This window comes from Gossypium arboreum, chromosome 12 (genome assembly GCF_025698485.1).
Source record: "Gossypium arboreum isolate Shixiya-1 chromosome 12, ASM2569848v2, whole genome shotgun sequence".
In the NCBI taxonomy this organism is placed as follows: domain Eukaryota; kingdom Viridiplantae; phylum Streptophyta; class Magnoliopsida; order Malvales; family Malvaceae; genus Gossypium; species Gossypium arboreum.
Genome location: NC_069081.1, coordinates 86,008,653 through 86,080,741, shown reverse-complemented (window position 1 = coordinate 86,080,741; position 72,089 = coordinate 86,008,653). Strand labels below are relative to the sequence as shown.

At 36.3% G+C, this 72,089-nt stretch overlaps 1 protein-coding gene across 1 annotated transcript; it reads left to right on the top strand.

Annotated features, from left to right (window-relative positions):
* Window positions 1-19,989: 19,989 nt before the first annotated feature.
* Window positions 19,990-50,752, top strand: LOC128285437 (uncharacterized). The gene is made up of 4 exons (XM_053022932.1): window positions 19,990-20,403; window positions 20,455-20,848; window positions 21,155-21,366; window positions 50,663-50,752. The coding sequence occupies exons 1-4, from the start codon at window positions 19,990-19,992 to the stop codon at window positions 50,750-50,752; spliced, it is 1,110 nt and encodes a 369-aa protein (XP_052878892.1).
* The last annotated feature ends 21,337 nt before the right edge of the window (window positions 50,753-72,089 follow it).

The following is a 72,089-nucleotide window of genomic DNA, read 5'->3' as shown; positions in this document are numbered from 1 at the left end:
ATTAAGCAAAAGAGGACTTCTTGATGGGTAAAGAATTTGCAAACTAAATTTCTGTGAGCACTGTGTTTTTGGGAAGCAAAAGAGAGTTCGATTCACTAGAGGAATCCATAACACGAAGGAAACATTGGAGTATATTCATTCTGATCTGTGGGGGCCATCCAGAGTGCCTTCGAGAGGTGGAGCTAATTATATGCTAACCTTTATTGATGATTTTTCCAGAAAAGTTTGGGCGTTCTTCCTGAAGCAGAAAAGCGATGTGTTTTCTGCATTTAAGTCTTGGAAAATTATGATTGAAAAACAGATGGGAAAACAGATAAAATACCTCCGTACAGATAATGGCTTAGAGTTCTGTTCTGATGAGTTTAATAGATTGTGCAAGTCAGAAGGGATCATGAGACACTTGACAGTTCGTCATACTCCACAGCAAAACGGCGTTGCAGAACGAATGAACAGAACGATCATGAAGAAGGTTCGATGTATGTTGTCAAATGCCAACTTACCAAAGTCATTTTGGGCAGAAGCAGCCTCTACTGCATGTTTTTTGATCAACCGATCTCCATCCGTTGCCATTGAGAAAAAGACTCCACAAGAGGTATGGTCCGGTAATCCTGCTAATTATTCTGATTTAAAGATTTTTGGGTGTCCTGCGTATGCTCATGTTGATAATGGAAAATTGGAACCGAGATCCATTAAATGCGTTTTTGTTGGTTATAAAGCTGGTGTAAAAGGCTATAAGTTATGGTGTCCTGAAAATAGAAAAGTTGTGATTAGCAGAGATGTTGTTTTTGATGAAACGCTATGCTACCTAACTTATCTTTTAAAGACTCTTCCAATAAAGAAAACCAAAAGCGGTGGAGCATCAGTTAATACAGAATCAACTCCTCAAGCCAAGTACAAAATTGAGAATAGAGTTGCTTCTTCACCGCAATACTCTATCGCCAAAAAAGTAACAAGAAGAGAAATTAAACCTCCAAAGAAGTATGCCGAGGTGATCTAGTTGCTTATGCTTTAAATGTGGCTGAAGATATAGATGCGAATCAAAAGCCATTTAATTATTCTGAGGCGATTAGCTGTGAAGACTCAGAAAAGTGGATGTTTGCAATGCAAGAGGAGATGGAATCACTCCACAAAAACAGAACATGGGATCTTGTAAAACTTCCTAAAGGTAAAAAGGTTGTTCGTTGTAAATGGGTGTTTAAAAAGAAATAAGGGACTCCAGGAGTTGAAGAACCCAGATATAAAGTAAGGCTTGTTGCAAAGGGTTACAGTCAAATTCCAGGAGTAGACTTCACAGATGTGTTCTCCCCAGTTGTTAAGCATAGTTCGATTCGAGCTTTGCTTGGTATTGTGGCCATGCATGATTTGGAGCTTGAGCAGTTAGATGTAAAAACTGCATTTCTGCATGGAGAACTTGAGGAGGATATTTACATGCAACAACCAGAGGGTTTTACAGTCTCGGAAAAAGAGGACTATGTTTGCTTGCTGAAAAAGTCCCTTTACGGTTTGAAACAGTCACCAAGACAGTGGTACAAGAGGTTTGATTCCTTTATGACTTCTCATGATTTCAAAAGAAGTAGTTTTGACAGTTGTGTCTACTTTAAGAAAAACAGTGATGGTTCTTTTGTGTATCTACTTCTTTATGTTGATGACATGTTGATAGCAACAAAAGATAAAGTAGAGATAAGAAAGGTCAAAGCCCAACTAAGTGAAGAATTTGAGATGAAAGATTTAGGACCAGCAAAGAAGATACTTGGTATGGAGATCCTTAGAGATAGAAAAGCAAGTAAATTGTACCTAAGTCAGAAGGGGTACATTAAGAAAGTTCTTTGCAGGTTCAATATGCAGAGTGCTAAGCCTGTTAGTACTCCTTTAGCAGCTCATTTCAGACTTTCATCAGCTTTGTCTCCACAATCAGATGATGAGATTGAGTACATGTCACATGTTCGATACTCTAGTGCAGTAGGATCTCTCATGTATGCTATGGTTTGTTCACGCCCGATTTATCATATGCGATCGGGCAGTTAGCGGATACATGGCGAATCTCGGTAAAGAACACCGGAAAGCGATTCGATGGATTTTAAGATACTTACGAGGTACTACTGATGTTTGCTTACAGTTTGGAAGAACTAGAGATGGAGTCATTGGGTATGTTGATGCTGATTTTGCTGGAGACCTTGATAGAAGAAGATCTCTCACAGGTTATGTCTTTACAATCGGAGGTTGTGCAATCAGTTGGAAAGCCACTTTGCAAACTACAGTCGCTTTATCTACTACTGAAGCTGAGTACATGGCGATTACTGAGGCTTGTAAAGAAGCTATTTGGTTGAAGGGACTATTTAGTGAAATTAATGAAGACCTTCAAATCAATACAGTATTTTGTGACAGTCAGAGTGCCATCTTTCTTACAAAAGATCAAATGTTTCATGAGAGAACAAAACACATTGATGTTCGGTATCATTTTGTTCGTGATATTATAGCTCGTGGTGATATTGTTGTCAGCAAAATTAGTACTCATGAAAATCCTGCAGATATGATGACTAAGTCACTTCCTATAACCAAGTTTGAGCATTGCTTAGACTTGGTTGGTGTTCATTGTTGAAGTTAAACCCTTAAAGGGTTTTATGGAAGAGGTGGAGAACTTGTTTATTGAAAGTTCGCGATGAAGAACTTGTTCATTGAGAATTTGTGTCAAGGTGGAGATTGTTAGAATTAAGTGACCCAAATTATTATTTAAATAAAATACGATGGAAAATAAAATAAAAGTAAAATCCATATAGAACTAGACTTCTTTTATTTTATTTTAGAATAAGGTTTTTAAACCTTATTAAACTCCATCTATTTTATATTGATTAGGATAAGGTGTTTCAATCCTACTAGAATATGGCTTTACAAGCCTATAAATAGACATAGTCTATTCCTCTTGTATTGATTCAAATTTTTCGACATAGTGAATTTTCTTCTCCTCTGCCCGTGGTTTTTTCCCGAAAGGGTTTCCACGTAAAATTTGTGTGTTCTTTATTTTATTTATTTTATTTTATTTTATTTTTTTCACAAAACGAATATACGAATAAAAAAAGAGTGTGAGCCATTACATTCATATTGTTGAACTTTGTGCTTTTGTCGGGTTAATGAGAAAGTTAATTTTCATATTCACGTTGTTTTTTTCGACATAATTAATCAATCAAAGGAATAAATATTGATGATTAAAGTATAATTAATCATCAAAAGATTTTTTTTATGGAAATTGCAATAGATTGTGTCAAAACTTTTTTTTTTTAAAAGGGGTCGACTTATTTAAAATGGAAATGAATAGGGGAGTCGCCACCAATTCTTTTTGATGAGGCGGGATCGGGTCACCTCAAAAAATGATTGTTTTTAATAAATGATTCGATTTATTAAAACTAAGTCCTTCTCATGGAATTCTCTAGGGAAAGCCTTCTTGCCATAAAGTTGCATCATTTGTTTTTGATACATTTGACCATGATGGATACTTTCAAACACTTTTATTCAATCAGGTTTGTGATATCCCGAATTAGGGCCTAATCAGAATAGTGGTTTCAGAACCACAAATATGAGATATAAATAATTATTTTATGATTATTTTGAGGTCTATGATATGATTTCATGATTGTGTGAAAATTTCGTGAAAAAATTTTATGCATAAAGTGCTTAATTTGAAGTTAGGGACTAAATTGAATAAGTTACAAAACTTGCATTCTAGAAGTTTCTAGTATGAAATTGCTTTGAAATATTAATTAGGAGGTCTTAAATAGCAATTTTACCAATTTCTAAGTTTATGGACAAAAATTGGACATGGATGGAATTTTTGAAAGTTTAATAAGGAAGGGCATTTTGATATTTAATGAAATAAAATGGGAAAAATAACACAAAAATGATCATCTTCTCCATAAGTTGCTGTCAAATTTTTCTCTCCACCATAGCTAGGGTTTCAACACTTTTAAGCCTTGATTGTAAGTGATTTCTATGCCCGTTTTTAATGTTCTTTACATTTTTGAAATCCTCGTAGCTTTCGGTTTATTGTTTCTACCAATATTTTGAGCTAGGGTTTATATTTAAAAATTTACCCATGAATGATATGCATGAATTTTGATGTTTTATGGTAGAAAATGATGCTTGAGATTGTGTTGAACAACTTTTGCTAAGTGATTTTACGTAAAAACGACTAAAATGACATAATCGGTAAAAATACCTAATGTTCATAAGTACATGTTAGAGTAAGAATTGGATGTTGCTGTAGAAGGGAAAAATGATCAGCATATCATAAAACATAAGAAAATAGGATGATGTTTAATTTACGAGATTTGGAGCAAAAGTGTAAATATGTGAAAGTTTAGGGGCAAAATTGTAATTTTTCCAAAATATGATTTTGGGTTGATTTGAATAATATGAGTCCTAATTAGGATATATTTGAAATGATAGAGCAAGGAAAATCGAAATTCGGGCTAAAATCGGGAAAATACCAAGTTGTGGACAAAATGGTAAAAATGACCATTTTCGCATACGAGGTAAGTTCATATGTAAATATTGTAATATAACTGTTATTTTAAATCATTTAATGCTATTTATACGATATTATGATTGTTATCATGCAATTCTATGCTTTGTGGTTATTGTTGGACAACATGCAAAAATTTTATGAATTATGTGAAAAATGTAAAAGACTACCGAAGTATCGTCATTGGTATTCCAAGGAGAATGGTAAAGAAGTACGAACGAGGAAAGTCCCGTTCAACCTTAGGAATAGACTAGGATATTTGGGCATCCGAGCTCGTTGAGTTGAGTCCGAGTTCACTTATGGATGCGAATGTCTGAACTCGTTGAGTTGAGTCCGAGTTCGTGAGATGTAACTAGGCATCCGAGCTCGTTGAGTTGAGTCCGAGTTCACTTATGGATGCGAATGTCCGAACTCGTTGAGTTGAGTCCGAGTTCGTGAGATGTAACTAGGCATTCGAGCTCGTTGAGTTGAGTCCGAGTTCACTTATGGATGCAAACGCCCGAGCTCATTGAGTTGAGCCCGAGTTCGCTTATGGGCAGGTTACATGGTAGCTTGGCTACATATGTGGCACTTATGTGCAAACTTTCCATGTATCCGAGTTATATTTCGATGTGTTCAACGGGTAAAATTCTAGTGAAATGGAAGAATACTCAAGATGCAAGTGACGTATTGGTAAGTGTTGTGGAATGGGCACTTTGGACAGGTATGTACTTAACCCCCGGGTTGAGATTTGATACGACAACAATAATATAGTAAGACGATGAATGATGAATAGTAATGTGATATATGTTTTGGTGATATTATGCTAATGTTGGTTGGTATAATTGCTTTGTTAAGTTATTTTTTATTTGCATGTGAACTTACTAAGCATTTATGCTTACTCCTTCCCTACCATTCCTTGTAGTTTTGAAAAGCTGGTTTGGAGATCAGGAGGGTCGGAGGCACGCTCACACTATCAACGGACCATCTCGGTATGGTGGCTTGCATATTTTGGGAATATGGCATGTATAGCATTATAATCCTTTTGTGTATATAATCTTATGATATAGCTCATGGATGGCATGGAAATGTTTGAGAATGATTAGCTATTGGAGTGGCTAATCAAGATTATATTTGATAACACGTATGCTTTATGTGTTAACTAATCTATGGAAATCCATAAAATGGTGAATTGGCTATAAAATAGAATCACACAGCAGCAGTAACGTGAGTTTGAAAAATCACTAAAAATAGTATAGATAGAATTAGATGATGAATAAAATATGTAATTGAAGCTTAATGAATGTATTTTCATTTGGAAGAAACAAAAGGTAAAAGAGTTTTATTTTATGAAATATTTATGTTTTGGTGAAATAGGGTCAGAGAAATTTCTGAATCCCCTGTTCTAAATTTAAAAATTTACCATAAATTGTAAAAAACAATTAGGAGTTGTACCTTACATTTATGAAATCCTTATTGAGCCTAGTTTTATTAGAAACAAACTACATAGTCATTTAAACTCTATACACGGAGATATCTGATTCGTAATACACAGGGGTCAGAGTAGCTGAACCCTGAAAAAGGGGAGAATTTAACTAATAAACTGTACTAATTGGCCCAACCAAAAATTATAGAAAAAAATTAGTAGATAGATATATGAGTCTAGTTTCAGGAAAAATTTATGGATCTTAATTTCGAGTTTCAGAACTCGAGATATGAATTTTTAAGCGACTATGATGCAGTTAGCTAGTTTGTCTGGAAATTTTAAAAATAAATTGTTTGAGCTGTTTAATTAATGAATTAAGTCCGTTAACACCTCGTGCTCGACTCCGGTGACGGTCTCAGGTACGGGGGCGTTACAAGGTTCACTTGATCATATTGAAACTGGACCCATTCTGCTTCATCCAATTCTTGACTCAATCGAAGCTTGGAGAGAAGGAATCTCGATTTCAATGGGTAAAATTGCTTCCATTCCATAAACTAATGAGAAAGGTATTGCCTCGGTGAAGGTCTTGGCTGACGTTCGATTAGCATAGAGGGTAAATGGTGACTTCTTATGCCAATATTTACAAGTCTCGGTCATTTTCCCACGATCTTTTTTTTTGTTTTGTTTTGTTTTTTTATTTTTTATTTTTTTGGCTGCCTTTGCTGCATCGTTCATTTTGGGGTGATATGCCGTCTGATCTTAAACAAACTGCAAACTTTTGATATCATGCTGTTGTGCATTGTTAGATATGATCCTTTTTGGCATTCCTTGTCGGCATATGATCTTCTCTTTTTTTTTTTTGAATTTGATGACTGTCGACTTTGTAATATTGGCATATGAAGCGACTTTCACCCATTTAGTGAAGTAATCAATGACTACAAAGATGACGGTGTCTGCTAGAAGCTTTTGACTATATCGGCCCAATAACATCCATGCCCTACATAGAGAAAGTCTATAAAGAAATGAAGGAGGCACAAGAATCTTGTCTCTATAAATTTGGCATTTACGGCATAACTGATACGATCCCCTTCCATGGTGGACCAGCAGTGCCCGAATCTCATGATTTTCCTGGCCATTGTAAAACTATTAGCATGTGTTCTTCAGACACCCTTATGGACCTTTTCTAAGATTTTCTTAGCCTTAACAGCACTCACACGTCTTAGGAGCCCAGGCGTATCTTGATACGATCGTGTGAAAACATCTTTGAATTCTTGGAATAACTCAATGACGTCTTGCTTTGTCTCTGTGGTGATATAGGCTCCGATCTTGACCTCTTTCTCTTCTTCTAGGCTCGCGATGTCCATTGACCCTTTGTAAGGTAGGATCTATTTCTCATCTTGTTCTACCATCCTTAACAAATCAGGAGATAAGCTACAATCTCTATCATCTTCAAAGTCCTGATATCCCTCTAGACACATATCTTGCTCAAAAAGAGATTTAGGGTCAGTAGCGGCGTCGCTCATGTCGTTGATATCTAGAGACCTGTTGTAGGTACAAAAGAATATTCCAAAGAATAAATGAATCTAAGAATAATTATTTGTATGGTATGGTCATTAATGAAGAAGAATATTTGAAAGAAAGTCCAAAGAATAAAAGAATCTAAGAATAATTGTTTGTATAAAATAAAAGAATATTTGCTCAAAATGATAACAAAGATGCATTTTATTGAAATAAAGATTTTGGACATGAGCTTATTTCACAAAAGGATTCTTATTGCTTCTAGGCTTAAAGCAACAAGCATGTTTTGAACATTACTCCGAATCAGCTCTAAAAACTACATGAATCTCTTCCACAGACCTATTGTTCAAAACACTCCTAAGTATGTAATGGCAGAAGCTCGAAAATTTCTATTCCCCAGTTCCCTCTTCGGATACGTCGTTAATGTTCAGATTCCCCGATATTCCTTCCGGGCTTTTAGGATATTCAAGGAATTCTAGTTCCTTATTGTCCATCAGGCCTTGCACCAAGGCTCTGAATTCACTGCACTTTTGGATCTTGAGACCCTCTTTATCATGGAACTCACAGTAGTTCCCTACTTCTCTGGGTTTTCCCCTTAAATCCCGTGTGATTAATCCTCCTTCTACCATTTTCTTCCAAACCTCTCTCAGCGGGGTTTTTACTTCTGCTACATCTGTCTTGTTTCTCTTCCCTGCACTCTTGATTATCGCGTTTACCCTTTTGTGAGAATGGTTGGGTAACAGATTTTCTGCACTAGATGGATCATCAAATTTCACGATACCCATTTTGATGAGTTTTGCGATTATCTTTTTGAAAGCGGTGCAGTCCTCGATCGAGTGTCTGGTGATTCCCGCATGGTATTCACATTGGGCGTTCGCATCATACCATTTGGGGAACAGAGGTTGTATTGGTTTTAGGTAGAAAGGGGATACTATATGTGCGTCAAACAAAATTTGGTACACTTCCCTATACGTGATTAGGACGGGTGTGAATCAGAGTTTTTTTGAGTTCAGTATTGGATTGGGTTCTTGTCTTGAGGGGACCTGATGGCTGGTAGTAGCCGTCCTTGGTTGGCCTATGGTAATCGGCTTTGAATAGCCCTTGTTATACATACTCGTATTATTCACCTTATTTTTTTCTTCTTCGGGGCCCTTAAATTATTAACTTGGGAGCTCCACTATCGCTTTTTCCATTTTAATGATCTTCAAATTGTCTTGGGAGCTCCACTCTTGCCTTTTTTGTTTCTACCACATTATCGAGATCGGGAACAACTGGATTAGTTGGGTTATCTTCCTAATTAGAGCCTGAGCCGGCTTGGTAATTTATTGGCCCCGAAACACTGGCCTGAAACTGTTTGGGCCTGATTGTAACAGATGGCCTTTGTGGGTACACCTCGAGTTACGTCTGAACATTTGTCGGGGTAAAACCCGGGGGTAAAGAGACTCTTCATTATCATCTCTGTAATTGGCCCAATTTGCCCGGGCCCATAAAAAAACCAAAACCAAAATAAAAGTAAAAAAACCAAAAACAGTAAAAGTCCACTGATCCCAAAAGTCCATTTACAACTTATTTAATCCAAAAATAAGGACCCAAACCTTTTAATCTAACCCAATTCGTAAATGGCCCAAATGAGCCCAACACTGTGAAAGCACAAGAAACCCTTGAAGTTTCTAGAGTACACCAACGCCACAATCAGCCTTGGGCTTTTGTAAATGGTTTCCCATGCACGGCCTTGTCGCGTCAACAGCCTTCTACTCCTTACGCACTCCCCGTACAATGGAACCTGCGAGAAGAAGCAAATAACAGCAGCCACAACAAATAAAACAGAAAATAGCAAGGAAAATCAAATTTTTCTTTTTATTATTTTTACCTATATTCGGCTATAAAAAGAGTCGATTTCATTTTTGTAAAGGACTTACGCATACGCATGCACATAGAATACAAAGAAAGTTATTAAAATCCTTAAAGGTGATTCTTTACTCAAGTTTCTTTTCTGCCGATTATTTCTTTGTTGGTCATTCGTTTAGCATTTAAAAAACCAAAAGGAAGAAGGAAATAAGACTTAACCTTGAAAGTACACCATGAAACTTCTTATTCTTCGTCAAAATCGAAGTATAGAAGGGGTCTTAAGGCTGAAAATAACTTTGAGGCTCGGACGGGCTGGTGACCGTTCATGGTGGCAGATCGGCTCTTAGAGGAATGTTAGGTTTCGGCTGAAAGGATTAAAATGGGGAGGCTAGGGTTCTGGTGTTAGTTTGGTTGGATAATGACATTGTTTGGCCTTTATAAGGAAGCAAAAACGACGTCGTATAAACCAATTCCAATGGTTTAAAAACGACATTGTTTGGAACTCGATGACCCGACCCGATCCGGTTCTTTGCCCCTGGGATCCGCGTGATTCTGCGGAGAGGGGATATTTGCGCGATAGATCCTTCCCTTCGCGCAAGCATTCAATTGTGTCTTATTTGTTTTACTTTGTTTTTTAAATTTGGCTATTTAATTTGTGCGTATTTGCATTTTAGTCCGCGGTACAGCGCAACGTTTTGGTCTCGGGGATATTGCCAATTCTAGTCCTCATACGTTTGTGCGGATTACTTATTGATCCTATTTACAATTATTTTATTTGTAAATTATCTCTTTTATTTTGGGTTCAATTTTAATTTGGTCTTTCATTTGTATGATTTGCTGATTTAAAATGCGTTTAATATTTTTATATGTGTTAATCCATTTTAATGATTTTGTTTGTTTTCATTTGTACAATTATTTTGAGGATTCTTTTATCTTATTATTTTTACATTTTGCACAATATTTCTTTAAATATTTTATACACATTTATACGTACATTATTCTCATTGAGTTTTCAATTTATAATACCTATTATTTTGAAGTTCACAATATTCTTATGAATGTGTTGAGCTATCTTAATAACCTTAATTTGTTTTAAAATTATCGTTTTAAAATTCTTTTTACATTAAATTATTCTAACACTTTATTATAGCGTTTTGTTTAAATATTTTTTATATATTGATACATATATTATTTTAATAAAATTTTCTATTTAAAATACTCCTTGCTTTATGATTCACTTAATTTTTTTATGTATATATGAAACTATCTTAGGAACTTCATTTTGTATTTATAAAAATTATTACTTTGGAATGCTTCTTTATATTATATTATTCCAATATTTTATATAGTATTTCATTTAAATGTTATTATGTATAATGGTACGTATATAATTTATAGACTAACTTAATTTTATATGCATTATTAATTTCATGCTATTTTTAGAAATAATTATTCTTAAATGTATGTATATATATATGATGTGTAAATCTATTATGTGTATAGTTTATTTCCTAAGATTATATTTCATTATATATTTTTACTATCTTTTCATATTTTATACACAATTTAAATTCTCCTTTATTGTATGCAAATTATCCATTTTAAACCAATATTCTTTAACACTTTGTATATTATTTGATTTGAAAATATTCATTTTATAATACATATTTTAATAAACACGGATATATCTCTAGTTTGTTTTTACAAATAGTTTCAAATTCATCACATCAATTCATATATTATATGTTCATCATTATTTAAAATTTTCCTTATACCACATTTTTTTATTTTTTTCATTTTGTTATGTATATTTTGCATTGGTTGTATTATATTAGACTAGACATCGTTGTTGTACTATTTCTTTCATTTTTATTGTTATCTCAATTGTTCCCCATACATGCTAAGAAGGATGGTTTCATTTTGATTAGATTAGCTATATTCAGTTATTTGATTTATTCGGTTAAATAAGGTTATGTTATCGTCGTTCACCAATTATTGTATGTTATGCATGTACATTATCCCATGCTAATTATTTTTCTTTTGGTTTACAAAATGTTGCTTTATAATTCCCAAATATTTAAAATCAACCATTCCATTGAATTTTAAATAAAACTAATATGTTCTGAGTTTACAAGACTTTTTAAAAAATTCCTAAAATAAGGCAATGTTCAGTATTTAGAAATTCGAGAAATCATGCCCTACTGTGCTGGGTTTCGATTTTTCGTTGGACAAAATATTTGGACACCCTTTTGTAACTTTTGATTTAAGAGCTTTTGGAAGTCAAAACTCGATTGTGTTCTTAAAGGTATAAAGGATCATGTTCTATTGTGCTGGATGTGATGCTTTATACCTTTGAAACGAGAAGGTTTTGACGACCAGCTTAAACCACTCAAATGTTTTAAAAGGAACCATGTTTTAAATTTTTGAAAAAACCTAGACATAAAGACAACAATTAATCAATCTAGTACCAGTTTTTGGGCGTAGTGAGGGTGCAAACCCTTCCTCATACGTAACCGGCTCCCAAACCCATTTTTTTAATTTACGTGGACCAAAATTGATTTAAATGAAATAAAATGTTTTTACTAGGTGATCCAATCACACCTAAACAAAAAGATTGGTGGCAACTCCACATTTGGTTTTAAAAAGTCGATTCCCATTTTTTTTGAATAAAAAAATGGTTTCGACAGCTTGGCGACTCCGCTGGGGATTGAACAAGAGAGTCAGGCCATAAAATTGATTATTTGCTGTCCTTTTGTCTTTTTGAAAATTGGTTTTGGAAATTATGATTCTTTTGATTGCATTTGTTTGTATAATTGTTGTGGTCTCATAGAATAGTACTGATTGCATTGCATGACCACTGTGGTTATACCTGTTAAGTGGGAGTAAGAAACTATGCTTTCGTGAGGTTTTCACCTCCGCATGGGCTAGTAGACTGCTTCTAGGATACATCCGTACCTATGAATTCGTGAGATTGTCATCTTCGCATGGTCATAGGGAAATGTATTCCCCTGAACTGAACTCGATTCATATGAACCTATAATGGGTGAGAATTGAGGAATCTGCTGGTTAAGGTACCATTTCTCTAGAACCGAGCTACATATAGTGAACCTTAAGAGCTATCCTTAGGTAGAGCCGCGTCAAGCCTTAGTAATTGCCCATATGTGTGTTATGATTATCTTTGTTGTGCTTGTATTTTATCACTTATTTTTGATACTAACTTGTGTTTTGTTTTGATTATGTTTTGCATGACATTGCATACTAAAGGAGGTGTTGATTTGTATTTGATTACTAAGTTAGAAAGTTTAACATGGAGAATGAATTTCTTAATAAAGTTGAGGATAATGCGGCCGTCCGCGCATGGTCAGAGAAGTTACAGTCAGAGAAAGGGGATAGCCTGGCAGAAGGATATACATCAGAGTTGCAGAAATTCACTCGCGTCAATGTAATACAGAATGAGTTGCAAGAGTTGAAAGATATATGGGCTCGTTGGGTTGAGGGAACCAAACAGCTATTCTACCAGAGTTATGGTGATATACTGTACTTGCTCGATGTTAAGGTGGACAAGTATCTATTTCGAGGTATGGCTCAATTTTGGAATTCTGCTTATAATTGTTTCACTTTTGGGGAAGTGGATTTGGCGCCTACCTTTGAGGAATATACTACCCTGTTGAGGAGTCCAAAAGTTCAAGTCAAAAAAGCTTATGCTAAGGTTTTTAATGGTCAAACTTTTGTGAAGAAATTGATGCATATTTCGGGGATGAGCGAGCCTTGGGTCATTGCTCGAATTCAACAAAAGGGGGATAGTAAATGTATTCCTTGGGAGAATTTTAGAGATTTGGTTTTGACAAATTCAGATGAAAGGAAGAGGGTCGATATCTTTGCCTTAAGCATCTATGGATTGGTGATTTTTCCTAAGGCTTTAAGGCATGTGGATGAGGCAGTCCCTTACCTGTTCGGTCGTCTTGAGAAAGGAATCACACCTATACCTGCAATATTAGCCGAGACGTTTAGATCCTTGAGCATGTGTCAGAGGACAGGTGAGGGTCAATTTATTAGATGTGCACAGTTGTTGATAGTGTGGTTCCATGGGCATTTTTAAAAAGTGAACAAGGTATCTTACCGGGTCTTCTCTGAAAGTTATTCTCCATTAAAGGAGGCGATACCAATGCAAATGAGAGATGATATTTCAGAAGAGAAATGGATGGAGGTTATTCAAAATCTCAAGGAGGAGGATATAGAGTGGAGAACTTTTTGGATGGTTCCTGATGAGATCGATGTGGGAACTTTGATTGGGTGCCATTGTCAGGAATTTGGGGAGCTACTGGATATACTCCCTTGCTTGCATTAAGGCGGTATAAATCGAGGCAGTTCATACCTACAACTTACGGGCTTGCTCAGTGTGAATTCTTATATAAGGGTGACCATTATAAGAAGAAGGTTCGGGAAATATTTGATGCCTGGAGGCGAACTTGTTGGATGAAGAGGTTGACTATTGGTTCTATGACAACACTTGAATATCATGGATGGTTTAGGAAAAGAGTTAATGATAATATTCCTAGACTAAGCTTAAAAGACACCCGACCAGTGGAAGAACAATTACAAGTTACCCCATCAGGGTTGGAAATTATAAAGCAAGACTTTGAGAAGAAGAGTTCTGAGCTTAAGAAAAAGATTGTGCAGTTAGAGGAAGAAAAGATGCACCTAAGATTGGATGTGGAGGTTCAAAATTCAGAGGCGGAAAAGTTACGAAAAAGGAAGACTGAAGTTAAAGAGGATTTGGAAGGCTTAAAAGTAGATTATAAGAAGCTGCACCAATCAATGAGGACTGCTGGATTAGGAAAAACTTCGGAATAATGGCGCCAAGAATTTCGAGAAGAAAGAACTAAGGCTGATCAACGGGAAAAGAGGTTCCAGGAGGCTCAAGCTTGGAATGAAGCCTTGGAGAAAAATCTGTCAGAGAGTAAGAATGAAAAAGACGAATTAAGAGCCAGAGTAGCGGAACTTGAGAGATCTCTATATTTATACCGGAACCGCAATTTTGTGATGGAGTTGAGAGCAAGCTTAAGCAAGATCGAAAAGATGAAAAGGAAAATAGAAGAATTAGAGATGGCGTTGCAAAGTTGTGAAATGAGGATCGAGTTCTTGGAGACGAATGAGGAGCAATGGAAAGGTCAGCTTCATCACTCTCAAGACCAAGTTAGGAGCAGGGATTACATCATGGGAGATGCTGTAACAAAAGTTCGAGAAGTAGCTGATTACTTGCAGTCTTTGGCGGTACAAATGGACGTATTAAGTGTGAAGTACGAGTTGGAGTCAGATAGGGGACAAGAACTAACTTCATTGCTTAGGAAAATTAAGGCTCTGAGTGTTAGGGCGAAGTCTTATTTGTAACTCAGTTTTATGTAAAGAATTTTATTTTCTAGTAAAGTTTTCTAAAGGGAATTGAATTAGAATTGATGCCTCCTTTGCATTCATGCATTTGTATTACATTATATCATATGCATTAAAGGCTATAAAAAGATTCTAATTAATTAAAAATTATTTCAGTAATCTGAAAACCAAATACGCATCTCTACGGTACAAGGAAAAAGACTAAGTCAATGGACAAAAGACTAGAAAATTTAGAGCAAATGCAAAAGGATATGCAAGAACAAATGCAGTCACAAATGCAAGAACAACTAGCTAAGGTTCAGCACGAGATGAAGGAACAAATGATGGAGTCCCAAAGAGAGATGATGAGTCAGTTGTCCCAATTACTGATGGGAAGAATGGATAAGGGAAAAAGTTATATGAATAATGTTGGGGAAAATAATGAAGACCCTCAGTATCCTCTTGGCTTCACTTCTACACATGTGCAGACGCAACCTGAGATTAATTTGCCGAAACCATCTGTTACGATTAGGCCTCAGCAGTTTCATGCTGGAGTTTCAGTACCAATGAATTTTGAAGCTAGCTCAGGTTTTAATCCTGGTAATAATTTGAATAATCTAATGGTGCCTGATTTGGATGAAGTTGCGAAAGAGGAAAGGACAAGGACAGAATCACAGAAACAGCTAGAAGAACATTGTAAATGGCTGGAGGAAAAGGTCAGGGCAACGGAAGGCGTGGATAGACATCCTAAAATTGATGCAAAGGATCTGAGCTTGGTCCTAGATTTAGTACTGTCATATAAGTTCAAGATGCCAAAATTTGAAAAGTACAATGGAACGAGTTGTCCAGAAGCTCATATTACCATGTTTTGTAGAAGAATGACTGGGTATGTTAATAATGATCAATTATTGATTCATTGCTTCCAAGACAGTTTGGTGGGAGTAGCTGCTAAATGGTACAATCAGTTGAGTCGAAACAGAATTAGTTCATGGAGAGATTTAGCACAGGCATTCATGAAGCAGTACAGTCATGTGATAGATATAACTCTTGATAGGATTACTCTGCATTATGGAGAAGAAACCAAATGAAAGTTAAGCAGTATGCACAGAGATGGAGAGAAATGGCCATTCAAGTTCAGCCCCCGCTCTTGGAGAAGGAAACTACAATGCTCTTTATTAACACCTTAAAAGTACTGTTTATAACTCACATGTTAGGAAGTGCCAGAGGAGCTTTGCGGATGTGGTCATGACAGGTGAAATGATTGAGAATGCCATAAGAAATGGAAGGATAGGTGCAGGAGAAAGTGCTAAAAGATCTACGCCATGAAAAAAGGAAAATGAGGTGAACAATGTAAACGTGGGGTATTCAAAGTCTGTTACTGTAAGTCAACCAAAGGCGATGACTTCTGGTCAAGGCTCATCAAGGCAGGAATCTGGAACAAAGCAAAATAATGAGAAACTTCAATTTAGTCCAATTCCCATGACCTATAAAGAATTATATCAAAGTTTGTTTGATGTACATCTGGTGGCACCTTTTTATCTAAAGCCCTTACAACCTCCATTCCCTAAATGGTACGATGCCAATGCTCAAGGTGAATATCATGCAGGGATCGTAGGGCATTCAATAGAAAATTGCGCTACTTTTAAGAAGCTGGTTGAGAGATTTATTCAGATGGGCATTGTGAAATTCGATAATGCGCCCAGTACAGAAAATCTGCTACCTAATCATATTGACAGCTGGGTAAATACAATAGATGGAGGTATGGGAAAAAGAACCAAGGTGGATGTTTCAGAAGTAAAAACTCCTTTGAAATGGGTCTGAAAGGAGATGGCAAGAAAGGGGTTAGTTACTTCGAATTCAGAAGGAAGTGATGATGAGGTAGAGAATTATTGTGAGTTCCATCATGAAGAGGGACACGAAATTTAGGAATGCGAAGAGTTCAGTGCTGTTATCCAGGGCCAGATGGATAACAAGGATATAGAATTTTATAAAGAGGTTAAGGAATAAAGTTATATATGTGTGTCGGAATCCACAATGAACGTCCCAAAAGTCAATCGTCCTGCGGTCATTATTTCACGTTCTAAGAATGAAGCAGGAATTCAGATGACACCGAAGATCATAATTCAGAAGCCAGTGGTTTTCTCTTACAAGGATAGCAAAAAGGTCCCTTGAAATTATGATTGTAATGTGACAGTCCCGAGAAAGGAGAGTTCAGTCAGCCCGTTAAAGGAGGATCAAAATATAGGTTCTCACATGCGCAGTGGAAGACGATATGATTTGAAAAATGCCCGAACAGAACCTGTAAAAGAAAGAGATGTGATAGCCAAACAAAAGAAGGGAAAAGCGGTTGAACCTAAGGTGCCCGTTAATGAACCAGAAAAGGAGGAAGAAGCTAAGAAATTTCTGAAATTTCTGAAACATAACGAGTATAGTATGGTGGAACAGTTGCACAAACAACCAGCCCGCATATCCATATTGGCTTTGCTCCTAAGCTCAGAGGTGCACCGAAGTACATTAATGAAAGTGTTGAATGAGACATATTTGACCAATGATATTTCCGTTAACAAGTTGGATCAATTGGTGAATAACATAAGTGCTGATAACTTCATCTTCTTCAATGATGATAAGATACCACTAGGAGGAATGGGATCTACTAAAGCTTTGTATATAACCACCAGATGTAAAGGGTATACGTTACCAGGGCGGGTCGTGGTACATAATGGTTCAGCACTGAATGTATTTCCTTTGTCCACACTAAACAGGTTACTTGTAGATAGCTCACACATGAAAGGATGTCAGAACATAGTGCGAGCATTTGATGGCACAGAGAGGAGAGTCATGGGGAGAATAGAAATACCTTTGTTGATTGGCCCAACTACATATGAGATAGATTTCTTAGTAATGGATATTAAGCCCTCTTACAACTGCTTGTTGGGGAGACCTTGGATACATTCGACAGGGGCAGTGCCTTCGTCATTACATTAGAAGTTAAAGCTAGTATCAGAGAGGCGGTTGGTGACAATAAATGCTGAAGAGGATATTATTACAGCTGTAAGCAGCTGTAAGGAGTTTGTAAATGCAACATTCGTCACTGATGGAAGTAGAATTCTGGAGCCAAAAATGTCTAAAACTACGATGATGGGTCTACAATTGATAGTAGGACGTGGAGCTTTGCTAGGAAAGGGAATTGAGAGATATCTCTAGGGAAGAATTGTGGTTCCCATGTTGAAAGACAAGCATGATTGCTTTGGTTTGATATTCAGGCTAGATGTAAGACAAAGGAAAAGGGAACTGGAAAGAAGACAAGAAAAAAGAAGAGCACGAGTGGGTGGTGGAGAAATTAAGTGGGAGCCCATGATAATTCCTCACATCTTCAAGTCTTTTGTGTTGGGAGGAATCATCTATCTTGAGCTAGGGATGCTAGAGAAAGAAAGTATGGAAGAAGCATGGGGAAATGTGTACATCAATGCTATTTCTGAAGAGATAATTGAATATGAGCCCGGGAGTATTCTAGACAATTAGACTGCAGAAGATCTTCTTATAGTTTTTAGAGCTTACTCAGAGTAATTTTCGAAACAAACTTTATTGTTTTAAGCCTAGAGACAATAAAGATTTCTTTGTGAAATAGGGTCATGTTCAAACATCATTATTTCAATGAAGTACATTTTTACTATCATTTTAAGCAAACATTCTTTTATTCTTTTCACAAGCAATTGTGTTATTATCTTGATTCTTTCTTCAATCATTCTTTTATTTCATTCATAAATATATCATACAAAACAATAATTATCAAATTCATTCATTCTTTGTATATTTTTGTACCTATAATAGGTCCCTAGATATCAATCTCATGAGCGACGCTGTTACTGACTTAGAATTACTATTTGAGCAAGACATTTGTTTAGAGGGATCTCGGGACTTTGAAGATGATAGAGACTATGATTTATCTCTGAACTTGTTAAGAATGGTAGAACAAGAGGAAGAGCAAATTTCACCTCATAAAGAAGCAGTGGACACGGTGACTCTAGAAGAGGGGAAAGTTGTAAAAATTGGAACATGTATAACTGAGGAAACAAGGCGAGACCTTGTTGGGTTGCTTCAAGAATTCAAAGATATTTTTGCATGGTCATACCAGGATATGCCTGGCTTAAGCACTGATATTGTAGTACATCGCCTTCCCATAAGAGAAGATTGCAAGCCAGTACAGCAGAAACTTCGAAGAATGATGCCAGATATTGTCTTAAAGATAAAAGAGGAAGTCAAAAAGTAATTTGATGCGGGATTCCTTCAGGTGATCAAGTACTCAGAATGGGTAGCCCATGTTGTGCCTGTTCCCAAGAAAGATGGCAAGGTGCGAATGTGTGTAGATTATAGAGATCTAAATAAGGCTAGCCCAAAGGACAAGTTCCTCTTGCCTCACATTGATACACTAGTGGATAATACGGCTGGTTACTCGTTGTTTTCCTTCATGGATGGCTTCTCGGGGTATAATCAGATAAAGATGCATCCTAATGATATGGGAAAGACTACCTTTATAACCTTGTGGGGCACGTTTTGTTACAAGGTGATGCCATTTGGATTGAAGAATGTTGGAGCGACATATCAAAGGGCCATGGTGACTTTATTTCATGATATGATGCACAAGGAAATTGAGGTTTATGTTGATGATATGATAGTCAAATCTCGAACGAAAAAGGAGTACATTCAAGTGTTGAGAAAGTTGTTCATGAGATTAAGAAAATTTCAGCTGAAGCTTAATCCAACCAAGTGTACCTTCGGGGCTAGATCCAGAAAGCTATTGGGCTTTATAGTCAGCGAGAAAGGAATTGAGATTGATTCAAACAAAGTCTAGGCTATACAAGAGTTGTCTCCACCGCGTACCCAAAAAGAGGTTCGAGGTTTCCTAGGAAGACTAAATTACATTGCTCGGTTTATTTTTCAATTAACAGAGAAATGCAACCCCATATTTCGTCTTCTTAAAAAGCATAACCCAGGAGAGTGGGATGATGAATGCTAGAGAGCTTTTGATAAAGTTAAAAAATATTTGTTGAGTCCTCCAGTATTATCACCCCCAAGTTCAGACAGGCTGTTGATATTTTATTTGACCGTGTTTGGTAATTCTATGGGATGTGTGCTTGGTTAACATGATGAATCAAGAAGAAAGGAAAGGTCGATATATTACCTCAGTAAAAAATTCACTGAGTGTGAATTGAGATATTCGCCAATCGAAAAATTGTGTTGCGCTTTGGTTTGGACAGCACGAAGGTTGAGGCAATACATGTTGTACCACACAACTTAGCTAATCTCAAAGTTGGATCCTCTAAATTATATGATGGAGTCAAATGCCTTTAATGGAAGGATGGCTAGGTGGCAAATTTTGCTTTTTGAATTTGACATAATCTACGTAAGTCAAAAAGCCGTGAAAGGGAGCACAATAGCAGATTTTCTGGCTAGTCAAGCTTTAGAAGATTATGAGCCCTTGAATTTTGATTTCCCCAATAAGGAGATAGTGTATGTGGCACCTATTGAAGAGGGCATTACAAAAGATCACTATTGGAAATTGAATTTTGATGGAGCCTCAAATGCTGTGGGTAATGGAATTGGAGCGGTCTTGGTATCCCTAGGAGGAGATCATTCTTCATTCACATGTAAATTGGATTTTGATTGCACAAATAATATGGCAAAGTATGAAACATGTATCATGGGGCTTCAAACAACTATAGAACGAAAGATCAAGTTATTGGAGGTATATGGAGATTCTGTGTTGGTAATTTACCAACTTCATGGTGAATGGGAGACAAGAGATTCCAAATTAATCAATTACAGGAGGTTGGTGTTGGGGTTAGTTGAAGAGTTTGATGATATTACCTTCAATTATCTCCCGCGTGATGAAAATCAAATGGTAGATACTTTGTCTACTTTGGATTCCATGATCAAAGTGAGCAGACAAGAAGATGTAAAACCCATTCAGATGAGTGTTTGTGAGGCCCCGTCTTATTGTTATAATATAGAGGAAGAGGAGAGAGATGATCATCCTTGGTATCAGGATATATTGCGATATGTAAGAAATCGTGAATATCCAGATCAAGCAACAGAGAATGACAAAAGGACATTGAGAAGGCTAGCCTATGATTATGTCTTAAATGACAAAAGGACGTTGAGAAGGCTAGCCTATGATTATGTCTTAAATGGTGAGATCTTGTACAAAAGAAGAAATGATCAAGTACTTTTGAGATGTGTGGATGCTGTGGAGGCCAAGAAAATCTTGGAAGAGGTTCACGAAGGCGCTTGTGGAACACACGCTAATGGGTTCACAATGGCCAGACAAATTATGAGGTTTGGATATTATTAGTCGACTATGAAAGGAGACTGCATCAATTATGCCAAGAAATGTTACAAATGTCAAATTTATGGTGATAAGATTCACATACCTCTCTCGCCTTTGCATGTTATGACTTCCCTATAGCCGTTTTCTTTGTGGGGCATGGATGTCATAGGGCCAATTTCACGAAAGGCTTCAAATGGGTATCGTTTCATCTTTGTGGTCATTGCTTATTTTACAAAGTGGGTGGAAGCTGCCTTGTATGCCAATGTAACTAAATTGGCAGTCAGCAGATTTTTAAAAAGGGGAATTATATGTCGGTATAGAATGCTTGAGAGGATCATATCTGATAATGCATTAAATTTGAACAATGACACAATAGCAGAGGTCTGTAGCCAGTTTAAGATCAGACATCATAATTCATCACTATATCGCCTAAAGATGAATGGGGCAGTGTAAGCAACCAATAAAAATATCAAGAAGATTGTGGGGAAATTGATTGAAACTTACAGAGATTGGCATAAGAAGTTGCCATTTGCCCTCTATGCTTATCGAACATCCGTCAGAACTTCTACTGGGCCAACGCCTTTCTCATTGGTTTATGGAATGGAAGCAGTTCTACCCATTGAGGTGGAGATACCTTTTTTTTGAGTTTTTTCGGAATTGAAGTTAGATGAAGCAGGATGGATACAATCTCGATATGATCAGTTGAATTTGATTGTGGAAAAGAAGCTAAGGGCTATCCAGCACGGTCAGATGTATCAAAAAAGAATGATGGGAGCTTATGATAAAAAGGTTCACCCAAGAGAATTTCATGAAGGCGATTTGGTTCTGAAAAAAGATTCTGCCTATACAAAAGGATTTTAGAGGAAAATGGATGCCAAATTGGGAGGGGCCTTATGTGGTGAAGAAAGCTTTCTCCAGAGGACCATTAATCTTAGCTGAAATAGATGGAAAAAACTTGTTTAATCCAGTAAACTTAGATTCAGTCAAAAAGTATTACACTTAATGAGGGGAAGAAGCCAAAGTGAAAACCTGCAAATGGTGCTTTGAGATTTTCTTAAAAAAAAAAAGGGGCCAAAGTGAAAACCCGTAAAGGGTGCTTTGAGACTCATTAAAAATGAAAAAAGAAAAAGAAAAAGAGAAAAGGAGAGGCTAAGGTGAAAACCCGCAAAGGGAGCCTTGAGATCAAAGGGGATTTGAGTTGAACACCCAAAAAGGGCGGCTCAAATGATTGATTCAAAGTGGGAAGGCAGTGATCTTGCTATACTTGAATTAACAAGGAAAGGGGTATGTTGCATTTTGGGTTTGACAGAGTACTTCTGATCTTCTAAACACATGCCAAGTTTGAATTGGTCTTCAAGAAGTTTGTACGGAGAAGCTCAGTTTGTGATATCAGGGGTACCTAGTCTTCATTTTATTTCCAATAAGTTGGCTATCTTTGAATTAGTTTTTCTTTTTCAAGATATACATTCCTAAATTAATGGCCATTTTTGTTTTTTTGATGATTTATTTACTTTGAGCTCAAAATTCAACTCTATTCTTATCCCTTATTTGATTGCAAACATATTGCATTGAAATAATGATGAATGAACTAGTAATGTTTTCACAATAGAGGTTTCACATATTACTTAAGAAGTTTCTAGATAATACAGGAACCTGAAATAAGACTATTGTTTAGAATGCACCAAGGTTCAAGGACATACTAGAATAAATCGCCTCTTGGATTTTTGTCCAAATGATGATTGAGCAAAAGGACAAGATATGGCGTTGGTGATACAATTGAGGAAAAAAGATCAGTATAAAAATGAATTATTCTCAAGAAAGGGGAAATGATATTCTGTATCCATGCAAATATAAAAAATATACATTTGGCTATAACACCTGAGGAGTGAGGTAGCATATTGAACAGAGAAGATTCAACTATGAGTTGCAATGTTTTTGTCTCAAAAAGAATAAGTGGAAGGGACGTTGGAATGACAGTAGGGCAAGCTTGTTGAGCAGAATATGATTGTTTCTTTGGATACTCTATAGAGATAATGGTTGAGCAAATACGTCAGTGACAGCATATTAATGAACAACGAGTGATGATACCTTAAATTTTTAAAATATCATTCATAACACATTTAATTAGGAGTATTGGATTCATTTCAATCATAGCATCGTAATTACTTGGCATAAACATGCGCATATAAAATGAGAGTCTACAATACACGTTCCCTTAGGGCACAGTGTAGTGACATTGATAAAGTCAGATTTTATCTCCCTAAAGTTGTAGTGGAGCAGATCGAAGATGGTGAATCTTATCTCCATGTATCGGCAATGGAGCAGATTTTACCGCCAGCCTTATCTCTCTGAGGTAGCAAGAGAGTAGGTTGAAGAATGAGTCTTATCTTCCTGAGGTAGCAAGGAAGCAGACTGAAGATTGAAGATCTTATCTCCCTGAAGTTGCACCGGAGCAGATCGAAGATGGAGAATCTTATCTCCATGTATCGGCAATGGAGCAGATTTAAGCCACTAGCCTTATCTCTCTGAGGTAGCAAGAGAGTAGGTTAAATAATGAGTCTTATCTTCCTGAGGTAGTAAGGAAGCAGACTGAAGTTTGAAGGTCTTATTCCCCTAAGCAGTAGTGGAACAGACCAAAGATGGCGAATCTTATCTTCATATATCGGCAATAGAGCAGATTTTAGCCACTAGCCTTATCTCTCTGAGGTAGAAAGTTGAAGATGAGTCTTATCTTCCTGAGGTAGAAAGGAAGCAGACTGAAGATCTTATTTCCCTGAAGTTGTAGCGCAGTGGATCAAAGATGGCGAATCTTATCACCATGTATCGGCAATGGAGCAGATTTAAGCCACCAGCCTTATCTCTCTGAGGTAGCAAGAGAGCAGGATGAAGAATTATCTTCCTGAGGAAGCAAGGAAACAAACTAAAAATTAAAGATTTCATCTCCCTAAGCAGTAATGGAGCAGATTGAAAAAGACAGATCAAAGTTGACGATTTTTAGTGGAGTATATCCCTGAAGACGGTGAGGCTGATCGAGATTACTTGAACAAGAAAAGGGTCAAGGGGCACAAAATATAGCAAAAAGGGGCAAAATTGGCCTTATTTGAAGTCTTTTCTCTATTCTCGTTACACGACAATGAGCAAAGCAGGGCAGCTGTAATTTGCCCAATTTGCCCAGCCCCATAAAAAAACGAAAACCAAAATAAAAGTAAAAAAGCCAAAAACAGTAAAAGTCCACTGATCCAAAAAGTCCATTTACAACTTATTTAATCCAAAAATAAGGGCCCAAATATTAAATTTAATAAACCTACACCAAGACCCTAACCCAAAATCCCATTACACCCAAACCTTTTAATCTAACCCATTTCGTAAATGGCTCAAATAAGCCCAACATTGTGAAAGCACTAGAAACCCTAGAAGTTTCTAGAGTACACCAACGCTGCAATCAGCCTTGGGCTTTTACAAATGGTTTCCCACGTACGACCTTGTCGTGTCAATAGCCTTCTGCTCTGTACGCACTCCCCGTACAATGGAACCTGCAAGAAGAAGCAAATAACAATAGCCACAACAAATAAAACAGAAAATAGCAAGGAAAATCAGATTTTTCTTTTTATTATTTTTACCTATATTCGGCTATAAAAAGAGCCGATTTCATTTTTGTAAAGGACTTACGCATACGCACGCACATAGAATACAAAGAAAGTTATTAAAATCCTTAAAGGTGATTCTTTACTCAAGTTTCTTTTCTGCCGATTATTTCTTTGTTGGTCATTCGTTTAGCATTTAAAAAACCAAAAGGAAGAAGGAAATAAGACTTAACCTTGAAAGTACGCCATGAAACTTCTTCTTCTTCATTGAAATCGAAGTATAGAAGGGGTCTTAAGGCTGAAAATAACTTTGAGGCTCGGACGGGCTGGTCGCCGTTCATGGTGGCAGATCGGCTCTTAGAGGAATGTTAGGTTTCAGTTGAAAGGATTAAAATGGGGAGGCTAGTTGAATAAAGGCATTGTTTGGCCTTTATAAGGAAGAAAAAACGACGCCGTATAAACCAATTCCAATGGTTTAGAAATGACGTCGTTTGGAACTCGATGACCCGACCTGATCCGGTTCTTTGCCCTTAGGATCCGCGTGATTCTGCGGAAAGGGGATATTTGCGCGATAGATCCTTCCCTTCGCACAAGCATTCAATTGTGTCTTATTTGTTTTACTTTGTTTTTTAAATTTGGCTATTTAATTTGTGCGTATTTGCATTTTAGTCCGCGGTGCAGCGCAGCGTTTTGGTCTCGGGGATATTTCCAATTCTAGTCCTCATACATTTGTGCGGATTACTTATTGATCCTATTTACGATTAATTTATTTGTAAATTATCTCTTTTATTTTGGGTTCAATTTTAATTTGGTCTTTCATTTGTATAATTTGCTGATTTAAAATCGTTTAATATTTTTATATGTGTTAATCCATTTTAATGATTTTGTTTGTTTTCATTTGTATAATTATTTTGAGGATTCTTTTATCTTATTATTTTTACATTTTGCACAATATTTCTTTAAATATTTTATACATATTTATCGTACATTATTCTCATTGAGTTTTCAATTTATAATACCTATTATTTTAAAGTTCACAATATTCTTATGTATGTGTTGAGCTATCTTAATAACCTTAATTTGTTTTAAAATTATCGTTTTAAAATTCTTTTTACATTAAATTATTCTAACACTTTATTATAGCGTTTTGTTTAAATATTTTTTTATATATTGATACATATATTATTTTAATAAAATTTTCTATTTAAAATACTCCTTTCTTTATGATTCACTTAATTTTTTTATGTATATATGAAACTATCTTAGGAACTTCGTTTTCGTATTTATAAAAATTATTATTTTGGAATGCTTCTTTATATTATATTATTCTAATATTTTATATAGTATTTCATTTAAATGTTATTATGTATAATGGTACGTATATAATTTATAGACTAACTTAATTTTATATGCATTATTAATTTCATTCTATTTTTACAAATAATTATTCTTAAATGTATATATATATATATATGATGTGTAAATCTATTATGTGTATAGTTTATTTCCTAAGATTATATTTCATTATATATTTTTACTAACTTTTCATATTTTATACACAATTTAAATTCTCCTTTATTGTATGCAAATTATCCATTTTAAACCAATATTCTTTAACACTTTGTATATTATTTGATTTGAAAATATTCATTTTATAATACATATTTTAATAAACACGAATATATCTCTAGTTTGTTTTTACAAATAGTTTCAAATTCATCACATCAATTCATATATTATATGTTCATCATTATTTAAAATTTGCCTTATACCACATTTTTTTTATTTTTTTCATTTTGTTATGTATATTTTGCATTGGTTGTATTATATTAGACTAGACATCGTTGTTGTACTATTTCTTTCATTTTTATTGTTATCTCAATTGTTCCCCATACATGCTAAGAAGGATGGTTTCATTTTGATTAGATTAGCTATATTCAGTTATTTGATTTATTCATTAAGTAAGGTTATGTTATCTTCGTTCACCAATTATTGTATGTTATGCATGTACATTATCCCATGCTAATTATTTTTCTTTTAGTTTACAAAATGTTGCTTTATAATTCCCAAATCTTTAAAATCAACCATTCCATTGAATTTTAAATAAAATTAATATGTTCTGAGTTCACAAAACTTTTTAAAAAAATCCTAAAATAAGGCAATGTTCAGTATTTAGAAATTCGAGAAATCGTGCCCTACTGTGCTGGGTTTCGATTTTTCGTTGGACAAAATATTTGGACACCCTTTTGTAACTTTTGATTTAAGAGCTTTTGGAAGTCAAAACTCGATTGTGTTCTTAAAGGTATAAAGGATCATGTTATATCATGCTGGATGTGATGCTTTATACCTTTGAAACGAGAAGGTTTTAACGACCAGCTTAAACCACTCAAATGTTTTAAAAGGAACCATGTTTTAAATTTTTGAAAAAACCTAGACATAAAGACAACAATTAATCAATCTGGTACTAGTTTTTGGGTGTAGTGAGGGTGCTAACCCTTCCTCATACGTAACCGGCTCTCGAACCCATTTTTTTAATTTACGTGGACCAAAATTGATTTAAATGAAACAAAATGTTTTTACTAGGTGATCCAATCACACCTAAACAAAAAGATTTTTGGCGAATCCATATTTGGTTTTAAAAAGTCGATTCCTGTTTTTTCCAAATAAAAAAATGGTAATCTCCAACATCAGCCATAGGATTCTTTCCTTTTTCTAGCCCGCCGGTCAGTAGTTGTGTTAATTGGTTCATCATATTCCTCATCTGGTCCCTCATATCTTGCTGGATTGTGACCAATTGTTCTTGAATTTGTGTTTGCAGTCGCTTTTGCATTTCTTTTTGGAGCTATTCTAGCCTTTTCAATCTTTGATCCATAACTTTTCTCTTGGCGCTAGTACCGTAACGATGTTTAGTTGGTGGATTTTTGTTGGTTTCCCGATTAAATCTGTAATAGTTTTTAACTAATTAGGGGTCTTATATGAAATCTAATGCATATGATGCGATGCAATGCAAATGCATGGGATGAATGCAAACAGAGGCGTCGATTCTGTTTAAATTCTGTTAGAACAACTTTACTAGAAGACAAATATCTTTACATCAAATGGATACATATACGGCCTTGCCCGTATACTCCAAGCGAAGACATCGATCTTTTCCTTCATATCCAGATGTTAAGATAAAATCTTACGAACCTTTCAAAAGATGTCTCTATTATCTCCTTTTTGCTTGATTCGGGCAAAGATTCATTGCTTCCTCATCCTCGTGATGCTTGTTAGCTTCTTTAAGTATGTCGAGATGTTGGCGGCTCCCGAATAATCTTTGTTGGCTTGAATCCTGAAGCATAGTCATGTACTCCTCCGCAGACTCTCACCTCCTCTCATTGTGTTTACTCGGACCATATTCGGACGACCGTATTGTATTCAATTTATCAAGAAATTCATTTTCCATGATAAGCTCTCTATTTAGTAATTGAACGTGAATCCACACCTATTTTCTAAGATGAAAATGCAATGCAATCATAGTCAAAACAAACAAAACGAGTCAGTATACAAAACTAGAATTCAAAGTAAGCAAGGAATAATAAAGCGCCTATTCAGATAACCACTAATGGTTCAGCGTGGCTTTACCTAGGGCGGACCCTTGCGGCTCACTATATGTGGTTCGGTTCTAAAGGAATGGTACCTGAACCAGCAGATTCCTCGATCCTCACCCATTATAGGCTCATATGGACTGAGTTTAGTTCAGGGGAATACATTTCACTATGGCTACACGGAGATGAAAATCTCAAGAAGACATAGGTACGGATGTATCCCGAAAGCGATCCACTATCCTACATGGAGGTGAGGACCTCACGAAGGACTAGCTTCTCACTCCTACTTAAAAGGGTGATCGAGCGATTATGCAATGCAATTTGTAAAAACATCTAAAGACTCGAACCAATAAAGCAAATATATTACGATAAAGATTACAAAAAAAGGATGGATGAAATGCGATGAAAGGATCGTATTTTAAATTGATTTATCAATTTTTGACCAATAAGATAAGAATGAATCAAATCACTGCTTGACTCTCTTATTTGTCCCCAGTGGAGTCGCCAAGCTGTCAAAACCTTTTTTTTTAAAAGGGGTCGACTTATTTTAAAATGAAAATGAACAGGAGAGTCGCCACCAATCCTTTTTGATGAGGTGGGGTTGGGTCACCTGGAAAAATGATTGTTTGTAATAAACGGTTCGATTTATTAAAACAAAGATTTTGGTCCACGAAATTTAGAAAGACGGGTTTGGGAGTCGGTTACGTACAAGGAAGGATTAGCACCCTCGAAACGCCCAAAATTGGTACCTAGTTGATTAATTAATGTCTTAGTCTTGAAATTCGAAAATTTGAAGAGATTTTAAAATACGATCCTTTGTTTAAAATATTATTTAATTGAAGATTTTGAGAAAATGACATATTTTATGTTAATCGAGAAAAAGAATTACATCCCGTAAGTTAGGACACAATGTCTTAAATTCCCGATATGCGAATAAACGCCGAAAAATTTATTTTAAAAGGTGTTCGACTATCTCGATTTTAGAAAGAAAAATCATATTTCGTGAGTTAGAACACAACCTTCTCTTAATTCCCGAGATTACGACAATAATAAAAAAATGCTCGTTTATTTATATTTGTCGAGAAAATTGAAACCCCGTAAGTTAGGGTACGACTTTTCAAAATAAAAATGTGGAATATTGCTTTTTTTAAAATAAAAATTTTAATGCTTCGGATAAAGATTAATGTAACACGAATTGATAGTGAAATAAATTTCGACATCAATATGCATAATAGAATAACAATAAATGCATAAAATTGATGATAATGCATGCAAAAATAAGATAAATGAACAAATACAAGCTAATTATAAAATAAAAATAAGTAAAGAAAAAAGTAAAAATAATAAAAAGTTCAAATAAAAAATGAAAGTAAGCAAATAAATAAAAGAAAAAATTAAATAAAACAAATTAAAAAAATGGTAGTAAGTAAATAAATACATTGTATATACATAGCTAAATTTAAATATTTTGAAAGTAAAGGAATGAAAAATAAACAAACAAGTATAAACAAATATGAAATTTAAGAGAAAATGATAAACATAAAATAATAATAATAATACAAATAAGTATTATGTAAAACAAAATAATGATACAAAATAATAAAGAATTCAAAGCTTGAAATATATAAAGGTATAAATAAATTAATAACATTAAATTAATAAAAATAGCAAAAATAACAAAAAAAAAAAGAGACTAAATTGAACCTTAAAACAAAAATTCGGGGCAAACCTGAAATAAAAATAAAAAGAAAAGGACCAATTTGCATGCGCGAATAACAAGGAGGGACCAAAAAGGAAATTATTCCTCTCATCTAAAACGCGTAGTTGCAGGAGGGACTAAATTGGGAACGAAATAAATTAATGGATGAAAATTTTAAAAAATAAAAACTTAATCACAAAATAATAAAAAAGCAGAAGGGCTAAAAGCACAATTAGCCATTCCGATTAAAAACACGTGGATCCTAGGCTGGAGCGGGTCGGGTTGGACAGGTCAAGGGCAAAACGAAGCCGTTTTGGCCTATGCACACTGACACCAAAACGACTTCATTTTAAGTGTTTATAAAAGCTAAAAAAATTTATAAAAAATTCATTTTAAACCTTCAATCCCCCCAAAAAACTGAAAACTCTCTCATTCTCTCCCTCCCTTCCAAATATCCGGCCATGGCTTCGGCGCCAGACCACCGTGGCGGCCATCGGTCGCTGGCAACAGCACCGCCATCCACGTTGGCTGAAAAATTGAAAAATGCTATTGTTTTTGCTTTTTGACTCCCCGACCCCATTTTCACACCATCTATCATCGGAGATGGTTTCCTCGGCCACCCACGGCGGTCCAAACACAAGAAATGTGAGCTTTTTTCCTTTTTTATGTTGTTTTCTCAAAAAAAAAGGACGAAATAAAGATAAAAAAAAGAAGCAAAATGAAAAAAGAACCATCTTTAAAATTTCTCTGTTTCGAATACTATTGTATTTTTATTTCTTTTTGTGTGTCTGTAAAAAAGGGAACCCTTAATACATTGTGTTCATGGCTTTTTATAGCGGAAAGAAAAGACAAAGCTTTTCTTTCTTTTTGTTTTTTTTTTGTCTTCTATTGTTGCTATGTTCTCCTTTCATTCGTTTGCAAGTACGGAGGTACGGACGCCGTACGGAGGTGGCACGCATGGAGGAGCGACGACGGCTGAAGCGGGGTGCCAACGTGGTATGCGGCTAGGGTTTTCCGTTTTCTTTTTTTGGCTAAAAATTAGTTAAGGTTGTGGGCCGATTGGGCCTTTAGGGTTTTAATTATTGTTAGGCTATCATTGGGTTTGTATTTGGACTGTTTGGGTTTTAATGTTTTGGGCTGGTAAAATTGGGTTTTAATTTTTTATTTTTTTGGTTTTATATTTGTAATTTGGGTCTTGGACCCAGGCCAAAATTGGCCTATTACAGATTGCATGTCCAACACCATATCACCACATGTTACATGTTATGTACAAATTAAAATATTAAAATTTGCTATACTCTTCCTAAATTTAGAATTTAATCTATATGCTTATAATTTTTTCGACTAAGATCTTGATCATCCTTCAAATCTTTAGAGTATTTTCCCATGGAGACTGTTGAAACCATTTTTCATAGGGAAAAATGGGGATGACTTTTTGAATAAAGTGTGGAGTCTCCACCAATCTTTTTGTTTAGGTGTGATTGGATCACCTAATAAAACATTTTGTTTCATTTAATCAATTTTGGTTCACGTAAATTTAAGAATGGGTTCGGGAGTCAGTTACGTATGAGGAAGGGTTATCACCCTCACTACGCCCAAAAACTAGTACTAGATTGATTAATGTGTTGTCCTTATGTCTAGGGTTTTTTTCAAAAAAATTGAAATATGATTCCTTTTAAAACGTTTGAGTAGTTTAAGCTGGTCGTCAAAACTTTCTCGTTTCAAAGGCATAAAGCATCACATCCAGCACGATAATATGATCTTTTATACTTTTTAGAACACGATTGAGTTTTGACTTCCAAAAGCTCTTATGTCAAAAATTACCAAAGGATATCCAAATATTTAGTTATACGAAAAATCGAAACCCAGCACGGTAGGGCATGGTTTCTCAAACTTCTAAATACTGAACATTGCCTTGTTTTTGTAAATTTTCCAATAAACAATTATGAAACCAGCTCAAAATACATTTATTTAGTTCGTTTGGGATATAAAAGAACAAAACAATTAAAAATTGGGCCCAAATACGTGGGAGACAAAACATGGTATCAAGCATAGCACAAATATATGTGAATTCAACATAAATTTACACTATGGAATAACAAAGATAATAATGCGAACATACAATTTGACATATACAATAATGATCTCCCATCCCTTCATATTGAATATACAATCAAAGCCTGATGAACTTCCTTTTTCGAAAATATATATATTTTATAACATTTACATTGCAAATTAATAAAATGTAAAACAAAATTTGAAGGGTAATAAAAGAATTTAAAATAAATGAAGAAAAAAATTGAAACCAATACATTTATGTAATTTTAAACTAAATTATATGTACAAAAGTCTTAAAAATAGGCAAGCATATGAGAGAATTTAAAATAAAATTTGAAATCAATGAAATAAAAAACAGTCTGAATTAAAATTTATAACAACATAAAATGCAAAACTTAATAGAATTAATATATATATGTATAAAAATAAGAGATGAATATATATATATATATATATATATATATATATTATGTAATAAAGTAGGCTCTTTAAAAGAGCTACCTTATGTATAAATATATAAAAGTATATATGTGAATAAATTCAAGAAGTGATTTATACATAAAATAATATGCAATCAACACTATATATAAAAAATAATGTATAATATAGATTTTAAAACAATATATAATGTATAATGTATAAATTTTGAAAACAAAAGTATAAAGAAAATTTTAAAATAGAAATTTTACATAATAGAACAATTTAAAGAAATGATTATACAAATGAATGAAAAAACAAATTAACATAATATTTAAAAAACTATGTTAAGATAATTTTAAAAAAATAATAATAAAATCTTAAATAAAATTGAATAAAAACATAAATTAAAAAAAACTGGATTGAAATAAAAGTAAGATTAGGAGGACAATCTATAAACAAATAAAATTAATAAAACCAAAGATTAGACTAAGATGAAACATGCACCAATGGTCAGGGATCTAAAATACAAATATCCCAAGCTTTGAAACGCGACATTTAAACAAGGACCAAATTGCAGCAATGCGTAAACCACAGGGAAAATGTAAAAAAATAAATAGAATCAAGGCCGAAAAACAGATCAATGCAGGATAGGAGGGACTCGTCGCACAAATTGACCAATTAAGGTGAAAAGGAGCAGATCTGGGCCTCCAAACGGGTTAACGCGCGGATCCTTTCTTTATCAAACGGCGCCGTTTCATATACATCAGAAAAACAAATGAAAAAACCCTAAATGAACACTTAATCTCCTTAAACAAAAAAAAAACTAAGCTTCCTATCTCTCTTATTCAACTGAATCAAAATATACTTCACTCAACACCCCTTCACCTCCATACTTTTGTGGATCGCACCATATGAAAGCATGCCCAAAGGCTTTGCTACTCTCAAGCCATAGAATCTTCACTTAAACTTCGAGTACGATGAAGCAAGCAAGGATTCGAAAGAACCGATACCCAGATACATTCCTCTATTTTTATTTCTTGTGAAAAACAAAACAAAATAAAATAAAGAACACACAAAGATTTTTACATGGAAACCCTTTTGGGAAAAAACCACGGGCAGAGGAGAAGAAAATTCACTATGTCGAATTCAAATAATTACAAGAGGAATAGACTATGTCTATTTATAGGCTTGTAAAGCCATATTCTAGTAAGACTGAAACACCTTATTCTAATCAATATCAAACAGATAGAATTTAATAAGGTTTAAAAAACCATCCATTTTTCTGAGTCTTCACAACTAACCGCCTCAGAATAATTAGATGGCTTTTGGTTTACATCTATATCTTCAGCCACATTTAAAGCATAAGCAACTAAGTCAGCTTCGGCATACTTCTTTGGAGGTTTAATTTCTCTTCTAGTTCTGTTTTTGGCGATAGAGTATTGTGGTGAAGAAGTAACTCTATTCTCAATTTTGTCTTGGCTTGAGGAGTTGACTCAGATTAATCGATGCTCCACCTGCTTTTGATTTTCTTTATTGGAAGAGTCTTTAAGAGATAAGTTAGGTAGCATAGTAGTTTCATCAAAAACAACATCTCTGCTAATCACAACTTTTCTATTTTCAGGACACCATAACTTATACCCTTTTGCACCAGCTTTATAACCAAGAAAAACGCATTTAATGGATTTCGGTTCCAATTTTCTATTATCAACATGAGCATACGCAGGACACCCAAAAATCTTTAAATCAGAATAATTAGCAAGATTACCAGACCATACATCTTGTGGAGTCTTTTTCTCAATGGCAACGTGTAACACCCCTTACCCTATCCATCGCCGGAACAGGGTACTAGGTATTAACAAATTATAGTATATACTATTAAACAAAACCCAACAAAAATATGGCGTGCAATTTGATCATTATAACATATGCCATTAACAATACAAACCAACTTCAAAGGCTTCGTACAAAATGATTAGTTTGATACTATAAGTAATAATTTGAACCTAGACAATTATGACACGTAACAAAATAAGTAAGTCTGCTATACATGCCATATTTCAAAATGTTGAGTTCAGATACCAAGAGTATTGATAGTGCGGGCAGATCTTCTACGATCTCTGACTCCTGTGCTAGCTGGACAACACTATAAGACAAATGAGAGAAAAGAAAGTAAGCTTATAGCTTTGTAAGTAAGTATATAAATAACAAATAAGAAATCTAATATGTTTACAACATAACTCAATTATATCATATTTTTAATTTTATTGTTTACTCCAATTTGATCAAGCTGTCCTTCCTGCGTCATGATCACTAAATAAATCATAACTCGAGTTACGAAACTCGAAATTCAAATCCATAAAATTTCCCTGAATCTAGACTCATAAAAATTCTTACTAATTTTTTTCTAGAATTTTTGGTTCATCCAATTAGTACAGTTTATTAGTTAAAGTTTCCCCTGTTACACAGCTCAACTGATCTGACCTCTGTTCATTACGAATTGAATTTCTCTCAGTACACAATTCAAATAACCATGAAACCTATTTCATTTAAAACTAGACTCAATAAGGAATTTATGAATATAAACTATATTTATTAATTTATTTTTTACAATTTTTAATGATTTTTCAAAGTTGAAACAGGGGATTACATAGTCATCCTAAGCAAGTCTCACACAATTGTAAATATCTCAAAATATAGAATTCCTTTTCTTGCTATGTTTCTTTTATATGAAAATAGACTCATGAATCTTTAATTTCACATCTCATTCAACCTCTAATTAAATTCCTTATATTTTTGGTGAATTTTCAAAATCACGTCACTGCTACTGTCCAAAACAGTTTTAATGCTAATTTCATTCTTTCACACATTCTTTATACTAACCTCATTTTAACTTACATATATATATATATACTACAAATCATTTTAATCACATTTCATACATCACAAGTGTAGGTCTATGACTACAATGTCACCACAAAACCATCCCGTTGAACAATGAACAATTCGGAATAATCCTCGATACTTGATAGTTTCAGCACACAGCCCCACCATCATATCTCATTTAATTTGGCTCTCTTGTACACATGGTGAACACTTAGTACCACTCATGCGACCTAGCCGATTTATCTCGTAGCTCTCTTGTCTACATGGTGTCCTTCACTTGGAATCACTCATGCGACCTAGCTACATTTATCTCTCACGTAGCTCTCTTGTCTATATGGGATACATCCCGTATCACACATGTGACCTAGCTACTATATAGTATCTCGTAGCCTTCTTGTACACATGATGTGCACTCGGCACCATACATGTGACCTAGCTACGCCCTCTATTTTATTCGATTTTTAGAATGTTCAACCGGATCTCTCTCTATTATTTATTTCCATTCTTTCAATAGTCGATTTATACTTCAACATCAGCTAATATATATATAATAGGCAGAAATATAAAATGTAAATGAAATTAATGTATTATTTACATACAAACTTACCTCGGTGCAAAATATGGGAATTTTGCAATTTAGTCCAAAACATTCTCCTTTCCCCGTTCGAGGTCGATTCCACGCCTTTCTTGATCTATAACAACATATTTAGCTCATTTAACGCTCAAACTATTTATTTTAATCCAAAAATTACATTTTTGCCCCTAACTTTTACAAAATTACGATTTTGCCCCAAGGCTTTCTTATGTTTAATGACCTACTGATCATTTTTCTCTTCTATGGCAACATCAAATTCTCACTCTAACACATAGTTATGAACAATAGGTATTTTTATCGATTATATTGTTTTGCTCGTTTTCGTTAAAAATCGCTTAGAAAAGATCGTTCCCCTAACTTCAAACATTCATATTCTACCATCAAACAACAAAATACATGCCTATCATTCATGGGTAAATTTTTAAACATAAACCCTAATTCGAACTAATGGTAGAAATAAGTAAACCGAGCTACGAGGATTTCAAAAATGTGAAGAACATTAAAAACGGGGCTTGAATTCACTTACTATGAAGCTTGAAAGTTGAAGAAACCCTAGCTATGGAGGAGAGCAATTTTCTGCAGCAACTAATGAAGATGATAACCAATTTTGTGTTATTTTTCCCATTTTATTTCATTTAATATACAAATGACCAAAATGCCCTTACTACTAAACTTTCAAAAAAATTCCCTCCATGTCCAATTTTTGTCCATAACTTAAGAATGGGTTAAATTTCTATTTAAGACCTCCTAATTAATATCCCAAAGCAATTTCATACGAAAAACTTCTAAAACACGAGTTTTACAATTTATTCGATTTAGTCCCTATTCTCAACTTAAGCGCGAAATGCACAGAATTTCATCACAAAATTTTCCTGAAATCATGAAATCATATCATAAACCCCAAAATAATTATAAAACGATTATTTTTATCTCGGATTTGTGGTCACGAAACCACTATTCCGATTAGGCCCTAATTCAGGTTGTCACACAACGGATGGAGATTGGTTGATGAAAAAACATGCAGTAGAGCCTGCTTCTGCCCAAAATGACTTTGGTAAGTTGGAATTTGACAAAGTACATCGAACCTTCTCCATGATCGTTCTGTTCATTCGTTCTGCAAAGCCATTTTGCTGTGGAGTATGGCGAACTGTCAAGTGTATCATGATCCTTTCTGACTTGCACAATCTATTAAACTCATCAGAATAGAACTCTAAGCCATTATTTGTACGGAGGTATTTTATTTTTTTTCCCATCTCTTTTTCAATCATAATTTTCCAAGACTTAAATGCAGAAAACACATCGCTTTTCTGCTTCAAGAAGAACGCCCAAACTTTTCTGGAAAAATCATAAATAAAGGTTAGCATATAATTAGCTCCACCTCTCGAAGGCACTCTGGATGGCCCCCACAGATCAGAATGAATATACTCCAACGTTCCCTTCATGTTATGGATTCCTCTAGTGAATCGAACTCTCTTTTGCTTCCCAAAAAAACAGTGCTCACAAAAATTTAGTTTGCAAATTCCTTGCCCATCAAGAAGTCCTATTTTGCTCAATTCTACCATGCCATTCTCACTCATATGCCCTAGGCGCATATGCCAAAGTTTAGTAATATCATCATCTGAAAAGGAAGAAGAAGCGACAGCTGCATCACCAGTAACAGTAGAACACTACAAAACATATAACTTGGCAATTTTACTCTGCCCTTTCATCACAACAAGGGAACCTTTGGAAATCTTTAAAACCCCACTTTCAACTGTGTATCTGTACCCTTTTGAATCAAGACTACTCAATGAAATTAAATTTCTTTTAAATTTTGGAACATGTCGTACGTCACTAAGTGTTTTGACAACTTCATCAAACATCTTAACTTTAATTGTTCCAACACCTACAATTTTACACGAAGCATTATTTCCCATCAAAACAACACCTTCAGACACTGTTTCGTAAGTTGTAAACCAATCCCGATTGGGACTCATGTGGAAGGTGATGTAACACCCCAAACCCGAGACCATTGCCGGTGTCGGACCCGAGGGTTAACAAACCAAGTTCACATGTTTTTGCCCACCAATTTGACATTTCCAGTCAGGCTGGAAAACTGCGTCACTGTCGCCTTAAAAATCATATCTTGAGTTTCAAAACTCGGAAACTGGTTTCGTAAATTTTCCCTGAATTTAGACTCATATATACATCCATGGATTTATTTCTAGGATTTTTGGTCGGGCCAATTGGTACAGTTTATTAGTTAAAGTTACCCAAGTTACAGGGATCGACTGCTCTGACCTTCGCGCGGTATAACTTGAATATCTCTCTGCACAGGGCTTTAATGCTGGTGTCGTTTATTTCTAATGAAACTAGACTCAAAATGGAATCTGTACATATAAGGTATATCCCTAATTCTTTTGGATAATTTATAGTGAATTTTAAAGTTGCGACAGGGAACCCAGAAACCATTCTGGCCCTGTCTCACAATAGCTTTAATATCTCTTAACCTGTAACTCCTATGACCGTTTCGTTTCTTCCATATGAAAATAGACTCATCAAGGTTCATTTACATAGCTTATTCACTATTTGATTCCATTCCTATGAATTATGGTGATTTTTCACATTCACGCCACTGCAGCTGGCAGCATCTGTTTTAAGGTAGGACTTACCTATTTGGTAGTCTCCATGATTCAACTAATCTTGCCATACATAGGTTCATATATGATCATTTTAACCATGCCAATGGCTGATCATATGACCAACATTCCCATTTCCAAACCATAGCCACATCATGACCCCAAATATATATACATACAACCCACAATAAGTCTAAGTTCATGCTCCCTTTTGAGCCATTTTCGCATGGCCATACAAACTTACATTACAACGTATTTAACAAACAAGAGGTAGTCCTATACATGCCATCTCAAGTTCAACCAAAATTTATACCAAAATGGAGGCTTGATAGTGTGGATGACTTGACTTCAACGATCCCAAATCCGATTGCCTCGAGCGAAATCTAGAAAACTAAGAGCCAAAGCGGCGGAGTAAGCATTTTTATGCTTAGTAAGTCTCAAGGAATATAATCAACTCTAATTACAGCAATACATTCACATAGTTAAATGCATCATTTCATTAATGCACATTCACATAATCATACTTACTTCACCATCCCAACTCTTATGTTCATACACAAATAACGGCTTCATTAAGGCCGATAACTCGTTCCATCATAGGAGCGGATATTCACACGCTCTTACTCCTAGCGCAAAGCACACACCGCACTTACCTTGTCATTGGGAAATTTCACAAGTGCATTAGCTGAAATTTTCCAGCAAGCTTATAATTTTCAAATCACATACCTTCGGAGTTTAACCGGATGTCGCTACTCGATCAATGGCCTTGGGACATAGCCCGTTATGGTAACCCGCACCAAGGCCTCACGGGACTTAACCCGGATATCACGATTTGCACAAATGCCTTGGTCTTAGCCGGATAGAATGACTCGCACGAATGCCTTGGTCTTAGCCGGATGTAGCCACTAGCACAATTGCCTTGGTCTTAACCCGGTTATAATTTCCAGCATAATTGTCTTGGGCTTAGCCGGATATCATTCAATTTCTCATGCACACATACATCAATAATCATTGGACATACATATTTATTTTCGTTACTAAGGCTCAAACACAATTATAATCACTAACATAATCGCCTTGGGACTTAGCCCGGTATCATTCGAATACTCATACACACATAAATCAATAATCAATACATCCATATTTCATTCCACATAATTCAAGTAAGGTCACTTCTTGAGGACTTACCTCGGATGTTGTCGAACGGCTTTTACGGCTATTCGATTACTTTTTCCTTCCCTTGTCCAATTGTGGCCCTCTTAGCTCTTGAGCTAATTCAAACAAATTCAATTTATCAAAACCTCATTGTGCTAGCTTATGGCGAATATGACAAGGAATTTAAATGGTCATATGGCCACCCTTTAGCTTGAATACACAATGGTCATGCACATTTTATACTACATCAAGCAATTCAATACAATTTATTCGAGCATCAAGGAAAAGCTAAGGCCTTCAATAGGCTACCCAAGGCCGAATATACTTGTCCATGTTGAGGCCAATTATGCACTTAATACCACACAAAAACAGCATGCATTTTACTAGTTAATGCTTTGCATATTGTAGCTCAAAACTTACAATATAGCATCAAGCACTCATGTGTGCTAGCCGAATGTGCTTACAATTTCACAATTATTCTTCAACATCTTCTTCTTTAAACAAACTTATTCATCACTTCCTTCATAACCAAAACATCATGTACAAACATATATATACATATATGAGCATGGCCAATTTCAAGGTGTCCATAGCCATCCAAAACACAAATTTTAACTAACATGCAAGAAGCATGAACCATGCTCATGAATGCATCATGGCGAATATGACAATCATGCTCCTTTTCAACTTCAATCATGATAAAACAAAAGAAAGCTCAAAATCTTACTCAAGAGTAGACAATCCATCATTGCATGCATCATCATCAAGCTTCACACTTAGCATGCAATGGCTTTATCACCATAACAACTTTGGCCAAATACCATTTCCATGGCTTAACAAAGATTTGAGCCATGGCTAACATGCACATCAAGTTAGCAACCAAAACATGCATGAAACTCCTAACACAACCTCATACATACCTTAATCTTGATGCAAACTTAGCCAAATCTCCTTCTAGATCTCTTCCAAACCAAGCATGAAGCAAAAATCCTCCTTCTTCCTTAGTTTTGGCTCAAAGAAAGGATGAACAAAATTTTTTCTTTCCTTCTCTACAACTCACGGCAATGGGGGATTACCACACTCACACACATTTTTTTCATTTTTTTATCACCCATACACCTTTGTTTATTATTTCACCCTAATGCACCAACAAAACATGTTTCATGACATGTTTAGCCCATCCTCCCTTGTCATGGCCGGCCACCACCTATAAAAGGGGGAATTTGACATGCAAGTCCATTATTTTGCATGCATGCTTTAATTAGTCATCTCACATTTCCTATCATACTTTCAAAGTTCATTACTAAGTCCTTTCTTGTGGAATTCACCCTTATAACACTAAATCAATCATCATAAAATGTCATACATGAGCACACACATATTATAGGCATCAAAATAAATTTTTAATTATTTTTATGCCTCGGTTTTGTGGTCCCGAGACCACCTTCCGACTAGGGTCAATTTTGGGCTGTCACAACTCTCCCCCACTTAAGAAATTTTCGTCCCCGAAAATCTTACCGGTAAATAGGTTTGGATATCGCTCTTTCATAGAGTTCTCGGTCTCCCAAGTAGCTTCTTCTATCCCGTGCTTGAGCCATAACACTTTCACTAGCGGAACCCGCTTGTTTCGCAACTCTTTCACTTCTCGTGATAGGATACGAATTGGTTCTTCCTCATAACTCATATTAGCTTGAATTTCAATTTCTGATGGACTAATCACGTGCGATGGATCGGATCTATAGCGTCGAAGCATCGAAGCGTGAAAGACATCGTGAACCTTTTCGAGTTCGGGGGCAAAATCAAACGATATGCCCTTTGGATCGACTCGCCGGATATCTCATATGGCCCAACGAACCTCGGGCTCAACTTGCCCTTACGGCCGAATCGAGTATCTTTTTCCAAGGCGATACCTTGAGAAACACTTTATCACCCACGATACTCGATATCCTTACGCTTCAGTCCGCGTCGACTTCGATGATCGGAGGCTATCTTGAGACTTTCACGGATTACTTTCACTTCTGCTCAAAGCATCCCTAATCAAATCCACCCGAAAATCTTGCTTTCACCGAGCTCGGTCCAAAACAATGGTGTACGGCATTTACGACCGTACAAGGCCTCGTAGGGTGCCATCTTAATACTTGATTGAAAGTTGTTGTTGTAAGCGAATTCAATCAACGGCAAATACCGTTCCCATAAACCACTAAACTCGAGGACGCAACATCTTAACATATCCTCAAGTATCTCGAATTATCCGCCGGATTGACCATCGGTTTGGGGGTGAAAGGCGGTCTGAAATGCAACTTGGTACCCAAAGCTTCTTGCAACTTTTTCCAAAATCGCGAGGTAAATCTCGGATCTCTATCCGACACGATGGAAATAGGCACCCGTGTAATCTCACAACCGAGAAACGTACAATTCACTAATTTGTCAATTGAAAAATCCGTACGTACGGGGACAAAGTGGGCCGACTTAGTCAAATCGATCTACCACGACCCAAACCGCATCCTTCTTACTTACTGACAATGGCAGTCCGGATACAAAGTCCATTGTGACTCGATCCCATTTCCACTCGGGTATCGTGATTGGCTGAAGTAATCCTGAAGGCACCTGATGTTCCGCTTTCACTTGTTAACATATTAAACATCTCGAAACAAAGTCGGAGATGTCTCGCTTCATACCATGCCACCAAAACCGACGTTTCAAATCATTGTACATCTTCGTACTCCCCGGGTGGATTGCCATTCGGCTACAATGGGCTTCATTCAGAATTATCGAAATGAGTTCAATTCTTTGGAACACATGACGACTTTTGAACCTCAAACAATCGTCATCATCGATTTGAAACTCGAATCCTTGTTCGAACACACTCGGCCCGTTTTGCGCCAACTCGTCGTCGACTTTTCGAGCTTCTCGAATTTGATGTATCAATAGTGGTTTGGCTTTCAATTCAGCTACTAACACACTATCGGATCGAATGCAGACAAGTGCACGTTCATCGCTCGTAAGCGAATAATGATTTATGACTCAAGGCATCCGCAACCCCATTCGCCTTTCCGGGTGATAGTCAATGACCACTCGTAATCCTTTAACACTCGAGCCAATGTCTTTGTCACAGATTTAAGTCTCTTTGGATCATCAAATATTTGAGACTTTTGTGATCCGAGTATACATGGCACCTTTCACCAAATAAGTAATGTCGCCAAATCTTTAAGGCGAATACGATGGCGGCCAATTCGAGATCATGAGTCGGATAATTTTTCTCATGTGGCTTTAATTGCCTCGACGCGATAGGCCACAACTCGACCTTCTTGCATTAATCGCAACCTAACCCAAGTAGAGAGGCGTCGCTATAGATGACAAACTCTTTCTTGGGACTCGGGTTGCACTAGAATTGGGGCTTCAGTCAAATAAGTTTTCATTGATCGAAACTTTTTGGCATTTCTCAAATCCATTCGAACTTAACATCCTTTTGGAGTAGCTTCATCATCGGCGTGGCTATCGTTGAGAAGCCTTTTACAAATCGTCGGTAATAACCTAAGAAGCCCCAAAAAGCTCGAACCTCAGTAATATTTCTGAGGCTTCCAATTAAGTATGGCTGAAATTTTTATTCGGTCGACTCGAATACCCGATCTGAATACCACATGACCCAAGAAGCTTACCTCTCTTAACCGAACTCACACTTGCTGAACTTAGCATATAATTGCTTGTCCGTAAAATTTGCGGACTAACCGCAGTGTTCAAAGATGTTCGGTCTCATTTCTTGAATAGACCAAGATGTCATCAATGAACACGACTACGAATCGATCCAAATATGGTCTAAAGATTCGATTCATTAAATCCATAAATACCGAGGGCATTAGTGAGCCCAAACGGCATCACCAGAACTCATAGTGACCATATCTCGCTCAAGGCGTCTTGGGTACGTCCGAATCTCGGATTCGCAATTGATAATAGCCCGATCTCAAATCTATTTTCGAGAACACCGAGGCTCCTTTAGTTGATCGAACAAGTCATCGATACGTGGCAGCGGATATTTGTTCTTTATTGTCGCTTTATTAAGTCGACGATAATCGATGCATGTACCGCATGGTTCCATCCTTCTTTTCACGAACAACACCTGGCGCACCCAAAGGCGAAAAACTCGGGCGAGCAAAACCTCTATCCACCAATTCTTGCAACCGAGCTTCCAACTCCTTTAATTCCGTTGGTGCCATACGATACGGAGCTATCGAAATTGGAGTGGCACGGTACCAATTCGATGCCAAATTCTATTTCCGAGCAGTGGTAAACCGGCAATTCTTCAGGAAAACATCCGGTATTCACAAACCACGGGCACAGATTCGGGTTTCTTTTCGATTCCTTGTCATCGAAAGCACGACGCAAGGTACGCCGCACTCTTTTCTTACATATTTTTGGGCCAACATTGCGATATTACGGTGGCAACCCCTTTAAGTCCGTAGACTTAACCCGAATTATCTCGTTATTCGCACCTCAAATCGATAGTCTTGCTTTTGCAATTTACGACCGCATCGTGCATGGTCAACCCATCCAAACCAAGAATAACGTCGAATTCATCGAACGGCAAAAGCATCAAGTCTGCAGGAAACAAGAACCTCGAACACTAGGGGACTTTTCTTGCACACTTTGTTGACAAGCACGTAATGACCCAAGGGTTTGACACCGAATTACAAACTCATGAGACTCAATAGGCAAAGTCTTCTTGGATGCTAAGGTTTCACATATATAAGAATGAGTAGAACCGGGGTCAATCAAAGCAATTACATTTGTATTGAAAAGAGTGAAAGTACCGGTAATAACATCCGGAGAGGCAGCATCCTCGGCGTGCGCAGATGGCATAAGTCCTAGCAGAGCACGAGCCTCGGATCGATGGTAGCATCTCTAGATCCTCTCGACCGCCATCGACATTGCCCATATTTCTAGGTGGCCTACCTCGGCGATGGTAGCACCGGGTTTGCACTCGACTTGCATTCTGTTCATGCATCCTCGGGCAATCCTTCATAAAATGGTCGGCCGATCCACACTTATAGCAGGAGCGATCACGAAACCAACAGCTCCCGAATGCCATTTGCCACAATGTGGACACTCGTCCTCTCTCGGCGATCATTTCCGCCACCGCAATCGAGGTGACTCGTGTGGTCACAGGGGTCGATCGCGTCCTCGTCTAGAAAATCCCAAACGCCTCTAGACCGGCTCGCATCATCTCGAAATCTCTTCGATGCTTGTTGAAGAGACTTTCCGAGGACCTCTTCGAATTCTCCAATCCCCACATCAGCTTTTTGTTTCTCCTTTCTAAGCTCTTGACTTTACAAGCTCGCTCAACAAGTACTACGAACTCTCGTATCTCGAGAATGCCAACAAACATCCTTATATCATCATTCAGCCCATCCTCGAAGCGTTTGCACATAATAGCTTCGGACGAAATGCATTCTCGCGCGTACTGGCTAAGCCTCACAAACTTTCGTTCGTAGTCGGTAACGGACATAGAACCTTGCTTAAGATCAAGGAACTCCCTCCGCTTTTGGTCGATGAATCTCTGACTGATATACTTTTTTCGGAACTCGGTTAGAAAGAATTCCCAAGTCACTTGCTCTCTAGGCACCACAGAAGTCAGAGTACTCCACCAATAGTAGGCGGACTCGCGTAGCAAGGAGATGGTACACTTTAAGCACTCATCGGGTGTACAGGATAGCTCATCAAGCACCGGATAGTGTTATCTAACCATAATTCAGCTCGCGCTTCGGCATCATCATCATCCGTAGCCTTAAATTCAGTGGCCCCATGTTTTGAATCCTATCGATTGGGGCTTACGACCTTATTGGGTCGATCCAGGAGGTATTGTAGGTCGGGGTTGCATTAAATCGGGAATGGAGGTGGTGGAACAAACCGTGTTGGTTCGAATGTATTGATTAAACCATTCGTTCATCACACTATAAAAGGCTTGCTTAGCCTCGTCATTAGGATTGCTAGCCATAGGTTGAGAGTCCATGGCGCTGTCCCTTCTTGCGGAGCAGCGCCACACTCTCCACATCATCAGCTATCGCTTCGGTTGGGATCGGGATCCATTGCTATAAACAAACATGAAGTCAAATTGTCGAATTCATCACACTATCGATTCATCATTTAATGGCATGTATAGCTAGACCCCAAACACATCACGGTAGTCCTAGAATCGACTAAACCGTGGCTCTGATACCAATAAAATTGTAACACCCCAAACCCGAGACCATTGCCGGTGTCGGACCCGAGGGTTAACAAACCAAGTTCACATGTTTTTGCCCACCAATTTGACATTTCCAGTCAGGCTGGAAAACTGCGTCACTGTCGCCTTAAAAATCATATCTCGAGTTTCAAAACTCGGAAACTGGTTTCGTAAATTTTCCTGAATTTAGACTCATATATACATCCATGGATTTATTTCTAGGATTTTGGTCGGGCCAATTGGTACAGTTTATTAGTTAAAGTTACCCAAGTTACAGGGATCGACTGCTCTGACCTTCGCGCGGTATAACTTGAATATCTCTCTGCACAGGGCTTTAATGCTGGTGTCGTTTATTTCTAATGAAACTAGACTCAAAATGGAATCTGTACATATAAGGTATATCCCCTAATTCTTTTTGGATAATTTATAGTGAATTTTTAAAGTTGCGACAGGGAACCCAGAAACCATTCTGGCCCTGTCTCACAATAGCTTTAATATCTCTTAACCTGTAACTCCTATGACCGTTTCGTTTCTTCCATATGAAAATAGACTCATCAAGGTTCATTTACATAGCTTATTCACTATTTGATTCCATTCCTATGAATTATGGTGATTTTTCACATTCACGCCACTGCAGCTGGCAGCATCTGTTTTAAGGTAGGACTTACCTATTTGGTAGTCTCCATGATTCAACTAATCTTGCCATACATAGGTTCATATATGATCATTTTAACCATGCCAATGGCTGATCATATGACCAACATTCCCATTTCCAAACCATAGCCACATCATGACCCCAAATATATATACATACAACCCACAATAAGTCTAAGTTCATGCTCCCTTTTCGAGCCATTTTCGCATGGCCATACAAACTTACATTACAACGTATTTAACAAACAAGAGGTAGTCCTATACATGCCATCTCAAGTTCAACCAAAATTTATACCAAAATGGAGGCTTGATAGTGTGGATGACTTGACTTCAACGATCCCAAATCCGATTGCCTCGGCGAAATCTAGAAAACTAAGAGCCAAAGCGGTGAGTAAGCATTTTATGCTTAGTAAGTCTCAAGGAATATAATCAACTCTAATTACAGCAATACATTCACATAGTTAAATGCATCATTTCATTAATGCACATTCACATAATCATACTTACTTCACCATCCCAACTCTTATGTTCATACACAAATAACGGCTTCATTAAGGCCGATAACTCGTTCCATCATAGGAGCGGATATTCACGCTCTTACTCCTAGCGCAAAGCACACACCGCACTTACCTTGTCATTGGGAAATTTCACAAGTGCATTAGCTGAAATTTTCCAGCAAGCTTATAATTTTCAAATCACATACCTTGAGTTTAACCGGATGTCGCTACTCGATCAATGGCCTTCGGGACATAGCCGGTTATGGTAACCCGCACCAAGGCCTCACGGACTTAACCCGGATATCACGATTTGCACAAATGCCTTGGTCTTAGCCGGATAGAATGACTTCGCACGAATGCCTTCGGTCTTAGCCGGATGTAGCCACTAGCACAATTGCCTTGGTCTTAACCGGTTATAATTTCCAGCATAATTGTCTTGAGGCTTAGCCGGATATCATTCAATTTCTCATGCACACATACATCAATAATCATTGGACATACATATTTATTTTCGTTACTAAGGCTCAAACACAATTATAATCACTAACATAATCGCCTTGGGACTTAGCCGGGTATCATTCGAATACTCATACACACATAAATCAATAATCAATACATCCATATTTCATTCCACATAATTCAAGTAAGGTCACTTCTTGAGGACTTACCTCGGATGTTGTCGAGCGGCTTTTACGGCTATTCGATTACTTTTTCCTTCCCTTGTCCAATTGTGGCCCTCTTAGCTCTTGAGCTAATTCAAACAAATTCAATTTATCAAAACCTCATTGTGCTAGCTTATGGCGAATATGACAAGGAATTTAAATGGTCATATGGCCACCCTTTAGCTTGAATACACAATGGTCATGCACATTTTATACTACATCAAGCAATTCAATACAATTTATTCGAGCATCAAGGAAAAGCTAAGGCCTTCAATAGGCTACCCAAGGCGAATATACTTGTCCATGTTGAGGCCAATTATGCACTTAATACCACACAAAAACAGCATGCATTTTACTAGTTAATGCTTTGCATATTGTAGCTCAAAACTTACAATATAGCATCAAGCACTCATATGTGTGCTAGGCCGAATGTGCTTACAATTTCACAATTATTCTTCAACATCTTCTTCTTTAAACAAACTTATTCATCACTTCCTTCATAACCAAAACATCATGTACAAACATATATATACATATATGAGCATGGCGAATTTCAAGGTGTCCATAGCCATCCAAAACACAAATTTTAACTAACATGCAAGAAGCATGAACCATGCTCATGAATGCATCATGGCGAATATGACAATCATGCTCCTTTTCAACTTCAATCATGATAAAACAAAAGAAAGCTCAAAATCTTACTCAAGAGTAGACAATCCATCATTGCATGCATCATCATCAAGCTTCACACTTAGCATGCAATGGCTTTATCACCATAACAACTTTGGCCAAATACCATTTCCATGGCTTAACAAAGATTTGAGCCATGGCTAACATGCACATCAAGTTAGCAACCAAAACATGCATGAAACTCCTAACACAACCTCATACATACCTTAATCTTGATGCAAACTTAGCCAAATCTCCTTCTAGATCTCTTCCAAACCAAGCATGAAGCAAAATCCTCCTTCTTCCTTAGTTTTGGCTCAAAGAAAGGATGAACAAAATTTTTTCTTTCCTTCTCTACAACTCACGGCAATGGGGGATTACCACACTCACACATTTTTTTTTTCATTTTTTTTATCACCCATACACCTTTGTTTATTATTTCACCCTAATGCACCAACAAAACATGTTTCATGACATGTTTAGCCCATCCTCCTTGTCATGGCGGCCACCACCTATAAAGGGGAATTTGACATGCAAGTCCATTATTTTGCATGCATGCTTTAATTAGTCATCTCACATTTCCTATCATACTTTCAAAGTTCATTACTAAGTCCTTTCTTGTGGAATTCACCCTTATAACACTAAATCAATCATCATAAAATGTCATACATGAGCACACACATATTATAGGCATCAAAATAAATTTTTAATTATTTTTATGCCTCGGTTTTGTGGTCCCGAGACCACCTTCCGACTAGGGTCAATTTTGGGCTGTCACAGGTGAAGCCTGAATTAAGTATCCACTCCTCACTCACTTTAGAATCATTGACAGAAGTGACTAGAAATTCACCATCGCTGTAGCCTTCTACAACATCAGCTTCACCGAAATTTTTTGGTTGTTTTCCCTTTTTGATTCACAGCCTCCCTTTTAATATTATTCTGTAGCTTGTAGCACTCATATTTAATGTGCCCTTTCTTCTTGCAGAAGTTGCAAGTTTTACCTCTGTTTGAAGACTTTGATATACCCTTAGATTTACCGCGAGGATTCTGTTCCTGTGTCCTTCCATGATCATCATCAGCATTCCGATCTTGTCTCTCATGAACAATGAGACCCTCTCCTTGAGAGTCGAGTTTAACCACGAGATGCTTCATCTTATCATACGAGGTCAAAGAATCATAAACCTCATCAACTGTGAGAGAATCGCGGCTATATAAAATCATGTCTTTAAAGGTTGAATAAGACGGGGGCAACGAACAACCCTAGATCTTCCTTATCATACTGAACCTCCACGGCCTCCAAGTTTGAGAGAATTTCTTTAAGCATTGTTAAGTGTTCGTGTACAGACGCACCTTCCTCCAAACAATGAGCATAAAGACGTTGCTTCATATGCAACTTGCTTGTTAGAGTTTTCGACATACATAATTGTTCTAGCCTCTTCCATAATGCAGCGACGGTCTTCTCTTTCATCACATTCTGCAAAGTTTCGTTGGAAAAATGTAGATGTAATTGTGTTAACGCCTTTCGATCCTTACACTTCTTCTCTTCATCTGTTAATGTCGAAGTCATCTTATCTATCCCTAGCAGGGCATCCTCTAGATCCATCTGCGCAAGAACTGCATGCATCTTAATCTGCCACAACGCAAGTCTGGTATTGCGATCCAACAGCGGAATTTCATACTTCAAAGATGCCATTACCGTGATCGAGATAAATAACCCAGAAGCTCTAATACCAATTTATGAAAAAAATAAAATAAAATAAAGAACACACAAAAATTTTTACGTGGAAACCCTTTCAGGAAAAAAACCACGGGCAGAGGAGAAGAAAATTCACTATGTCGAATTTGAATAATTACAAGAGGAATAGACTATATCTATTTATAGGCTTGTAAAGCCATATTCTAGTAAGACTGAAACACATTATTCTAATCAATATCAAATAGATAGAATTTAATAAGGTTTAAAAACCTTATTCTAAAATAAAATAAAAGAAGTGTAATTCTATATGGATTCTTCTTTTATTTTATTTTACCTATATATTTTATTTAAATAAGGATTCAGGTCACTTAATTCTAACATTTCTTTTATATCGTAAATAAAGATCAAGAAGAACAAAGAAATAAAATCGAAAGAAATGCCAGATCTAAGTATCACCTCTCCAAAATTGACTTGTAAATGCCTCTTTTTTTGTTTTCAGTATTTCGTAATGTATTTCTGTGGAAAAGATCCCTTTTAAGATTACAATCAGTTTTCTTTTATAACCTAATCAGGAAAAATAAATAAAAGAAAAAATAAAAAAATGGAAATCCCCTAGATCCTTCTGCTATTCTCTTTTGTTGTCCATGAGTTGTTTGCTATAGTTTGTTAATCTGTTGCAGGAGGAGCCAGCTGGAGGTGGTGGCGCACGTGGGGTGTACGGAGGGGATGAAGAAAACTGTGCGTGGGAGCTGCGGCATGGGGAAGCCTAGGGTTCTAGAAGTTTCAATTTGCCCGGGCCATTTGGGTCGTTTTAAGATTGGGCCTTATTGTAAAATAAGTTTAAAATTTGGGCTTCAATTTGTATGTGGGTTAAATGTAAATTTGGTATTAGGCCAAAAGCTAGGCTTTTTGTAATGTTGGACTTTGGACCTTTTTTATTTTATTTTATTTATTTTGGTTGTTTGGGTCTTGTATGGGCCCAGGCGAAATGGGCCTATTACAGCGACCACTTCTTGTAGGTTGTTTCATAAGGGTTGGGGAAGGTAGAAGGTTTTGGGTTCAATTCAGATTCGAATGAGTTTTCAAAATCTGCAGAAATTATGGGAGAAAAGGGAACACGTTCCCTAGTTGTGGAGTTGACAACATAGAGATCGAAAGAGATTTGAATAACCAAATGGGTGATTGTGTGGCTAATCAGGAACCGAGTGAGGAAATTCCAGAAGAAGTAGATCTAGATTTTTAGGAACATGATGCTAACCAATCTAATAATGATGAAGTGCAAGAGGTGGATCCTTGGGAATTTGAGAATGATAACACGGATTTTTTGAACTTGGGTTTACTTGGAGATGCATTAGGAGAACAACCAAGCCCAACAAGTGTGTTACCTGAATATAGAAATGAAATAGTGTTGGTGTTAAGAAAAAAGAAAGAAAGCAAAACAGAGAATTAGCACTATAATGAGTGTGTTCTATATTTCTTATTTTTTGAGCTTTACAATATATATGAGTTTCTTTATAAGGCAACTCAACGAATTCTACTAATACAATCTTGAAGCTTGAAATACTTTTTTTTTACACAAATAAATTAACCAAATATGTCAATCATTATCTAAACACATAAAAAAATCTACCAACTGAAATCAGTCTTACTTAAAATAAACACGCACTCGTCACTGATAGTGTGCACCAAAACAACTCCATTCTAACTACGGATACAATCAACTTGCACATTTCGCGAATATACTCTACATTTCTTTAATCTCACCATATAGATTACAGCTTCATGTGTTCGCAAATTTATTTTCACTTGAACAGCCCACCAAACTTGTTGCGTATGAATTGTCCGCAACATGACTGTCCACATGATAGTTCGCATGATCACATGATAGTCTTGACAGGCCACGAGGCAATTCATGAAATGATTGTTCGCCAAGTAATTCTCATTTGAACTGTCCGCCATTTTGTGCGAGTCGTTGCATGGTTGGCCATCTTACAACAAATAGCTACAAGTTGTCTAGAGTTATGCCCATGCATTTCAGCTAGACTTGTTCATGGGTCAAGCGAGGTCCACCTGAAAAGTGAGAGAGTTTGGGTAAAAATATAGGCTCAAAAAATGAACTTTGGAAAACAATGCCCATTTAGAAAACAAGTCAAACCTTGGGTAAGGTATTTTTGGCTTAAGCCCAGCCTAAATATGGAAAAAAAAAGAGCTGCTGCTTTTCCTTGCTATTTTTTACTTCTTTTGTTATTTTTTCACTATTTTGTTACCATTTCACTATTATATTATTATTGTTTGAATATTATATAACTAAATATTTATTTTCAATTTGTTGGGAAGCATTTATTTTAATATTTTTAGTATTTTGATGTATTATATTTTTTAAAAATTAATATAATAAATAAAATAAAAAATTTAATATAGTCGAACCAAACCAAAATTTTAACATTTTATTTGGGTTAGGTATGAACAAAATCTTAAACCCATTTTTCAAACTTCACAAGACCCAAACCTAACAAATGTGCCTAAAATTTTGATTGAGCCGACTCGGGCATGTACACCTCTAATTCCAGCCGACCCTGACATTCAAGGATGATCTCGACACCAATCGGAGAAATGTGTCTCGCACATGGTATACTGTTCGACATGGTGAATCAAGAAAAATGGGAGGAAATCAAGTGCCTTTAGTGCATGCATAAGAAGGCCTACAATGTGAGATGTTGAACCGGTAAAGCAACTGTAACAAGATCTCTCTCCAATTCAAGCTGAAGGAGAGGAAGTCAAGGGAAAACTGTGAGGACTCTGCAAACAAAAGGTAGACTAGAGCATCTGATAGTGGAAATACTTTTGAAACCAGTAACATACGAAAGCTTCTAGATAACCTAAAATTTGCAAGAAAGTCAAAGACCGAGGTCTAGTGATGACGAGGAAAAAAAAAGAAAAATCAAAGAACAAGTAGTGGAGCTTAAGTACAACCCATGGATTATGTAACAGCCCAATTTTAGGCCTTGTTGGAACAATGGTATTGGGACCACTAACCCGAGGTCAGAGAAATTATTTTTTATATTATTTTATGTGTTCTAACATTATTATATGAGTGCATGAAAAATTTGGTGAAGTAATTTTAGCGTTTGTGAGCTAAATTGTGAAAAAAGACCAAACCGCATGAAGTGCAGAAGTCCTATTTTGATAGTTAAGGGTGTCAAATAGCTATAGAACCAAAATTGGGGGTCTTTAAAGGGAAAATAGACCCTTTAGAAGCTGATGGCCGGCCATAGGGGATAAGAAATTCAAATGGTCAATGGGTAGGTAACTTAATGTATAATAAAATATTACCTTAGTGTCTAGCCATCATCTTTTTCATTTTTTTCCTTCTCCCCCACCGAAATTTTCAGCAAAAAATAGGTTTTTTGAAAGCTTGAAATTTCAGCAACTTGTAACCCTCACAAGTCAGTGATTTTGATGGTATTTCTTGATGATTTTTGTACTTTTAGAACCCTTGTAGCACTGGTGGAAAGTTTAGAGTTTTACCATGAGAGTTTTCATGTTGTTTTCTGAAATTTTATGGAAGAAAATGAATCATGGTTGTGAAATAAACAATTTTTGTGAAGTAGTTTTCATGGAAACCCTAACTAAAGACCATTTTGCATAAGTTGTAAAATAGGTGATAAATGTGTGAAATAATGAGAAAATGTGATAAAAATTGATTTTCAGGTCTAGGGGTAAAATAGTTATTTTGTGAAAGTCTAGGGGAAAAATTGTTATTTTGCCCAATTATACATTGTTGAATACCTAGATCAATAAAATGATTAAATTTATGAATTTTTATCATTATAGATCAAGAATTACAAAATCTAAACCTAGATCGGGGGAAGGCCAAGCAAGTAGACTAAAACCGATTAGTCGCCTACATTTTGTAATCCGAGGTAAGTTGTGTGTAAATAATACAACTAAATTGTTATCATGTATGAATGAATTGTTATAGCATAAATTATTTGATTGTGGAGATGATTAAGCATGATAAAAATTGAGGTAGTAGGACTTTTGGTTGAGCCTTAGGAATCATCAGATATTCATGCCATGACATTTGGATCATTTGTGTGCTAGTGTAAGACATGTTTGGGACATGCATCGGCCACAATATGAGAGCCAGTGTAAGACATGTATGAGACATGCTTCGGCCTCGAGATATTTAAGCCAGTGTAAGACATGTCTAGGACATGCATCGACATTGAGACGAAAGCTAGTGTAAGACATGTCTGGGACATGTATCAGCCTCGCGATATACAAGCTAATGTAAGACCTGTCTGGGAGATGGCGTCAGCTTGTTGTGTGTCAGTGTAAGACCTGTTTGGGATATGGCATCGACACCGATAGGTGAGAGCCAGTGTAAGACCTGTCTAGGATATGGCATCGGCCTCGCTATATGAAAGCCAGTGTAAGACCATGTCCTGGACATGGCGTCGGCATCTTAACCCATGTTAGTGCTATTGAGTATCCGGTAGTATTCCTAATGGTTTAACAAAAGTTTATGATTTATATCAAAATGAGAAAAGTTATGATGATGTGATGAGTGGTATAGGTACCCAATTGAAATGTATGAGATTTGGACTCAATGTATGCAATATGAGTTGTATTGAATGGTGATGAGTAAGTTGTACTTATATCTATTTATGGTATTCATGAATAAGTTATGAAATGTTATGAGCATATCACTTTATGATAAGTAGTTGTTATTTATTTTCATGCAACTTACTAAGCTTTACGCTTACCCTATTTCCTTTCCATTTTCTTATAGTACCGCTTAATTAGCTCTTGGATCAACGGACATCGGAGGCATCGATCACACTATCAAAAGAAGCACTTGGTATAATTAGTTCTTTTACTTTGATTATGCCATGTATAGGAACTTTTGATTTTGTGTTAGTGTCACATTGTTTTGGGGCCAAATGTGTTGGCTTGTTCTAGTATTTGTCTCATTTTGTATAAGGCCATAGAAAAATGACTAATATTGAAAGTTATTATATGAATACAAGAAGTTCTTTCATGAATGAGAAAGTTGTTGGTTGCTTAAGCATATGTAAAATGTGCAGAGACCTTAAATGTGGTTACTGGATTAAGAAATCATTTTATGTTAATCTTTAGTATGGTGGATGTTGTTATATTGTGTTTTAGGGTAGGAAAGGGCATGGTAGATAGTCTTATATTATCCACACGGGTAGACACAAGGGCATGTGTCTAGGCTGTGTGTGACACACGGTCAGCCCCACGGACGTGTTGTTCTACCGTGTGTCCCCTGCACGTTAATTTTACAAGTTAGTATGCATGGTTAAAAACACATGGGAAGAGACACGGCTGTGTGTCTCAGCTGTGTGGGGGACACGGCCTCTGGCCACGAGTGTATGCCTTGTCCATGTGCCCCTAATTGGATGCTGACTTCAGAAATAGAATGTCAAGGTTTTTAGACACAGGCTAAGACATGGGCGTGTTATAGCCATGTGAGGGACACGGACCATAGGCACGGGCGTGTTTTAGGTATTGTGAAAACCCCTGTAGGTTCGAATTGAAAAATAAATCTACACGGGTAGAGGGACACGAGCATGTCCCTAGATGCTTAGGCCGTGTGAGTTACACGGGCCATCAGCACGACCATGTACAAGTTCCACACGGGCGTGTGCCCTGTTTCAAGGGTCATTTTTCTAAAGTTGGTTAAAGGACCTGAGTTGGTCCCGAATGGTTTCCAATGGATGTTTGAGGCCTCGTAGGCCCACATTAAGGAGTTTAGACAAAGTTCAAAATAGTTTTAAATTTGAACAAGTCTTGATAAAATCGAAAGGATTGTATGCATATGTTTAAGTCAGGTAATGCCTAGTGCCTAGTCTCGATCTCGAACACGGGTAAGGAGTGTTACATTTAGTGGTATTAGAGCTATGGTTTAGTCGATTCTAAGACTAACCTAGCGTGAGTATGAGCCTAACTATATATACCATAATTTTATATTGATAGTGTGACGACTCTTGATGAGATAAATTATACGACTCCTGATGAGATAAATTATGTTTTTATTTATTTAGTAAATGGATCTTGACGTAGCTACGGTGGATAACGTGGATAATAAGTCAGGGCGGAAGGGTTAGAGAAGCTTACCTCCATATGATGGATGCGTGGTACTCGGAGTTTTTTCGTTGGAATCCAAATACTCCACCTTCCCCACTTCTTCCGATTCCTTAATATGCCCCTGTAGCTTCACAAGGAGTAGGTATGGTTAGGAGAGAGAAACCCCAGACAAAATACAAAAGCAAGGGGCCAAGGAATTTCGGGCTAATATTCATGATAACCCAGAAAGAGCAGAGTTCTGGTTAGAAAATACCATTAGGGTATTTGATTAGCTATCGTGCACACCTGAGGAGTGCGTGAAGTGCGCAGTGTCACTCCTATGAGACTTGGCTTACCAATGGTGGAATACTCTCGTGTCTGTTGTACTGAGAGAGAGGATAACTTGGGGATTGTTTTAGGAAGAGTTTTGAAAGAAGTACATTAGTGAAGAGTTTCAAAAGAAGTACATTAATTAGAGGTTTATAGACCAGAAGAGGAAAGAATTCCTTAAACTGAAGCAAGGCTGTAAGACGATGATAGAGTACGAGCGTGAGTTTATGAGACTCAGAAAATATGCGTGGAAGTGTGTATCTACATAAGCCATTATGTGCAAGAGGTTTGAAGATGGGTTGAACAAAAACATCCGTCTACTAGTTGGCATCTTGAAGCTAAGGGAATTTGTGGTGCTCGTGGAGTGAGCATGTAAGGCCGAAGAATTGGCCAAAGATAAGAGAAAAGCCGATATTGAGTCTCAAGATTCAAAGAGGAGAGAGATGGGGAAATCACATTAATCCTTATCTAAAAGATCGAGAGAGTTCACTACTCGATCGAATGCTTCAGTGGAGATTTCGGGTAGAAAGAAGAACAAGCAGCATACGGTGTTTAAAGCTCAAACCACTTTTATCACGAGTGTTGGTAGTGCTCGGCCAAATAAGCCGGAGTGTTCATAATGTGGTAGGCCTCATTTCGGTGAGTGCTGAGGGAATGAGAGAGGTTACTTCAAATGTGGATCACTAGACCACTTCATTCGAAATTATCCCAAATTAGATGAGAAAGAGAAAAAGTATGAAGCGAGGGCGAGTAGTGTTCCTTCGAGGGGTAGACCACAGAAGAACCCAGGCAGTGGGGTTAGTAGTAGAGGTGCTCTTAGAGATTCAACTGTGAGGTCTGAGGGCCAAGCGCCTGTAAGGACTTATGCCATTCGTTCTCGTGAAGAGAAATCTTCACCAGATGTAATTACAGGTACTTTCTCTATCCATGATATACCTATCGTTGCTTTGATTGACCCGGGGTCTACCCATTCTTATATTTGTATGAAATTGATACCTCGTATGAATATGCTAGTCGAGTCCACTGAATTTGTAGTAAAAGTGTCCAACCCATTAGGTACACATGTGTTAGTTGACCAAGTATGTAAAAATTTCCCTTTGACAATTAGAGGTCATTGTTTTCCAACTAACTTCATATTATTGCCGTTCAACAAATATGATATAATCCTTGGGATGGACTGGCTAACTTCTCATGGGATTGTAGTGAATTGCGGGAGAAAATTTATTGAGTTAAAGTGTGAAAGCGGGGATGTTCTTCGGGTTGAATTGGGTAGAATGAATAACTTGCCGGTGGTGATATCGTCCATGTCGGCAGTGAGATATTTGAGAAAAGGATATGAAGTTTATCTCGCTTTTGTATTGAATACTCAAGCATCTGAATTGAAGATCGAGTCTGTACCAGTGGTATATGAGTTCTTAGATGTGTTTCCAGAAGAATTACCCGGATTTCCCTCAGTGAGGGAGGTTGAATTTGGGATTGAGTTAGTCCCTCCTACGGTACCCATCTCGATTGCTCTGTATAGGATGGCTCCAACGGAGTTAAAAGAATTGAAAGTCCAGTTACAAGAGTTAACGGATAAAGGTTTTGCGAGACCGAGTTATTCTCCGTGGGGTGCTCTGGTACTCTTTGTGAAAAAGAAAGACGGGTCGATGAGGTTATTATAGACTACAGACAACTCAACAAAGTGAAAATGAAGAACAAGTATCACTTTTCGAGGATCGACAATTTGTTTGACCAATTGAAATGAGCCACCGTGTTTTCCAAGATAGACTCGAGGTCCGATTATTATCAGCTCAGAGTAAAGAAGCAAGATATACCGAAAACCGCGTTTAGGATGAGGTCTGGGCACTCTGAGTCTCTTATTATGCCCTTCGGTTTAACAAATGCCCCTGCGGTATTTATGGATTTCATGAATCGTATTTTCGGACTGTATTTGCATAAGTTTGTGGTGGTCTTTATCGATGACAATGATTTATTCGCGTGATGAGTATGAACATGCGAAACATTTGAGGACGGTTTTACAAACCTTAAGAGATAAGCAGTTGTATGCCAAGTTTAGTAAGAGTGAATTTTGGCTACGAGAGGTCAGATTCTTGGGACACATTATGTAGGGCGACGAGATTAAAGTTGACTCGAGTAAGATCTTGGCTATTGTAGAGTGGAAACCGCGGAGGAATGTGTCAGACATTAGAAGCTTCCTAGGCTTAGCTAGGTACTACTGACAATTTGTTAAAGGGTTCTTGATGATAGCTACTCCGATGACTAGACTACTACAAAAAGAGGTCAAGTTCAAGTGGAATGATAAGTGCCAAGAGATTTTTGAGACATTAAAGGCTTTATTGACTGAAGCTGGAACCGAGAAAAGAGTTTGTGGTATATAGCGACGTCTCCTTGAATGGTTTGGGGTGCGTACTCATGCAAGAAGGCAAGGTCATAGCTTACGCTTTGAGACAACTGAAGCCACATGAGAAAAACCACCTGACCCACGATTTAGAGTGGGCCGCTATCGTGTTTGCGTTGAAAATTTGGAGACACCATTTGTATGGCAAGAGATGTCAGGTATTTACTGACCATAAGAGTTTAAAGTATTTGATGATTCAAAAGGAGCTGAATCTACGGCAACGAAGATGGTCGGAGTTGATAAATGATTACGAGTTGGTGATTGACTACCACCCCGGGAAGGTAAATGGAGTCGCCCATGCATTGAGTAGGAAATCATTGTTTTCCTTGAGGGCTATGAATACTCAATTGACCATGATTGACGATGGTTTGATTCTAGCTGAAATGAGAGCTAGACCGATGTTCATTCAAGAGATTTGTGAAGCTTAGAAAGGTGATAAGGCTTTACAAGCTAAGATGGCTCAATGTGAGTCGGGTGTTGAATCAGATTTTCAAGTTGGTACCAACATATGTTTGATGTTCCAAGATAGGGTTTGTGTACCCAAAGTTAGTGAGCTTATTCAGAAGATTCTGTGAGAGGCACATAGTAGTTGTTTGTCTATCCACCCAGGTAGTGTGAAAATGTATAACGACTTGAAGAAAATGTTCTTGTGGTCGGGGATGAAAAGAGACATTTTAGAGTTTGTTTCTAAGTGTCTAGTTTGTCAGCAAGTGAAGGCTGAACATCAATTACCTTCGGGTTCGCTTCAACCCGTAATGGTTCCTGAATGGAAATGAGACCGTATGACCATGGATTTTGTGTTAGGATTTCTGTTAACACCAAGGAAAAAGGATTCTGTTTGGGTCGTTGTTGATAGGTTTACCAAGATGACACATTTTATACCGGTGCATACTGACTATTCCTTTGAGAAATTGGTTGGATTGTATGTTTCCGAGATTGTGAGACTTCATAGAGTGCCCTTGTCAATTATTTCGGATAGAGATCCAGGGTTTACCTCGCTGTTTTGGAAAAAGTTGCAAGAGGCATTGGGGAGAAAACTAAATTTTAGCACGGCATTTCACCCGCAAACTAACGGTCAATCAGAAATAGTGATTCAGATCTTAGAAGACATGTTGCGGTGTTGTGTTCTCGAGTTTCAAGGCAGTTGGGAAAAGTTCTTACCGCTAGTTGAATTCGCCTACAACAATAGTTATCAGTTAAGTCTGAGAATAGCGCCTTATGAGGCTTTATATGGACTCAAGTGTCAAACAGCCTTATATTGGATCGAGCCTAGAGAAAATCAGATTCACGGGGTTGAATTGGTCAAGGAAACTGAAGAGAAAGTTAAGGCGATTCGCGACCGTTTGAAGGCCGCTTCAGATAGACAGAAATCCTACGTAGATTTGAAACGAAAGGAAATCGAGTTCCAAGTCGATGATAGGATATTTTTTAAAGTATCCCCATGGAGAAAAGTCCTCAGATTTTGTAGAAAAGGCAAGCAGAGTCCCCGTTTCATAGGACCTTATGAGATTACCGAGAAAGTATGGCCTGTTGATTACCGATTGGATTTGCCCTCAGAATTGGAAAAGATTCACGACGTATTTCATGTGTCCATGTTATGTTGATATAGATCAGATCATTCGTATGTGATCGCGCCAACTGAGTTTGAGATTCAGCTGGACATGACTTATGGTGAAGAGTCAGTTAAGATTTTGGCTCAGGAAGTAAAACAGTTGAGAAATAAGAATATAACACTTGTCAAAGTATTATGGCATAGACATGGAGTCGAAGAAGCCACATGGAAACCCAAGGAGACCATGAGAGACCAATACCCGAATCTATTCACCGGTAAGATTTTCGGGGACGAAAATCCCTAAGGGGGTAGAATTGTAACAATCCGATTTTAGGCCTAGTTGGAACAGTGGTTTTGGGACCACTAACCCGAGGTTAGAGAAATTATTTTTGATATTATTTTATGTGTTGTGGCATTATTATATGAGTGCATGAAAAATTTGGTGAAGTAATTTTAGCGTTTGTGAGCTAAATTGGGAAAAAGGACTAAATCGCATAAAGTGCAAAAGTCTTAGTTTGATAGTTAAGGGTGTCAAATAGCTAGAGAACCAAAATTGGAGGTCTTTAAAGGGCAAATAGACCATTTAGAAGCTGATGGCCGGCCATAGGGAATAAGAAATTCAAATGGTCAATGGGTAGGTGAGCCATCATCTTTTTCATTTTTTTTCCTTCTCCTCCACCGAAATTTTCAGCAAAAATGGGGGTTTTTGGAAGCTTGAAATTTCAGCAACTTGTAACTCTCATAAGTAAGTGATTTTGATGGTATTTCTTGATGATTTTTGTAATTTTAGAACCCTTGTAGCATAAGCTTTCAAATGAGGGGGCCAATTTGCAAAATAGTAGAAAGTTTAGGGTTTTACCATGAGAGTGTTCATGTTGTTTTCTAAAATTTTATGGAAGAAAAAGAATCATGGTTGTGAAATAAATAATTTTTGTGAAGTAGACTAAAACCGACTAGTCGCCTACATTTTGTAATCCGAGGTAAGTTGTGTGTAAATAATACAACTACATTGTTATCATGTATGAATGAATTGTTATAGAATAAATTATTTGATTGTGGAGATGATTAAGCATGATGAAAATTGAGGTAATACGACTCTTGGTTGAGCCTTTGGAATCATCGGATATTCATGCCATGACATTTGGATCATTTGTGTGATAGTGTAAGACATGTTTAGGACATGCATCCGCCATAATATGAGAGCCAGTGTAAGACATGTCTGGGACATGCATCCGCCATAATATGAGAGCCAGTGCAAGACATGTCTGAGACATGTATCGGCATTGAGACAAAAGCTAATGTAAGACATGTCTGGGACATGCATCAACCTCGCGATATACAAGCTAGTGTAAGACCTGTCTGGGACATGGTGTCAGCTTGTTGTGTGTTAGTGTAAGACCTGTCTGGGACATGGCATTGACACCGATAGATGAAAGCCAGTGTAAGACCTATCTAGGACATGGCATCGACCTCGCTATATGAAAGCCAGTGTACGACCATGTCGGGGACATGGCGTCGGCATCTTAACCCTTGTTAGGGCTATTTAGTATCTGGTAGTATTCCTAATGGTTTAACAAAAGATTTATGTTTATAGCGAAATGAGAAAAGTTACGGTCATGTGATGAGTGGTACAGGAACCTAATTGAAATGTATGAGATTTGGACTCAATGTATGCAATATGAATTGTATTGGAAGGTGATGAGTAAGTTGTACTTACGTCTATTTATGATATTCATGAATAAGTTACGAAAGATTATGTGTAACACCCCTAACCCTGTCCCGTTGCCGGAACAGGATCACAGAGTATTACCAGTCATTTCAGTACATTTACACTAAAACATGATTAAATGCAACACTAAATACCTAATCATATCTTTAATGGACCCACAATACTTATTAAGTATAATTAAAACAAACTGAGGCTCTATTGGAAGCTCGAAAATTTTTTTGTGCAATTATAAAATTTCTTTTTTTGAATAGTACCACACGCCTGTGTGGCTAACTTAACAGGCCCGTGTAGCTTAGCTCGTGTGCAACACTGAATTTTAAATACGGCCATAACCCAAGCCCGTGTACTAAACTGACTTTAAGACACGGCCATGACAACCTAGGCACACGCCCGTGGACTAACTTGGTGGTAATTATTTAGGTGCAGGGGACACACGGCCTAACAACAGTCCCATGTGCAAGCTGTGTGTCTCACACGGCTTGGTCACACGCCCGTGTGACAAACCATGTGGACTCAAAATGAACCTTATATTTTAATACCAATATATTATTTGCCTACCATCATATATAGCAAACAAGCCTAACTACATCATCACGTCAAAAACATAGAACATGACATGAAAAAAATTAAACTTATAAACCATAATGAATAAAGGCCACATCTCATGGCCATATACAATAACTTAATGTAGGTCAATACATTTGGCCAAATCATAGTAATAATACATGACATGAAACGAACTTCCTATACATGCCACACACTCAATATTTCAAATATTTGAATTAATTCTCCCAAAAGTGATAGCTTGATAGTGTGATTCTACCTCCGACGATATCCAACCCCGAGCCGAGATTCCAATACTAAAGAAATGGAGAGGAGGGGTAAGATTTACGCTTAGTAAGTCCATATGAAATTAATAAGCAATTACTAACATGCCTTTCAAGATAAAACACTATAATTATACAATTACACATGTTCAGGTTAAGCTATTTTATCGAGTTATAGTTACTAAATCATTTATATATAGAGCTAAGAAACTCCAAATTTAGTTTTTTTAATTTTCCTTGAAACTGGACTCATACACCTTTATTCCATAAAATTTTCAGAATTTTTGGTTTAGCCAATTAGTATAGTTTATTCATTAAATTTTCCCCTATTTCGTTGTCCAACAGTTCTGACCTCTCTTAACTAAAAATTATTTATCTCAAAGTTCCGGGCTTGGATGATGTTCCTGTCCATTCTTTCTAAAAGTAGACTTATTGAGGATTCTATTCATATAAATTATTACTCATAATTATTTTTTTACAATTTCTAATGATTTTCCCAACTCAAAACAGGGGATTTCTGAAATCATTCTGTCTCTGTCTCACAAACATTTAAATATCTCATAATATAGAAATATTTTGCGTATACCGTTTCTTTTATGAGAAACTAAACTCAACAAGATTTAATTCCATTTTTTATTCAGTCTTTAATTCAATTTCCACAATTTTTGATGTATTTTTGAAGTTGGACTCTCATGATTGTCCAAACTGCTCCAAAGGCAATATAATCATAATCACCATAGGATTGTCATAAAAATTATTCTCATAAGCATCAATCATTCATTTGCATTCTCATCACAAGTCCATTTGATTTCACATGTTAAATACATGTTCATGGGTTTCGAGTACTTACCTATGTGATCTCTTAGCACAACTGCTCATTCAAACATGACAATCATATGCATCATATTAGTATCATATATACATTATCAAGTCTATCATGGCAAGAGCTTTTAGTTCATTTCTCGTAAATATCATTCAACTATCACATTTCATTCATTAATCCATTATATTCCAAGCCCAATATCAGTCAATATTTTTCAGTATCCATCGATTCTTCAATAACGGTCAATTGTTCAGTAACAGTCAGTCTTGCAGTAACAGTCAATTATTCAATACCTTTAGTTACCCCTATTAACATGACTCAGACCTGGACGGACACACAGATCCAACCCACACACCGGGATAGCATACAATGTTTCATCAGCCGAAGCCGGAATACACCGTATCGGTAATAAAGAATATGAATAAAGAATAAAGAGTGATACACAGAGTACCTAATCGGAACAAATCGAAAACAGTAACAGTAAGGTACGGAGTACCTCTTCGGAACGAATCCGGAACAGTCACAGTGGTCGACACTTATAGTGTCTCATTGACACAAAGTCGGAATATCCCTGAACACTTCCAATCCTATGGCATGCCAACTATATCCGACTAGCTCGACATTGTTAATAGGGTATTCAATTATGTTTCACTTTTCAAATAATAGTCAATGTACATTTCAAATCAACATTCATACAATAATAATAACACTTGTCTTCATTTTCATTTATCATGTACTTTAGGTAATTATCAAGACAAATACATATTAAATTTAGTTTATAGAAATACAAACTTACTCATTTCATTTAAAATATTATATTCAATGCAATCTTTGCAAGGTATATTTCATGTACAACAATAATAACATGAATAATAAGCTTATTAAATCACATGAACTTACCTCGGATCCAGAAACAGCAATTTACCATTCTAGTCCACAACTTGGTATTTTCCCGATTTTAGCCCGAATTTCAATTTTCCTTGCTCTATCATTACAAATATAACCTAATTAGGACTCAAATTATTCAAATTGACCCAAAATCATATTTTGGAAAAATTACAATTTTCCCCCTAAACTTTGTCAAAATTACATTTTTGCCCCTAGGCTCATAAATTAAACTTCATCCTATTTTCTTATGTTCTATGACATGTTGTGATCATTTTTCCCTTCTATAGCAACATCAAATCCGCACTCTAACATGTACTTATGAACATTAGGTATTTTTACCGATTATGTCATTTTACTCGTTTTTACGTAAAATCGCTTAGCAAAAGTTGTCTAACACAATTTCAAGCTTCATATTCTACCATAAAACATCAAAATAAATGAAATTTTTCACTAATTATTTCGTGAAATCGTAGACCATAAAAATATAATAAAAGTAAAATTTTCTTCATCGGATTTGTGGTCCCGAAACCACTGTTCCGACTAGGCCCAAAATCGGGATGTTACATTATGATCATATCACTTTATGATAAGTAGTTGTTGTTTATTTTCATGCAACTTACTAAGCTTTATGCTTACCCTATTTCCTTTCCATTTTCTTATAGTGCTGCTTAATTAGCTCGTGGATCAACGATTGTCCGAGGCATCGATCACACTATCAATCGAAGCACTTGGTATAATTAGTTATTTTACTTTGATTATGGCATATATAGGAAATTTTGATTTTGTGTTAGTGTCACATTGATTTGGGGCAACATGTGTTCGCTTGTTCTAGTATTTGACTCATTTTGTATAAGGCCATGGAAAAATGGATAACATTGAAAGTTATTATATGAATACAAGAAGATCTTTCATGAATAAGAAAGTTGTTGGTTGCTTACAGAGACCTTAAATGTGGTTGCTGGATTGAGAAATCATGTTATGTTAATCTTTAGTTTGGTGGATGTTGTTATATTGTGTTTCAGGGTGGCAAAGGCTTGGTAGATAGTCTTATATTGTCCACATGAGTAGACACATGGGCGTGTGTCTAGGCCGTGTGTCTAGGCACATTAATTTTACAAGTCAGTATGTATGGTAGTAAACATACGGGCAGAGACATGACCGTGTGTCTCAGTTGTGTGGGGGACACGGCCTTTGGCCACGGGCACGTGCCTTGGCCGTGTGCCCCTAATTGGATGCTGACATCAGAAACAGAATGTCAAGGTTTTTAGACACGAGCTAAGACATGGTATGTCATGGCCATTTGAGGGACACAGCCCATGGGCACGAGCGTGTTTCAGACTGTGTGAAAACCCCTGTAGGTTCGAATTGAAAAAGAAATCTACATGGGCAGGGGGACATGGGTGTGTCCCTAGATGCTTAAGCCGTGTGAGCCACACAGGCAATCAGCACGACCATGTACAAGTTCCACATGGGCATGTGCCCTGTTTGAAGGGTAATTTTTCTAAAGTTGGTCAAATGACCCGAGTTGGTCCCGAATGGTTTTCAATGGATGTTTGAGGCCTTGTAGGCCCATGATAAAGAGTTTAGTCAAAGTTTGAAACAGTTTTAAATTTGAACAAGTCTTGATGACATCGAAAGGATTGTATGCATGTGTTTAAATAAAGTAATGCCTCGTGCTTAGTCCCGATCTCGGACACGGGTAAGGGGTGTTATAGATTAGGAAAAGGAACGAAAAATTTACAGAAAAATATGTCATGATACAACTGATTGTGAGACTCCTGGGAATTTAGGAAGCTAGTACAGGGGATCAAGGTGAAAAGGGTTATAAGGAAGAAGAAGACAATGGGCTCTAGGAGGTTGTCCCAAAGCCCCACTTTTGTTTTATTATGGAAATGAAAAAGCAAATCAATTTCATGGAGTATCTAGGTAAAAATTGGGGTTATAATAATTGTGTTGGAATTTCAACTGTAGGCAAAAAAAAAGGGTAGTTGTGTTTTGTGGAAGGATTGCTTGAATGTTCACCCTATCTTTATTAATGAAAACTTATGTTTTGTATGATGATGAGGGTAAAGATAATTGGGTTACCTGTTCTTATGGACACCCAGAATTATAAAAAGGATATGAAGTTTGGAACCAAATAAAAATTTTTCAAATCAGATTGGTGATGGAAAATGGATCCTTTTTGGTGATTTTAATCAAGTAATTCATGAAAGAGAGAAATTATCACTATCATACATAAAAATTCAAGGGCATGAAAGATTCAGAGACTGCCTAAACTTTTGCAAGCTATCCGAAATCCCATGTGTTGGCCAAAGATACACCTGGACAAACAACAGAACAGGCCGTGAAGCTATATGGGAAGGATTGGATAAAGCCTATTGCAATACTCAGTGGCTTGACTTCCATCCTCAAGTGCAAGTACTCAACCTCCCAATAATTGAATTGGATCATGGGATGATGATTATCAGTACAAACAAGATAAAAGTTTTTCCCCGACGGCCATATTGTTTTCAAGCTATGTGGCTTCAAGATCCAAGTTCCAAGAGTATCATCAAGCAAGCATGGACGAATGAGATTCAAAGTAACCTTGCATTTGTACTCAAGGAAAAATTAAAGGTTACAAGAGATGCTTTAAAATGCTAGAATAAAACAAGTTTTGGTAACATTATTGAAAAAAGAACACATTGATAAAGCATCTTAAGAATGCCCAAAACCATTTAGAGAGGGTTATATGTCAATTTGATAGGAAAAAAACAAACCTTTTGGAGGCAAGAATCCTATATTTGTGGATGATTGCTATATTTTCTTCAAACTGAATTGGGAAGCTTGCTACAAATCAAAAAGATCCTTAAGGACATGTGTGAATTCTCTCGACTAAAGTTAATTGCCATCCAATGTTCAGAAGAATGTTAAAGTTACAAATGAAGCAGAGAGATTGTTTTGTTCCTGCAGAAATTCATAGAAGAATTGAACAGATGGATGCTGAATGTCTAATGTGTAATGAAGCATGTGAGGCGAATGACCACATTTTTCTCCAATGTCCTTATGCAAAAGTAGTGTGGTTGGGTTTTTAAATTGGACTAAGAAGTCATAATTTGGGAACTAGGTCAATTAAAGAATGGATTCTTCAATGTCTTAAACAAACAAAGGAATTTGAGGTAGACATTTTAAGAATTACTGGATGTATTCTTTGGTCTGTTTGGACTCAACGTAATAAGGTATGTTTTGAGAAATCTATACCCAATGCAGTGGCTACTATCCAACAAGTAAGGGATGTATATTGGCTATCGTTTGTAGCCTTCAAAGATGAATTGGAGAAAGGAAGCTTATGCACCAAAGACAAGGAAGATGGACAAAAATTGAATGGCTTCAACCTTGTTATTGAATAGAGAAAGAACAAGTCCATCATGGATGCAGGGTTCCTACTCGAGAAAAACAATAAAAGACAAATTTAGAAGGAAGCAGTGACAATTCCTTGTGAAAATTCAATGGCGGCTAAACTAATTAGACTGAGAACAATACTAGCAAAACTCGCACAGTCTTGACTAAAAGAATACAACATCTGGTGTAGTGATAAACATATCCTCGAATCAAATAACATCCAAGTGCATTAGACAAAACAACTTGTTCTAAAAGATATTCAGCAAATGAAAATTGGTTTTACGCACTTAACAGTGGAGGTGGGGTGGCATAAAGGACGTGAACGGGAAAAAGTAGCAGCTCTTAATAAATTAAAGGAAAGTAAAGTTTGAAATACCACCTGCAAATCCAATCTTGAGCCGAATCATTTGTCCAAGCTCAAAGGTCCGCTCAAAAACTAAAAGGATTTGAACAAAATTATAAGCTCAAAAAATGGATTTAAACAAAAAAAAGTTGTTATAAAATAATTAAATAAAAGAACACTTAAAGTAAATAGAGAATTTTCTTGTCTTTTCTTTTCATTTATAAAAAAACTATATATAAGCCATTGACATTCAGTGCAACATAAATGAATAAAGCTTATTTAACAGCTTCATTAACATGTACATTAAGCATCTTTAATAATGAATGGGGGGTTTAACTCATTACTTTCATAAATGTTTAAAGGTTATAGACATCCATTTAATGTATTTATAACACTCCTCCTTGAATGTCTTTTAAATAAAAATGTGTCTCATTAAAACCTTTATTAGAAAAACCCAGTGGGATAAAAACCTAATGAAGGAAAAAGAGTATACAATCTCCTGTTATAAGTTGCCTCGTTAAAAACCTTTACCAGGAAAATCCAGTGGGACAAAACATTGGTTAAAGGAAAAGAGGACAACGTGTTTTAGACTCCCCTTAATGTCAACATCACATTATGTCATTTAGTTGATGCATTCTAGTCTTATTTCGTAGTCTTATTTCGTAGTCTTTCAAATGTTGAAGTTGGTAATGCCTTGGTCAAAAGATCTGCTAAATTATCACTAGAACGAATTTTTTGAACTTCTATGTCACCTTTCTTCTCAAGATCATGAGTGAAGAATAATTTTGGTGAAATATGTTTCGGTCACCTTTGATATAACCACCCTTGAATTGAGCTATACATGCTACATTATCTTCGTAGAAGATAGTTGACATATTTTCCTGTAAAGGAAAATTACATATCTTCTGGATATGTTGGGTTAATAACCTTATCCAAACACATGCTCGGCTTGCTTCATGCATTGCAATTATTTCAGCATGATTTAAAGAGGCAGTAGCCAATGTCTTGTAACAGCCCGTTTTTGAGTCAAATTGGAACAGTGATTTCAGAATCACAAAGATGAGGTCAAAATATTTATTTTATTATTTTATTGAATTTTCCAGCATGATAGAATTATTATGTGAAAGTCTCGTAAAGAAATTTTACTGTTTGAATGCTTAATTCGATAAAAAGGACTAAATCGCGTAAAGCATAAAACTTGTGTTCTATTAGCCAAAAGTGTCAAATAGCTATAGAACATTAAAGTAAAGGTCCTTAAGTAGTAAATAAACCATTTATGGTTAGTGGATGATGATAGCATGAAAATTGGTATAATTTATAATATTTTTAAAGGTTATAAAGGTAAATTAGTAATTAATGTTAATTATAATAAAACAAAGTCATTCTTATTTCATTTTTCTTCATCATCTTGCCGAAATTTAAGAAGAAAGAATAGAAAACTTAGGTTTTCATTCAGTGAAGCTTTGGAGGCTAGATTGAGGTACGGTTTTAGCTCGGTTTTTAATGATTTTTACATTTTTGAAATCGTTGCTTCGTATTTTAGCTAGCCTGTACCTTAGATTTTGAAACTGTTAAAGACTTAACATGTTACCATTGTTGAATGTTTGATTAAATTGATATTTATTATAGATTATGAAAGTTTATTGATAGTTAAACTAGTTTTGTAAAATGATTTTTGACAAAAATGTCAAAAATGGATTAAATTGAGAAAATGTAAAATTAGGTGGTTAAAAATATGAAATAATGAAAGATCTGGGCTGCAAGGAGTCCCTATGAAATTCGACTAGGCATGGGTTGGTATCAATTGCATGAATTTGCAATTTTATGTGATAATAACTAAATTGTAAATAATGTAAAAGTATAGGGGCAAATGTGTAAATTTTCCAAAATATGAATTATGGACTAAATTGAATAGATTGAATGTTGAATGTATTAAATTTGATAATATATAGATCATGATAAGTCAAGATCGAGTTTAGATTGGGGAAAAGGAAATGTTGACGATTAGTTGATAATTTCTATCCGAGCAACTTGAGGTAAGTTCGTATAATTAGAATTAAACTTTTAAATACTTGAAATAATTATAATGAATGTGTATAATTGAGTGGTTGATTTATTTGGAATATGAATGTCTTATCGATATAGTTTATTTGTTACCGAGTCTCGTTTGAACCGAAAGAATTCGTAGGATACAAGTGACATGTCACTAAGGTTACTGTTTTGGTTGAGATCCTGCATGTGTTGCAGACTCACCGCAGCTCGTATGAGCTTATCTATATATTAGCTCGTAAGAGCTTACTGTTCTCAGCTCATATGAGCTTACTGTTCAGCTCATCAGAGCTTACTGTTTCAACTCAGTAGAGCTTACTGTCTATCAGCTCAGGAGGAGTTTACCAATCATGGCTTGAAAGAGTAGAAATGATAATGAACTGACGGATTACTGATGTATATCACCCGAGTATCCTTCAAAATTCTAATAAGTTCAACAGGCATAAATTTTGTTTATACGGATGAGTTACGGTTTTCAAAAAAATTATTGTTTATATGATTTGAAATGAAATTGTTACCAATGTTGTATATGATATATGAACTTGATATGATGCAATGTATTGAGATAATGGATGAATTCATGTATTTAGGTGACTAACTTGTGATGAATGCTTGTGTTTAGGCATTTGGTAATTGAATTGAATACACTTTGATTATTTGCCTTGATTTTGGTATTTATGGTAAGTTTAATTCCGAATTATACGGGCTTACTAAACTATAAAGCTTACTCTGTTTCTTTTCCTATGTTTTATAGAGGTTCGTTAGCTTGTTGTTTTGGACAATTCAGAGTTTCATATCACACTATCCAATTGCCGGTTGGTACTTTTGAATTTGTGGATAATTGTAAATATGACATGTATAGACTAGTTTTAAAGATGATAAATATGGTTACTTGAGATCATGATTTTAGTACATGTTATGTATAAGTTAAGCCATGTGATTTGGCTAAATTTGATAGTATGTTTTGGTATGTTTTGACTCATGGTTGATGGAATGGAAAATTATGGAAATGATGTTTTGTTATTTGGCAGGCATATGAATGGAAGATGTATGTTATTTATTAGGTAATGAATACTATGTTGAATTGGTACTATATGTGTATGAAATATTATGGAATAGCTGCCTATTGGGCTATAAAATGTTGTTATTTATGCTTGTGTATGTATATGAAATTAAGGTGGCAAAATGGCTTTACAAATAGCCTATTTCTGTCCACACGGGCAGAGACATGGGCGTGTGACACTCGAAATGTTAAAATTTTTCTATGTTTCCAAAATTTCCATATGTTATCGGTTTAGTCCCGAACCACTTTTAAAGCATGTTTAAGTCCTTATAGGCCCTGATTAGGGACAATATGATTGTATTGAATGATATTTGTATATGAATGTATGAATATCTAAAATTTGGATATTAAATGATGTGTATTGATCGGTAATACCTCGTAACCCTACTCTGATGATGGATATGGGTTAGGGGTGTTACATGCCTGTTTTGTCGAACGCCATGATATGGTAGTACCTCTACATGTAAATAAATATCCCGTTTGAGATCGACCTTTATGTGGATCCGATAAATATCCAACATCAGTATAACCAACTAATAGGGATTTTGAATCATTTGAATAAAATAACCCCATATCAATGCTCCCTCTGAGATATCTAAATACATTTTTAATTCCATTCTAATGTCTA

What these genes read in the sequence shown, in the direction of transcription:
- LOC128285437 (XM_053022932.1), top strand. Translation starts at nt 19,990, where the DNA reads ATGGAGTCAAATGCCTTTAATGGAAGGATGGCTAGGTGGCAAATTTTG. An exon ending in GAAAGATCAAGTTATTGGAG is followed by an intron (nt 20,404 to 20,454) that starts GTATATGGAGAT and finishes GGTGAATGGGAG; the next exon opens with ACAAGAGATTCCAAATTAAT. An exon ending in CTATGATTATGTCTTAAATG is followed by an intron (nt 20,849 to 21,154) that starts GTGAGATCTTGT and finishes TGGATGTCATAG; the next exon opens with GGCCAATTTCACGAAAGGCT.